The sequence below is a fragment of the Schistocerca americana genome, chromosome 7 (assembly GCF_021461395.2).
Source record: "Schistocerca americana isolate TAMUIC-IGC-003095 chromosome 7, iqSchAmer2.1, whole genome shotgun sequence".
NCBI lineage: Eukaryota > Metazoa > Arthropoda > Insecta > Orthoptera > Acrididae > Schistocerca > Schistocerca americana.
In genome coordinates, this window is record NC_060125.1 from 334,369,463 (window position 1) to 334,441,551 (window position 72,089).

A 72,089-nucleotide genomic window follows, 5' to 3' on the forward strand; every position below is an offset into this window, starting at 1 on the left:
CAGGAGAGAGAGATCAAATGGTTCAAATAGCTCTGAACACTATGGGACTTAACTACTGAGGTCATCACACCCCTAGAACTTAGAAATACTTAAAACTTAACTAACCTAAGGACATCACACACATCCATGCCCGAGGAAGGATTCGAACCTGCGACTGTGGCGTTCGCGCGGTTCCCGACTGTAGCGCCTAGAACCGCTCGGCCACCCCGGCCGGCCAAGCCGAGAGAGAGTGGTAGGAGAATCTAGGTCATCAGAGAGAAGTCACAACTGCCTTGAATTCAAGCATATTTCTATCTGAATTAACACAGCAGTCATTTCTTCAAATGTCAGTACCACATAACCGAGACACGTTTAAGACGTGACATCATACATTTGATTCGTGCCTTCCAGTGTCCACCAAAGGGAGGGGCATGAGGTGGAGTGAACCTCCTACTGATTCCCTCTGAGATCGAAAAATTCACCACACCTTCGACAGTAGCAGCATTAGAGGAAAAACATTTAAGTTCATTATTTGCACCTACAAATGTGTTCCCATTGTCACTGAACATGTGAGAAGGTAATGCTCTTCATGCAACGAATCTCTTGAGGGCAGCCAAAAATGAGCTTGTCACCAAGTCATAACTCTAAGTGTATGGCCTTGGTAGCTGGGACCGATGATCTCAGCAGTTTGGCCCCATAACAACTTACCACTGACACCTTGGTTGCCAATCAAATGAATAAAGCAATATGAGACTTGGTGGTAATCTTACTCCGTCTTCCACCATACTTTACAGCAATAGGGCCTGCATAACCTAATCCATAGTGTTGGAATGGACGAGACTGGTTTACTCTAGCTGCAGGTAGCTGTCTCAAGAGTTCAACTGCTATCTTGGACTTGAGCCTAAATCATTTTAAACATTTCCTGATTGGGGATCGAAAACCACCTACGCAACGTACAACAAAACTTGTGACGCAACGTGCACCGTATTTTTAAGTTCATATATTATGAGAATTTTCGTCATACGATGCTTAGGAGATACGATACTAGGATGTATTTCATCATATGGTATAACAGCATTCATTAATCTCCCTCCCACTCGTAAAGTACCTTCGGCATCTACAAACGGGTGCAAATCCTTTAATTTCCTATTATGTGGAATAGGAAAACTGGCCTTCGACAAAGCAGTCTCATTACCATATTCATTATGTTGAGCTGTGACGAAAGCCCTTCTGATAACGTTTTGGCATTCCTGTGGAGTGAGTGGCCAAGTTATCCTGTCTGACTGCTGAATCGTAGTATTATTAGCAACCCTAAGCGGATAGGTCAAAACTCTGTAAGTTTTCTGGAATGATGAATATTTACACAGCAGGTTATCGTCAAGTTTAATGAGCGACGCCAAGGATACTTGTATACATCTTCTGTCGGGTGCATCTCCTACACTAATTGAAGTACAAGTGTTGCAGTTGAGGTAGCAAGTGGATAGCCATGATGGGCCAGACCACCACTGAACAAGTGAACTCAAGGCAGTTGGATAAATACCACGTGATAACTGATCAGCAGGATTATCCTCTGACTGGATATGTTTCCAGTTGGCAACTGAACTCAGTTACTTAATTTCACAGACCCTGTTGGCAACAAAATTTTTCCAATGGCCAGGACTATGCTGCAGCCAACAGAGAACTATTGTGGAGTTCATCCCCAAATGAATGTCGTCGCTATCTTTGATGTCTAAGGCAATGGCTACCTTCTGAATGAGTCGAGCAAGAATAAGAGCACCACAGAATTCTAGTCGTGGAAGAGACTGCTGTTTTACAGGGGCAACCCGATATTTGGCAGCACCCAATGAGGCTAACACATTGTTATTGGGAAGAACATATCTGACGTATACACACGCACCTTTTGCCAACTGTGAAGCATCACAAAAACCATGAATTTCGAATTTAACATACTGAGGGCAAGGAATGATCTTCCTGCCAATCAAAATACCATTTAGGGAAGACAGTTGCACACAAATGATATTCCATTCATCAGTCAGGTTTTAAGTTCCTTAGCTTCAGCTTCCGTAGCTGATCCACCTAAGAAGTCATCCACATAAAAGCTAGACACCAATGCTTGTGATGCCATTGGAAACCTGCTTTGATTTTAAAAAGCCAACTGTTGAAGACTTCGAGTAGCAAGAAAGGCAGCAGGAGCTGTTCCATAAGCACTCACTTATGGAGCTGCTCCTTCTGCCTTTCATGCTTGCATAGTCTATGCTCTTGCATCGGTTCAGACGGTGACTCCTGGCACAGTATTCTCTGGAAGTTCCTATCATCAGGATAGAGAGACACATGGTGATACGTTTTTGCTATGTTAGCTGACAGAGCCACATTAAATGAGTGAAATTTTATAGCCGGCCTGTATGGCCGAGCGGTTCTAGGCACTTCAGTCTGGAACCTCGCGACCGCTACGGTTGCAGGTACGAATCCTGCCTCGAGCATGGTTGTGTGTGATGTCCTTAGTTAAGTTGAAGTAGTTCTAAGTTCTAGGGATCTGATGACAGATGTTAAGTCCCATAGTGCTCAGAGCCATTTGAACATTTTTTTCAAATTTTATAGTAATGGAAAATAGATCTAGCTGGACAGTGGGACCAACAATCAAGATATCGATGAGAGACAGTCCATTAGGAGTTGGAGCAGAGACGTCAAATACTACCCTCAGCAGTGGAACTGCATTTATTGAGGGCAGCATGTGTGGAAGGTAATACCTTGGACCAACAATATAGAATTAGAGACCTCCATCTGTCCTGGTTGAACATATTCCTGCATGAATGCAGAATATTCCTTTTGTAGATTCGGTTGCCTTTTAAATCTCCTCTCAAGATGCGCCAGTCTCAGACGGCTTGTTGTCGTGATTTACCTAAGGGTTTACAGTGAGGTTTCACTGGCAGTCGAAACACGAACCTCCCTTCTTCATCTCGTGCCGTGTGGCGCTGAAAGAGCAACTCATATATTTTGTCGAGCTCACTCACCGCTCCCAAAACCTTTGCCGTTTGGCATCGGAATTTTCACCTCAACGAAACACGAGATCACTGTAGAACAAGGAATGTTGTATGCATCTGAAGGCATCCTACCAAATAAAATCTAGCAAAAAAATTTTCAAATGCGTGTGAAATCTTATGGGACTTAACTGCTAAGATCATCAGTCTCTGAGCTTACACACTAATTAACCTAAATTATCCTAAGGACAGACACCCTCACCCATGCCCGAGGGGGACTGGAACCTCCGCCGGGATCAGCCGCACAGTCCATGACTGCAGCGCCTTAGACCGCTCGGCTAATTCTGCGCGCCTAAAATCCACCCAAATTTTGTTCCGATCAGTGAAGGTAGACTTCGTTTCACCAGCCTTTCCGTACATACAACAACAAAGAAAACCTCAGCACCAAGAATTAAATCTACTGTCGAAGGCTTGTTGTATTCTGGATCAGTGAGCGGAAGATTCCATCTACATCTACATCTACATTTATACTCCGCAAGCCACCCAACGGTGTGTGGCGGGGGGCACTTTACGTGCCACTGTCATTACCTCCCTTTCCTGTTCCAGTCGCGTATGGTTCGCGGGAAGAACGACTGCCGGAAAGCCTCCATGCGAGCTCGAATTTCTCTAATTTTATATTCGTGATCTTCTCGGGAAGTATAAGTAGGGGGAAGCAATATATTCGATACCTCATCCAGAAACGCACCCTCTCGGAACCTGGACAGCAAGGTACACCGACCTTGTACGGATGCCACACTGATGGGCAATATTCAAGTATAGGTAGAACGAGTGTTCTGTAAGCCACCTCCTTTGTTGATGGACTACATTTTCTAAGGACTCTCCCAATGAATCTCAACCTGGTACCCACCTTACCAACAATTAATTTTATATGATCATTCCACTTCAGATCGTTCCGCACGCACAGTCCCAGATATTTTATAGAAATAACTGCTACCAGTGTTTGTTCCGCTATCATATAATCATACAATAAAGGATCCTCCTTTCTATGTATTCGCAATACATTACATTAGTCTATGTTAAGGGCCAGTTGCCACTCCCTGCACCACGTGCCTATCCGCTGTAGATCTTCCTGCATTTCGCTGCAACTTTCTAATGCTGGAACTTCACTGTATACTAAAGCATCATCCGTGAAAAGCCGCATGGACCTTACAACACTATCTACTAGGTCATTTACAAACAGGGTGAGTCACCTAACATTACTGCTGGATATATTTCGTAAACCACATCAAATACTAGCGAGTCGATTCCATAGACCGAAAGTGAGGAGAGGGGCTAGTGTAATTGGTTAATAGAAACCATAAAAAAATGCACGGAAGTATGTTTTTTAACACAAACCTACGTTTTTTTAAATGAAAACCCGTTAGTTTGGTTAGCACATCTGAACATATAAACAAATACGTAATCAGTGCCGTTTGCTGCATTGTAAAATGTTAACTTCATCCGGAGATATTGTAACCAAAAGTTGACGCTTGAGTACCACTCCTCCGCTGTTCGATCGTGTGTATCGGAGAGCACCGAATTACGCAAGGATCCAAAGGGAACGGTGATGGACCTTAGGTACAGAAGAGACTGGAACAGCACATTACGTCCACATGCTAACACCTTTTTATTGGTCTGTTTCACTGACGCACATGTACGTTACCATGAGGGGTGAGGTACACGTACACACGTGGTTTCCATTTTCAATTACGGAGTGGAATAGAGTGTGTCCCGACATATCAGGCCAATAGATGTTCAATGTGGTGTCCAGCATTTGCTGCACACAATTGCAACCTCTGGCGTAATGAATGTCGTAGACGCAGCAGCACATCTGGTGTAATGTCGCCGCAGGCTGCCCGAATACGTTGTTTCATATCCTCTGGGGTTGTAGGCACATCACGGTACACATTCTCCTTTAACGTACCCCACAGCAAGAAGTCCAGAGGTGTAAGATCAGGAGAACGGGCTGGCCAATTTATGCGTCCTCCACGTCCTATGAAACGCCCGTCGAACATCCTGTCAAGGGTCAGCCTAGTGTTAATTGCGGAATGTGCAGGTGCACCATCATGCTGATACCACATACGTCGATGCGTTTCCAGTGGGACATTTTCGAGCAACGTTGGCAGATCATTCCGTAGAAACGCGATGTATGTTGCAGCTGTTTGGGCCCCTGCAATGAAGTGAGGACCAATGAGGTGGTCGCCAATGATTCGGCACCATACATTTACAGTTCACTGTCGTTGTCACTCTACCTCTCTGAGCCAGCGAGGATTGTTCACGGACCAGTAATGCGTGCTCCGTAGATTCACTGCCCCGTGGTTTGTGAAACCCGCTTCATCGGTAAACAGGTAGAACTGCAACGCATTCTCTGTGAATGCCAATTGACAGAATTGCACTCGATGTTTAAAGTCATCACCATGTAATTGCTGATGTAGCGACACATGAAACGGGTGAAAGCGGTGACGATGCAGTATGCGCATGACACTACTTTGACTCAGTCCACCGGCTCTCTTAATGTCCCGTGTATTCATGTGTGGGTTCATGGCAACAGCAGCTAACACACAAACTGCACCCGCTTCTCCTGTGACGGGCCTGTTACGGACCCGTTTGCGTGCTACGACCATACCTGTTGCATACAGTTGGCGGTAGATGTTTTGCAATGTGCGGCACGTTGGATGCTCTCTGTCCGGGTACCGTTCTGCATACACCCTGCAGGCTTCAGCTGCATTTCGTCGACACTCGCCATAGATGAGTATCATCTCCGCCTTTTCAGAGTTCGAATACACCATGGTCACAGTTCCTACAACACAACCCTATCACAGACGTCTGGTAACACGGTGTACTACAGTTGGTCTGCGTGCGGAGACGAATGCAGAATAACAATAGCAGCAAGCGCTACATGCGGACACTGTGACAGATAGACCAAACCACAACAGTGCACTACAGTCACACTCGTAAACACGGTCGTCATCGTAAACATGTCCCTGCAGATGCTGCTCGCCGACCGTAGCCCGTGTTTGTTACAACACGCAACTGAACGTCGGAGGTTTCAAGCGTCAACTTTAGGTTACAATATCTCCGGACGTAATTAACATTTTAAAATGCAACAAACGGCACCGATCTGTTTATATGTTCGGATGTGCTAACAAAACTAACGTGGCTCCATTTAAAAAAACGTAGGTTTGCCTTAAAAAACATACTTCCGTGCATTTTTGTATGGTTTGTATCAAACAATTACACTAGCCCCTCTCCTCGCGTTCGGTCTGTGGAATCGGTTCGTCAGTATTTGATGTGGTTTACGAAATATATCCAGCGGTAACGTTAGGTGACTCATCCTGTATATTGTAAAAAGAAATGGTCCCATAACACTCCCCTGTGACACGCCAGAGGTTACTTTAACGTCTGTAGACGTCTCTCCACTGAGAACAACATGCTCCATTCTGTTTGCTAAAAACTCTTCAATCCAGCCACACAGCTGGTCTGATATTCCGTATGCTCTTAGTTTGTTTATCAGGCGACAGTACGGAAATGTATAGAACGTCTTCCGGAAGTCAAGGAAAATGGCATCTACCTGGGAGCCTGTATCTAATATTTTCTGGATCTCATGAACAAATAAAGCGAGTTGGGTCTCACACCATTGCTGTTTCCGGAATCCATGTTGATTCCTACAGTGTAGATTCTGGTTTTCCAGAAACGACATGATACGCGATCAATTACATGGGCCAGTCCATGGCCTTGTGTCTATACAGCTTGCTGGTAAGTCATTGGTGACATTTTCTACGATAGCTGACGTGGTTGTAACATGAAAGTCGTTGAGCCTAGACGACAGTTCAGCATTACAGGTGTAAGACCCTGAGGCTGCAAAGGCATTGTTTACACTTCTCACAGGAAACGAATGTTTACGTCGCTTCAGTTTTAATTTCCTACCATGCCCTTAGATATAAAGGATCGCACTATCTAGCAGAACTCTGAAAATCTGCTGCCTGCCCATGCTGTCCTTAAAGTTGAAAACAGCTGTCACCAACAAAACATTACAATAAATGTTACCTTTCCTCTTCATAGTTTGATGGGCCAAGGAATGGCCTCCAGATGCACTATTCTTCCCATTCCTTGGATCAGCAGGCTTGTGGAACAGTATATTGTGCTTTCCCATACAGGTCTTAGTAGGAGAAATCTTGTATTTAGTCGAGAAACGACCAGAGCCGATGCAAAAAAAACAAAGGTTATTTTTTCTCACATATTCCCGCCGTTCAGCGATATTTAGTGATTGAGACCCCTTGCATTTGGTGATAGCATGAGGTTCACTACAAAAATCACGTTTTCCTCTGTATCAGCATTAGCCACATTGGCTCTCCTAATATGTCTCATTTGATTTCAACTATTAGCATTTCCTTGCGGATCCCTTGAAGTGTTATCACTGACCCAGATCAACTAAAAGGCCTGACATTTTGTTTCCAAAACAATCTATCAGTTGGTTTAATGTGGTGAATGTCGACCCAGACATCTTTACCTCCCACTCATGATGATCTGTGGGTCGCATACTAGACAGAATATCTTCCGAAAGAGTAACTTCATGAGGTGGAATATAAAGTTTGGGAGTTTCTAAGGCCTTCAAAGGGGTACATACGTGATTAATTAGTTGCCTATAACCGCTCGTTGCGCCATGGCCGGTTGTGGGTAAGGTCAGCAAAGCCTTAGCATGTCTGGCTGCAATTATTTTTGGGTTATTATACCTCTGCGCAATAAGTCGATGGATTTCCTGCTGTGGCATGCATATGTTTCAATACGTCTTTAGCTTCGGCCTTACAAGGCTAATTGAGGTAATGAAGTTATTGGACGTCTTCAATTGAACTGTTATTCATAATGAGATTGAAAAATGTATCCCTGTATGGTGACTACTTACATCTACATCTACATCTACATTTATACTCCGCAAGCCACCCAACGGTGTGTGGCGGAGGGCACTTTACGTGCCATTGTCATTACCTCCCTTTCCTGTTCCAGTCGCGTATGGTTCGCGGGAAGAACGACTGTCTGAAAGCCTCCGTGCGCACTCTAATCTCTCTAATTTTACATTCGTGATCTCCTCGGGAGGTATAAGTAGGGGGAAGCAATATATTCGATACCTCATCCAGAAACGCACCCTCTCGAAACCTGGCGAGCAAGCTACACCGCGATGCAGAGCGCCTCTCTTGCAGAGTCTGCCACTTGAGTTTGTTAAACATCTCCGTAACTCTATCACGGTTACCAAATAACCCTTTGACGAAACGCGCCGCTCTTCTTTGGATCTTCTCTATCTCCTCCGTCAACCCGATCTGGTACGGATCCCACACTGATGAGCAATACTCAAGTATAGGTCGAACGAGTGTTTTGTAAGCCACCTTCTTTGTTGATGGACTACATTTTCTTAAGGTGGTCGCCTTCAAAATTTGGCAAGTTAATAGCGGGTAGTTTCAAAGAACTGACACTACCTGACAGATTCGAGCCCAAAGGCTAGGAAAGCTGGGCGTACCTATCCATTGAACCCTTGATAGTGGATTCAATGAAGGCCCACAAATCCTCGAGTTCTGCCCTGTCCTTACTATGATCTGCTGATTCGTCTTCAGTGTCCAACCGTGTTTGAGACGACTCAAAATCAGTATGAATCCGAGTGAATGGACTTAATTTCGATTCCAGCATTTCGATGCTGGCACTGCACAAAGCTCGCTAGTGCGTGAGAGCGGCCTTTGCTACTCCTCTCTGCTTAACTAATTTCGTTTTCTCTGAGGGTTCCATTTTAGGACTGGGAAGATGATAGCAGGAAGCCAACAGTTGCACTTACCAGATTGCAGCGGCAATACCAGGCAATACCGACTAGAACGGCAGCGGCGTCAAGGGCCATGACAGCTGGCGTGGCAGGCGTTGCAGTCTCCGACGGCGCGAAGTTTCGGCGGGAGCAGGAGATGACGTCACAGATTATGCTGGCACCGACACATTTCTGTGCTTCTCACGTTTGAATTCGAGACACATCAAACCGTCACAAATATGTCGCCCATCACCGATAACGCCCGCAGCTCACACGTGGTTTTTTAAAAGTTCACAAATACCGGAAAATAAATACGCGCCAACATAAATTCCACGTAGTCATCACTGTATCCGGCCCGTAGGACCAAACAATGTACGTACGGGCTCTTCCTCCCTTGTTGGTACATTTTGGTCTTTAGTGCGTGGTGGCTCACTGTCTTCCCCTTTATTTCCAATCACAATAATTAGATGGAACACAATATCTGGTATAAATGTTAATTCTAACAACCTTTGCAACGCACACAGACAGCGCGCCAACTGTGATTCCTGGCTTAGCCTGGAGACATACACGCATATGATATGCGGAATATCCGTTTCGGGGCATCGAGCGTTCTTGCTCAGCCGTTACAACAGCACAAAGGACCTGGGAGAGCCACTTCTGCTCGTAGGTTACAAGGTCCCCCGACGGGGAAGCTGCCACTAGATGGCAGCTGCAGTGAGTTGCAGAGTCCAAACAATAATAAATAAAGTTTCTGAAACGAAGTGTTATTTCCCTGCTCTAAAAAAGTTTTCTAGAATGTTTCTACAGTTAATTACTGATTTTATTTGGCATATGACATCACAATATCAGTTATATACACGTCCCGAAATGACGAAGTCTCGGCAGGAACTGTTGTGTATTGCGCTATGTCAACCTTAAGGAGTAGGGTTAAACATCCCACATTCCATACTGATATCCTGGCCAAAATCCCTCGCATCCACTTAGGCCTCAACACCTCCCCCAACCCTGCTCCATCCTCCAGACAACCCCAAACGCGGCACTACCAGCCGACCCTCACTGCTGTGATCACTCGGCTTAGTCCAGTGGTCGTGGAGGAGGAGGAGGTGTTTGCATAGCTTAACGCCCATCCCCACCTTGACATCCGTGCAGCCCACAACATCCATAATTCTGCCAGAACCATCTTCCTCATGCAGGAATTCTCACAGTCTGCACCTTTCATTGACTGTCTCCTAGAGCGGGCGCCCTACAAAGTCCACCCTTCCCATTCCACTCCCCAGTTCATTCACTGCCAGAGGTGCCTCCAGTACAATGCGCACCACATGTCTGACTGTTGCAAGACCCCACTCTGGCCTCATTGCAAGCAGGCGCATTTCCTTTGGCAGTGTCCTAATCTCAAATTCCCCCCCCCCCCTCCCCACACGGAACACCTGTAGCCTTCCTCACCCCACATACTCGCAAAACCGTAAGGCCCGACCCCCTCCCATATCTCTTGAATTCATTGTCCCCGTATGCCCCGTATGCCCCATAATCATCATACTTCAAAATATTCATCCCTTTCAATACCCCCATACCCTCCAACAGATCTCCCTAGCTGCCTGTTCCGTCTTTCCCCTCAACACCTTCACCACCTACTCCCATAATCTAGCTCACTTTATCATCTTGACACCCTCGTTTAAACTCCACCATGGCACGACAGCACCATAACTTGTTGAACAACATCTGTTCCCTACCCACCAAGAAACACCACCTCAAGCACACCCTCACAGCACACCACGTGGATGCCTTCCTCTTCAAGGAAATCTTTCTTCAGCCCACCCAAATCATCAGCATCTCGCTCTGGCTCCTTCGTCGCTCCAATAACCCCCAACCTATAGTGTGTGTTGGAGTTGCCATCGGCCACCTTCACCTGCTCCCTGTTCGGCTCCAAACCCTCCTTCCTGACCCCACTGAACATCTAATCCTCAGCCTCTTTTTTCCCAGCCTTACCATAACCTGTGCCACCATCTATGTCTGTCCCACTGCCCCCATCCTGTTTAAATTCCTTCCCCACATTGACCACATCTTCTCCTTCTACATCATTGCTGCTGGACTCAACATCCACCATCATACAGCCACCCAGCTATGGTGGTGGCATCGGTTCCTCACCTCCCTGCAAGGTGATCTCCTCCATTTTCCACAACACACCCACCCTGAATTGAATACCACTACCAATGCAGTCCTTGCCTCCGCCAACCTCCTTGGACACACGATGGTGGACATCCTTGATCCATTGGTAGTGACCATCTCCCTGTGCTCCTCACTGTGTCAGACTGACGTAACTCTCATCTCGCTCCCCACAACGACACTCTCCTGAAATATGTCCGCAACTACTCCTGCACCAACTGGGTTGCCTACCAGGACACCTTCAATACCCCAGTCAAAAGCCACGCTCTCGCCTACCACCACCTCTATGACATCACCCATGCCACCTCCTTTGTCTGGCAGACCTTTCTGAGCCCATTGAGCTCATGTACCCACTATTGCCATTGGTCCACACTGCCCTACCTTACCCCCACAGGCTGTCCTACACCGTCATGAATCCCAACGTCTCTACCATGCCTTTCTCCACACCTGGGGCTGGGACACACTCCAATGGCAACTCCAATGACAAATCTGAAATTCCCTTGTGTCCAAAAAACGCCAAGACTGGTGCCAGACCTGCACCTGCCTAAATGCTACCCTACCTCCAAACATATCCAAGTACTGGTCAGCCTTCAATCACCTTACTGGATCGAAGCCCTCCCTGCGGTATCCCCTCCTCCATGATGACCAACCTTTTCCTGACAACTTCAGTAAGGCCAATCGTTTCGCTTCCTACCTGTCTGATGTTCTTACTATTCCTGATGATCCCCTATTTGATTACCCCCTCTTCCCAGATGTCTGCAATCGTACTGACACCTCTGCCCCCTGCTTGCTCCTAGCTTCCAGCAGTTGGGCCACATCCCATGCAGAACACTTAACTCTCCCATCAGCACCCAAGACACCATAGCCACACTTTACACTAAGCACAACGCCACTCGCGGTCACAACTGTGTCACCTACCGTCATCTCCACGACGCTCCCTTATCCATCATCCTGCATGAACTCTATAATGTTATCCTAGCGACCAGCTACTACCCTGACCTGTGAAAAATCTCCCACATTCTTGTTTCCCAAGCCAGCCAGTCCACCATCTCCTCCTACCGTCCTATCAGCCTCACCCTGGTCTTCAGCAAGGTCTTGCAGTCCATCCTCACCTGACAAATCCACCAGCACCTCCACCTGCACTTCCTCCTCCCCCTCACCCACTGTGGCTTCCGACCTCCTTCTCTGCTGGTGTTCTCCTTCATCTCACTCACCACCTCTCCCGCCAACTCAATTCCCATAGCTCCTCCATATTCATATCCCTTGACCTTGAATATGCATATCACCATGTCTGGCATTCTGGTCTCCTCTTGAAGCTCCAAACCTTCACCCTTCCTGTCCATTATGTCCATCGCCTCCATCCTTTCCAGTCGCCCTTCCTATGTTACCATCCACAATATTGACTCCTATACCTTCCACCCCTCAGCCGGGGTGCCCCAGGGCTCCATCCTCTCCCCTCTTCTCTACCTCCTCTATACAGTAGACATGCAGTCACCACAAACCCCATCCACCTCTTTCAATTTGCTGATGTTACCACCTTCCTTGCCCTTGCCCCACCCTCCAATGCTCCCAGTGCCTTCTCCAATCCCACCTTGACCTGTTCACAGCTTGGTGCAACCAGTTGCTGCTCAGGGTCAATCCTTCCAAAACCCAGGCAGTCCTTGTAGGCAACACCCAACATTCTCTCTGGCACCTGGAGTTTTACTTTACCATATATGGCTGCCCCATTACCCTCATTGCCTCCCTCAACTACCTTGGTGTTACCCTCGACTGCCGCCTTTCCTGGACTCCCCATCTCCAGACAGTCCAAAGGCACATACCCAGCTTCGTCTCCTTAAACTCCCCTCTGGCTGTACATGGGGCTTGGACCCCTCCATTATCCTCCGCACTTAGATATCCCTCATCTGCCCCATCCACCGCTATGCCCATCCTGTCTGGATTTCCGCCCCTTCAAATCCTTGATGCCATGCACTTTGCCTCTCCTATTGTATCCATACCCCATCCCCCACATGGATCCTATATCACATGATTCCCTTCCCACACCTTCTCCTTTTCCTCAAATGGCTATGGATCCTTTACACCTTCGCCAAGCTCAACCCCCCCCACACTCACTTGTCACTTCCATCCTAGCCCATCCCAGCCTGTTGCCACACTTGTATTCTTGCTTCCCACCTGCTCTCCATCTTCACACTCTCCATACCCTTGCTCAAGGAGGCAACTCCCCCTTCCTGATGATGTCCTTATTCCCTCCATCTACCCCTCATACCAGCTCTGACTCTCCCCTCCCATTAACCCCCCTTTATCTCCAGGGCTCGCTCTAACTCTCCTCTTCTTCCTTTCTCTCCCACTCCCCTCCCCGGGCTTCCAACCCCTCCCCTCTCCCCAACCCCCCACTCTTCCTTCTTTTTCCCACTGGCTTTCTCTCCCCTTCCTTCCCGCCCTCCGACCTCTCCCTTCCACACAGAGGCAGCCCCCCGCCCCGCTATCCCCCCCCCCACCACCGCTTCATTGGTGTGTCGATGAGTGCTTCGCCGATGATCGTCACCAGTGTTTCTGTGCATCAGTGTTTCTCAGTTTTGTGCTTCAGTGTTTTCCTCAGTGCCATTCTACGTTCGTGTCTCCAACTGGATGTCTTCGTCTGTTGTACTGGTGACCACCTTTGCACACCGTGCCTGCGTCGAACGGCTTCTAATCAATTATGTATTACCATGCTTTTTATGTTCTCTATGTCTATCTGCTGTATGAATTGGCCGAAGAGCGGCGTATGTAGGCCGCTGCCGGCCTGGGCATAGAATTACAATAAAGAGAGAAAAAGCTTAAGCACGTATTGCGCAGTTATATTTTATCAACATACTGCACGAAAGTCAGACGCCGAGAACGGAGCAATATTATTTCATAATATTGATGGCCAGGTAGCGTCATTCAACACTCTGCCTTCATGGCGAAAATGTGAACAGTCGGCGAAACAGAACTCGTTTTCTTTTTCATTTTTTCGATTAAGTTGCTTATTCTGCAATTGCCCAGAACGGACGAAATATTTCTTGAGAGCTTTCAGTAAACATTTCAGTTGGTCACGGACTCAATCACTGCAGCTTAGATTCGTAAACGACAGCAAAAGCTAATTACATATTAAAGAAGTGAACTGTGTAATTTATCGCGTATACGCGTTGTTATTCTTGTATTTCTCTACTGCAAAGCAGATGCAAACGAAATAAAAATAGTTATTTTCTGATTACTGATTGAAAGCTTACATGCCTCTGGTGCAGCAAGGAAAAAATTTATGCTCACTGGACCGCTGCCCTGATCTTGGTTGAGACTTCTAAAATGCGATAGAAGTGAAACAAGGATTTCAGCTTACTGTCACAACACCATGATCTTCAGTTTCCTCCCCTGTTGTGGGCATATGTACCTGTCGTGGTGAGGTTCAAATGGCTCTAAGCACTATGGGACTTAATTTCTGAGGTCATCAGTCCCCTAGAACTTACAACTACTTAAATCTAACTAACCGAAGAACATCACACACATCCATTACCGAGGCAGGATTCGAACCTGCCACCGTAGCGGTCGCGCCTAGAACCGCTCGGCCACTCCGGCCGGCTGTCGTGGTGAGGAATTACATTTCTCAAACTACTGCATGGTGCTTTAATATACACTGTCCACTCACATTTTGCAGCGCAGACCCCTGCGAGACGTGCAGGAAGAGAGACAATGAGGTTCTGGACGGTAACGTCAGAGATGTGGAGCCTTGCCGACTTTCATGCCATGGCCAGCTGCGCTAGATTTCTCGGTTGAGGATGCATGGCGTTAATAGCCTGTTCGAGGTGATCCCACAGATTCTCGACTGAGTTTACATCCCGGCAGTAAGATAAACTCATCCTGGTGCTCTTCGAACCACGCATGTGCATTGTGAGCTGTGTGACACGTTACATTCTCCCGCTGGTAGATGCAATCATGCTGAGGAAAAACACTACATGTAAGGCTGGGATATGACCCAAGAATAGATGCACACTTGTGTTGACCCGTTGCGCTTCTAGAGTGGCAGGATCATCCACGGAAACTTCCGCAGGCCATATCACTCTCTCGTCCGACTTGGACCCTTCTAACGATTATTGCTATCAGAGACTTCACTCAGTAAACACCATAGGAGAAAAATGTGATTCATCTGAAATTACCACCTGTCACCACTCAGTTGCGGTACTGGCGTGCAAATTCCAGCCTTCCTCGCGAATGAACACAGTCATCATGTGCGTATGAACAAGACGACTGCTGCGGAGTACAGTACGCAGAAAATTTCGCTGAACTGTAGTTGAGGAGACGCTGTTGGTAGCCCCTTAGTTGATCTGAGTGGTCAGTTGTCCGCTATTTGCACATCTATTCGCCCTTAAACATCTCCTCACCTATCGGTTACCGAGCGAGGTGGCGCAGTGGTTAGCACACTGGACTCGCATTCGGGAGGACGACGGTTCAATCCCGTCTCCAGCCATCCTGATTTAGGTTTTCCGTGATTTCCCTAAAGCGTTTCAGGCAAATGCCGGGATGGTTCCTTTGAAAGGGCACGGTCGATTTCCTTCCCAATCCTTCCCTAACCCGGGCTTGCGCTCCGTCTCTAATGACCTCGTTGTCGACGGGACGTTAAACACTAACCACCACCACCACCACCACCTATCGGTTATTCCTGTCGTCTATGGCCAGTGGTGCACCAGAATTGCCTCGGCACCAATTTTTGACAGCGCCGCTTCGGAAATGCTTGGACCCTTGACCCGACAGCCAATGATCATTCCTTATTGGACGTCAGATAAATCGCTCCCTTTCCACATGACGGCAATAACTGTACTGTTTTCTACTTCCCCCACGATATGCTTTATACACCCATCCGCTAGTGCTCCTCCGTGCCAGTGGTAATTGCACGTTGACGTCGAACATAGGCGATGGTCACTGGACCGTGCACACTACCTGCTCTTCCGTCATTTACGTTTGTCAGTTCTTTGAGGAAATATGTTCGGAGCAAATCGAATTTCTCTCGGTCTCAGCAGGAACTGTCGATTACTGCATAATACTACCGTTGTAAAGCACAATACACTGCGAAAAATAGTGATCGTTCGTCAAATTTTTAAAAGTCTGTAGTCTCATTCAGTATATTGTGCAAAGCGTCAATACTGCTATCATATGGTCAATATTACTCCACAATACTCAATGTTGGGCGGGAAATATTGAGTGTGTCATTTCCCCTTCGTAATAGGTGGTGGAATATGTTACTACAAATATGGACTCTCCATTACACCGGTCAAATGGGCCGCTTCATTACAACTGTGTCTATTCCGCAACATAACGTTGTGCGGCGGTATCTCTGATACCACTTTCATTTCTGCTAGCCCTGTAACAGTTCGCAAATGGTGCAGGGAAGTACCTCAGTATGAGCTATAATTTCTCTAATTTTCTCGTTGTGCGTATTTCGCCATACATATATTTGCAACGATGTAACGTGTTGCAGGACACTTACTGGAATGTATACTAGGTCTCTGGCTGGTATAAAACGCCTCACAGTTAAGAGGTAGACGTAGCACAGAAGAATATAAGGTAAGATAATATAAAATTAATAATTGCTATGAAGGCCAGAATGAGATTTTCACTCTGCAGCGGAGTGTGCGCTGATATGAAACTTCCTGGCTCATTCTGGAAACATCTCCTAGGCTGTGGTTAAGCCATGTCTCCGCAATATCCTTTCTTTCAGGAGTGCTAGTTCTGCAAGGTTCGCAGGAGAGCTTCGGTAAAGTATGGAAGGTAGGAGACGAGGTACTGGCAGAAGTAAAGCTGTGAGGACGGGCCGTAAGTCGTGCTTGGGTAGCTCAGTTGGTAGAGCACTTGCCCGCGAAAGGCAGAGGTCCCGAGTTCGAGTCTGTTTCCGGCACACAGGTTTAATCTGCCAGGAAGTTTCAATTGTTATGAACTTAAAATCACAATCATAGTTTCTTAGAAATTCTGAACAAGGATTAGGAGGAAGTAGCTCATACACGAGGGTTGGAAGCTAAATAGTGGCAACAATTGATTCACAATCGATGCAAAAGAGTTACATGTTTGCACCTGTTACTGTCCTTCAAAGTAGCCGCCAGCGTTGTGTAGAACCCGTTGCCAGGGATGTTGGAGGCGTAGTATACCGTTAGCAGAGCCCGTTCTGTTGATGGTGCGAATGGAGCGGTCTACTGCCTGTCGAATATGTGGAAGAGTTCTGAAGCGAATGCCACGAAGTGGTTCCTTCATCTTCGGAATCAAATCAAAGTCAAAACGACTTAAGTCTGGGGAGTATGGTGGATGATACAGTATTTACCAGTCCCATCCACCGAACAGAACAGCCACAGCTTCCGCTGTATGCACTCACGCATAGTCATGCAAAATTATGGGTAGGTTGTGCCGAAGGTGTCGCTGATTCTTTCGCAAAGCTGGTGGCAGGGGATTCTCCAAAACCGAACAGTAATATTGTGCGTTGACGGTCTGCCGTGTAGGAACGTAATGCGTTAGGATAACATCACCACAGTCGTACACGAGAATCACCATAACTTTAGGCCGCTCCATCCGCACCATCAACAGAACAGGCTCTGCTAACGGTATACTACGCTTTCCACATTGCTAGCAACTGGTTCTACACAACGCTGGTAACAGCTGCAAAACTGTAACCCTTTTGTATCGGTTGTGAATAAATAGTTGCCACTATTTAAGTTCCAACCCTGGTATATGTATGCCACTGGAGGCTGTTTTGAATGTCTGTAACACTCACGCTCTTACTAAACAATTCCGCGACAAACCTAGCTTCTCTTCATTAGATCGCAACTCGTTCACTAACCCACACACGTAAGGTTATCAGAGTCACAACCCCTACTCAAGGATGAATATTCAGAGTTTGCAAACGAATTGTTCCATGGACGAATTACAGTTTCTTGAGGTTAATCCAAGAAAGCTCTGCCTCGCATTTGGTTTTGATTCAGTTAATTTTGCATGTTCGCTACTATTTAAGCCTAATCCACACTCGGACTCAAAGTTGCACGACTTACTGCGTGGCTGAATGGAGTGCGAATCGGCTGCTCTATGATTCAGACCCGCAATATGTTCCAATGCCCCCGGAGTGTACTGCGGCTCTAAATCGATACATGATTTGAATCTCGTCGAGAGGGAATTCCCAGAAAAATTTTGCGCTACACGGCGAGTGCTAACATGTCCAGGGGATGTTTGGCTCAGTCTGGTATGTAGTCGTCAGTGTTATTCTTGTTGCCTAGCGTAGTTGTATTAATTTTTTTCCAGTATGTGGACAACAGAAACTACTTTGATACCCAGGATGTGTATTCACAATTGCTAATATGAACCACCAACAGCCGTATGTTGGAATGATGACCATGAAAATTTGTGGCGGACCGGGTCTCGAACTCCGATTTCCCACTTCACACGAGCTGTCGCCTCATGCGCATCGGCACGAATAACGTTGAGTATATTCCCGTCCAGTGCTGACATATTTATTGATCGTCGAGGGCCCGTTATTGGCAAATAAATTCGAAACGGCAGTGTCTGTGACTAATTATGACTCACTGAAGGTCTTCAAATGATTATCTCTGTGGAACATCACACGTATCGAACACAGAAACCGCGACAAGCGATGACAGCCATTAAAATGCTAGTCGGAATGGTTCGGGCGTTTTAATAGCGGAAATGGAAACAGGTTCACGCTTTGAAAAGCCAGTTTCGGAAATTACACAAGAAGTTAGAGGTATGTAGGAAGAGTGGGACTTCTCTTAAAAATGTTAATGGTTCGGATATGAACCTCTTATGTTTTTCCTACCTGCCAATCAATGAAGAGGTAAACGTAGCACAGAAGAATATAGGGTAAGATAATATAAAATTAATAATTATTACGAACTTAAGATCACATCGCCGGCCGTGGTGGCCGAGCGGTTTAGGCGCTTCATTCAGGAACCGCGTGACCGCTACGGTCGCAGGTTCGAATCCTGCCTCGGGCATGGATGTGTGTGGTGCCCTTAGGTTGGTTAGGTTTAAGTAGTTCTAAGTTCTAGGGGACGGATGACCTCAGATGTTAAGTCCCATAGTGCTCAGAGCCATTTGAACCATTTAAGATCACATCAATTTTTTTAGAAATTTAGAACAAGGACTAGACGGAGGTAGCTCATACATGTATTTTTTAAAATAATTTCACTCTGCCAAGGCAGTGAGCCTTCAAATGATACAGAAACACTTTAAATTCATTTCTTATTTCCTGCACTTCATTTGGAGGTCTCTTCGGTACGATTTGTAGGCCTAGAAGTTGCCTTGTAGTTCTAAACACAGCGCTCCATGTACGTATAAAGTTCCCTTCGGAGTCTTCCTTCTCAAGAGCGCCAGGGGGAGTTTAATTTGTTTTTGAATTGTGTCGTAAAAAATTATGTAAACAGGTACTTGCAAAAACATATGTTTCCGCTTTGTTGGTACGGTGTGCTATGTGTTTTAGTAAAACCCGAAATTTCGATGCCAGTATCCCAAAAACGTTTTCAGTAATGCAGCGTGCACGACTTCGGCGGAAATGGAATTTTCTGTCAGCAGTTGATAATGATCGATTGCTGTAGCCATGATATGGCTTCATCAGATTTCATAACAGAGGAAATGCATCACCTGTTACAGTCACGAACTGGATGGAATTTTCTCTCCCTGCCAATGTTCCATTATTTATCCTTTCATGAAACGTTGTACGAAGACTCCATCGTCGGAAATTCTGCCTCCACATCCCACATACAAGCATATGAGATTGTAATTGGTATCAGCCGCAGCAAGCACAAGAGTTCTGAAGAAACCCGTATGGAAAAACATATTTCCGTTGTGTTCTGGAGCCTCAGCCTGTTGTTATTAATTATTATTATTTTCCAAATCAGAAGTGAAATCGGAGCAGATAAAGCTACTTAGGTTGGTTCTCGAGATATTTTGAGCGAAACTGTCCGTTTTAGTGTGGATAAGACTCTTTGTCGCGAGAGTGTCCCTGAACAGATGCGAGGCATTGAATACGGTCAGTCAGCAACAAAGATCCACAACATTTTTCAAGAGTGGACGAGGCTTCAGGCTGTCCAGGATTCTCACATTTAAGTATTTTTCGGTTATACTTTTTCCAGTGATTTAACACCAACAGCGCAATCGAAGAGCAATGTGTGTATTCACCTATTCATGCACAATGTTTTACATTTATTAACTTCCAGCTTCAACCACCAGTCCATGCACCTATCAGTGTTCCTCTGCATCCTTCATTTCTCTTCGGCGTTCTTGTGTTGCAACCTTCCTATAGACAGGGGTATCGTCTGCAAACAGTCTCATGGACTTCCCGACTTCGTCCACTGGATCATTTATGTACATCGTGATCACTAGCGGCCCTTTAACACTTCCTCTAGGTATTTCCGCAATCATGTCTATATCTGCAGAGGGTGGACAAAAGCTTGGAAACATCAAACCCACAACACATTACCAAGACTAATACGGTGCAGGAGAATTGCTGGTATTTAAACCAGGTTTTACTTGTCTTGGAATGGATAAATACAGGTCCTATGTGGTTTTGCAATGGACTTATACCATTCTACCTGTAGAACAGTAGAAAGTTCAGTTGACAGTGATGCAGGGAGATAGTGATCACGCATCCTTCTCTCTAGAGAAGACTATAACGGCTTAATAATATTAAGACGTTAAGATTAACGACCAGAGGTGATGCGACAACCCATACTCGTGCTCCTGGACGATTGAAACTCAATGAACAAGAACCCTATCGTCATGGAATACGAGATCACTATTGCAAAACATCGGATTAGTCGAATGCGTCACGTAATCCTTCGCAGCAACGCGATCTTGCAGAGTCCCCATGGGGCCATGAATTACCCCGATGTGGCTGCCCAACTCATCACCGAACCGCCTCCACGCTCCACGCTTGGGACTTACATTGGCCCAGAAGGCGAAAACACTATGATGCAATACGACCAAATAACGTCCGCCGGCCGGTGTGGCCGAGCGGTTCTAGGCGCTTCAGTTTGGAACCTCGCGAACGCTACGGTCGCAGGTTCGAATCCTGCCTTGGGAATGGATGTGTGTGATGTCCTTAGGTTAGTTAAGTTTGAGTAGTTCTAAGTTCTAGGGGACTGATGACCTCAGATGTTAAGTTCCATAGTGCTCAGAGCCATTTGAACCATTTTGAACCAAATAACGTCCTTTCATTTCTCCACAGTCCAGGTTTTAAAGCTTCGGCATCACATTTCCTATTGTGGACATTTGCTTCACCGATGAATTGTTTTGCAATTTCAGCTCCGCTTCAAATTCCTGCTTATGATCACCATTCATGTTTTTTCGATAATGACGGGATTCGCGAGTGTGACAATCAGCTCTGCAGCGTCTTTATCACATGACGTCCTCTTGTATTTCATTACAATCCTTTTGTCTAAGAATCCGTCAGAATCAGTTAACGCACCCTTTCGTCCGTGTTATGACTATGTGGGGTCCGCAGCTCGTGGTCTTGCTGTAGCGATTTCGCTTCCCGCGCATGGGGTCCCGGGTTTGATTCCAGGCTGGGTCAGGGATTTTTCCTGCCTCGAGATGACTGGGTGTAACAGTGTCGTCATCATCATCATTCATACACAATACGGTCGGAGGAATGCAATGGCAAACGAACTCCGCTAGGACCTTGCCTAGTGCTGCGGTGCGGGTCTCCCACTCTCTTCGGAGTATGGGACCTCATCACCATCATCATCATATGACTTTGTGGACGACATTTTTCTGTTTTCTTAGTATGCGGTGAAAATCTTTGACAAGGTGCCTCTTCAAAACAGCAGATACATAGACTGTTGAGATAAGGAAGCGCACACAGTACTAGAGCCAACAATTTGCTCATGTTCTAATTCACTTATATCCGCAGAATTCACTTACAACTACACAGAGTACAACGTATTGAAGACATATCAAAGGTGTTGTTCGTGATCAAATACGGCAGTGGATCCTGCAGGCTCGGCTAGCATCTAACTTTACGTACAAGCATGCATTTCTCTTGATTTTGCCATGTTTTTGTCCATCCCCTGTATATTTTACCATAGAGATCAACGAGTTCTCTATACTATCAAGCTACGAATGTTGTTGTTGTTGTGGTCTTCAGTCCTGAGAATGGTTTGATGCAGCTCTCCATGCAACTCTATCCTGCGCAAGCTTCTTCATCTCCCAGTACCTACTGCAAACTACATCCTTCTGAATCTGCTTAGTGTATTCATCTCTTGGTTTCCCTCTACGATTTTTACCCTCCACGCTGCCCTCCAATACTAAATTGGTGGTCCCTTGGTGCCTCAGAACATGTCCTACCAACCGATCCCTTCTTTTGGTCAAGTTGTGCCACAAACTTCTCTTCTCCCCAATCCTATTCAATACTTCCTCGTTAGTTATGTGATCTACCCATCCAATCTTCAGCATTCTTCTGTAGCACCATATTTCGAAAGCTTCTATTCTCTCCTTGTCCAAACTATTTATCGTCCATGTTTCACTTCCATACATGGCTACACTCATACAAATACTTTCAGAAATGACTTCCTGACACTCAAATCTATACTCGATGTTAACAAATTTTTCTTCTTCAGAAACGCTTTCCTTGCCATTGCCAGTCTACATTTTCTATACTCTCTATTTCGACCATCATCAGTTATTTTGCTCCCCAAATAGCAAAACTCCTTTACTACTTTAAGTGTCTCATTTCCTAATCTAATTCCCTCAGCATCATCCGACTTAATTCGACTACAGTCCATTATCCTCGTTTTGCTTTTGTTGATGTTCATCTTATATCCTCCTTTCAAGATACTATCCATTCCGTTCAACTGCTCTTCCAAGTCCTTTGCTGTCTCTGACAGAATTACGATGTCACCGGCGAACCTCAAAGATTTTATTTCTTGTCCATGGATTTTAACACCTACTCCGAATTTTTCTTTTGTTTCCTTCACTGCTTGCTCAATATACAGATTGAATAACATCGGGGAGAGACTACAACCATGTCTCACTCCCTTCCCAACCACTGCTTCCCTTTCATGTCCCTCGACTCTTATAACTGCCATCTGGTTTCTGTACAAATTGTAAATAGCCTTTCTCTCCCTGTATTTTACACCTGCCACCTTTAGAATTTGAAAGAGAGGATTCTTGTCAACATTGTCAAAAGCTTTCTCTAAGTCTACAAATGCTAGAAACGTAGGTTTGCCCTTCGTTAATCTAGCTTCTAAGATAAGTCGTAGCGTCAGTATTGCCTCACGTGTTCCAACATTTCTACGGAATCCAAACTGATCTTCCCCGAGGTCGGCTTCCAGTAGTTTTTCCATTCGTCTGTAAAGAATTCGCGTTAGTATTTTGCAGCTGTGACTTATTAAACTGATAGTTCGGTAATTTTCACATCTGTCAACACCTGATTTCTTTGGGATTGGAATTATTATATTCTTCTTGAAGTCTGAGGGTATTTCGCCTGTTTCATACATCTTGCTCACCAGATGGTAGAGTTTTGTCAGGACTGGCTCTCCCAAGGCCGTCAGTAGTTCAAATGGAATGTTGTCTACCCCGAGGGCCTTGTTTCGACTCAGGTCTTTCAGTGCTCTGTCAAACTCTTCACGCAGTATCGTATCTCCCATTTCATCTTCATCTACATCCTCTTCCATTTCCTTAATATTGTCCTCAAGTACATCGCCCTTGTATAGACCCTCTGTATACTCCTTCCACCTTTCTGCTTTCCCTTCTTTGCTTAGAACTGGGATTCCATCTGAGCTCTTGATGTTCATACAAGTGGTTCTCTTATCTCCAAAGGTCTCTCTAATTTTCCTGTGGGCAGTATCTAACTTACCCTAGTGAGGTACGCCTCTACATCCTTACATTTGTCCTCTAGCCATCCCTGCTTAGCCATTTTGCACTTCCTGTCGATCTCATTTTTGAGACTTTTGTATTCCTTTTTACCTGCTTCATTTACTGCAATTTTATATTTTCTCCTTTCATTAATTAAATTCAATATTTCTTCTGTTACCCAAGGATTTCTACTAGCCCTCGTCTTTTTATGTACTTGATCCACTGCTTCCTTCACTACTTAATCCCTCAAAGCGACCCATTCTTCTTCTACCGTATTTCTTTCCCCCATTCCTGTCAATTGTTCCCTTATGCTCTGCCTGAAACTCTGTACAACCTCTGGTTCTTTCAGTTTATCCAGGTCCCATCTCCTTAAATTCCCAACTTTTAGCAGTTTCTTCAGTTTTAATCTACAGTTCATAACTAATAGATTGTGGTCAGAGTCCACACTTGCCCCTGGAAATGTCTTACAATTTAAAACCTGGTTCCTAAATCTCTTTCTTACCATTATATAATCTATCTGAAACTTGTCAGTATCTCCAGGCTTCTTCCATGTACACAGCTTTCTTTTATGATTCTTGAATAGAATCACGAATCTGACCCGATTCTCTAACATACAAATGGCCGAAAATTTTCATCGGGGGTGTGTATTGTCCCCACACAAATTCGTCAGTCAGACACATGTGCCATTGCACTGTTTTATAAAATTTTAAGCGAACTTCTGGACCTTTGTAACTGGCTGGCACGATATTTCGTCGGAGTTGACTCCTGACCACTGTGAGGTGAATACCTGCGAATATATACTGAGCTCCTTTGGTTAATACTCCTCTATCACATGCGTTGTGTACCTAGTTGTCACTGCATGGCCACGATCTTTAGGCATATGACTGTTGCTGCCTAAGCAGTGCACTGTGAAAACTCGTCTCATTGATGTTACATTGATCGTCCTCACACAGTAACGTCACAGAAAACAGCCAGCTACTGGAATAAAGTAGTTTTTATATGATAGGATTCAATGATGTATCTAGCAGGAAACTGCTGTCACTACTCAGAGGGGACTGAGTTGTATTTAGTCTTATGCACGGATGACGGATTTCGTCAACTCTGACGCTAGACAATAATTTTTGTTTCTCTGTGTTTCATCGAATTATCAGTACGATTTGTGGAACAGCAGCAGCATGCATTAAGACATCAGGGAACAGCTTCCGTGGTATTAGAGGGGTCTGTATAGCGTAAAAACTGTAGGAGAAGGCAGAAACTGTAATGAATCTGACATCGCAATTACTACTCTGAGATGAAGAGGCTGGAACCAGATACTTATCGTGGCGAGCCCCATCAGACTAGTCAGAACAAAAAGTCTGCACAGTGTAGGCCACTGTTTCGATTTGAAAGTATTTCGAAAGATCATATTTTAGAGGTCTTTTTTGCAGTTACAGTGTAACTTACTGGGTCACTCCTCTACCTCTGGGACTAGATTTTAGTTTACATGACGCACTGAAAACTAAAGTATTTCGCTTATACAGCTGGAAGAGCATGGCCAAAGATATCCTTGGTTGGTCGTTTTCCTTGAACGTACACATCTTACCTGGCAAGTCGCTTCATTTCCATCCCGTAGAAGCCATATTCTGATGAGAAGTGTAATTCATCCGTGAGTTCGTAAACACTGTGGTCACCCAGCATTTGTCACTGGGACAAAATTTGCTCTGAATGAACTGAACATCGCGCGAGGAAATTAAAAATCATAGCAGCATTCATAATACCCTAGAAGATCGAACAATATTTTGCGGTGCGCTCGCAGCGCGGCAGTGCTTGCTGTTGCTCCTAGAACGCTCCTGCGCCTGATGCGTGAGTTTTCTTAACATTGCATGAATACTGGTTTCGTTTTTGGGACAATCCGCACCTTTTCTGATGGCATTTATGGTGAAGGGAGTGATTATATGGATACCGCGGTTGGCCAACATCGACCCAGCCGGCTGCTCAGCCGCTACATTAGATTTCAGTTCAGTTTAAAGCCTCTCCACGAACTACGTTGGACAACACGTTGGATGCTATCAGTCATTGCTTCGCAATTGTTTGGCGTGAATCTGAAATACACCGTGAAGAGAACAAAATTGAGAAATCAGAACAGGAGCCCTCCAGTTTTCTCCACACCAGAAACGAGCGACCAAGTGACGTCAGTACGAAACTGAGGAGTTCAGAAACCTGCATTGCATTAGCTAATGTTTCAGATGTAGCTGATTCCTTGTAAATGTATCTTCTGCTTACACACCCCTACCAACAAAACAATATAAAATGAAACTCTCACTCTGCAGCGGAGTGTACACTAATATGAAACTTCCTGGGAGATTAGAACTGTTTGCTGGAACGAGACTGGAGCTCTGGACCTTTGCTTTTCGCAGGCAAGTGCTCTACAAAGCTCACGACTCGAGCTTCGTCCTAACAGCTGTGCTTCCGCCAGTACCTCGTCTCCCACTTTCCAGCGTACTCCGCTGCGGAGTGAAAGTTTCAGCCGGCTGGTGTGGCCAGGCGGTTAAAGGCGCTTCAGTCTGGAACCGCGTGACCGCAACGGTCGCAGGTTCGAATCCTGCCTCGGGCATGGATGTGTGTGATGTCCTTAGGTTAGTTAGGTTTAAGTAGTTCTAAGTTCTAGGGGACTGATGACCACAGCAGTTAAGTCCCTTAGTGCTCAGAGCCATTTGAACCATTTGAAAGTTTCATTCTGGAAACATCCCCCAGGCTGGGGCAAGACATGTCTCCGCAATATCCTTTGCTCCAGGAGTGGTAGTTCAGCCAGCAGCATCGCAGGAGAGCTTCTGTGAAGTTTGGAAGGTAGGAGCCGAGGTACTGCCGAAAGTATAGCTGTGAGGACAGGGTGTGAGTCGTGCATGGGTAGCTCAGATAGTAGAGCGCTTGCCCGCCAGAAGCAATGGTCCCAAGTTCGACTGTCGGTGCGGCACACAGTTTTAATCTGCCAGGAAGTTTCAAAATATTATAAATTCCTCCCGTGGCAACCGCGACTATAGTGGTCTACTAACTTCTACAAACATACAGATAGCAGTCTGCTTTATTGCGATCCGAGCCGGGGTTGCGCTGCTGTCAAAAGGTCGAATGGAGAGCGGAGGTTTGTATTCCTGCAGTGCTCTGTGGCACTAATTAAAAAGTCATTCAGTCAACAGTCTGTGTCTCTTGCTTGTGTTTTCTGCAATTTCGAAAGGCTTCTTCCTAGTGCCTTCAGAACTCCCATTTTTCTAATTATCGTACCTGCTTGACTTACCTTATAATTAAATTTACTCCGTTTCAATGACTACAGTGTAAGTCTACTGAAAGGGTCTTTCAATCCAAAGAACCACATAAGGATAACATGATCAGTCACTTTCTTAAACATTTGCCCGTAAAAATAGGAGCAAAAGTTGGTAATACCTTACATAACAGCTGATATCTCTCTTTCTATTATTGATTAAGCTGCGATACTTTTTTCCACTCTCTCGATCAATAAGCCGCTGGTTGTTCCTTAGTATCTGCGATTTGGCTCAAAACATAATCCTTAATTATATTGCTTGGATTCGGGTCTAGATGAACTGATATTCGAAGTTAGGAAATACCAACACAGGACGGGATACTAAATCAAGTTTTATTCTAGTGTCTCGATGCATAAGCAAAAAGGTGTTCCCTATTATCCACCATATGGCTCAAAACACAACCAATTGCTGTATGGCTTGCATTACATTACAGGGTGAACTCTTTCTCAGACACAGGATTGGGTGCTAAAACATGCTTCAGTTTCTCAAACACGGCTTCACACTTTACTGATAACTCTAATTTTACTCGTTCTCTTTGTAGACAATTCAAGGAGTCGGCAATTTGCACAATATCCCTTTCAAATTTCCTATAATAATTACAGAAGACTAAAAGCGATTGTAATTCTTTTGCAGTTTATGGTGGAACAAACTCACAAACTGATGATAATAAACATGGTTCAGTCTTTGCTCCTTCCTGGCTAATTATATGTTCCAGATAGTATACTGACTGATGAAAATGGCACTTATCGACAATGAGTGCTAGGCGTGCTGTTCGTTGTCGTTTAAAGGTGTCTTCCAATTGTTTCACACAATCTTCAATATTGTTTGTAAATACGATTATATCATCATGATACACCATGCATATCTTCGATTTCGAGCTGCAAAGCACTCCATCTAAGAGTCTCTGAAATGCAGTCGGTGCAGTTTTTAGAAGAAATGGTATTCTACTTTGCTGGCAATATCCCAATGGTATGGAGAAAGCTGTCTTTAATCGGCCTTCCGGAGTTAATTCAGGCTAGTGGTAACCACCCTTCAAACGCATAGTCGAAAAGTATTTACAATGACTCGGAGAGTCGAATATCTGCTTGATGTTCGGTATGGGATGCACATAGGTAACAGTTTTTGCGGTATGGAGAAAGCTGTCTTTAATCGGCCTTCCGGAGTTAATTCAGGCTAGTGGTAACCACCCTTCAAACGCATAGTCGAAAAGTATTTACAATGACTCGGAGAGTCGAATATCTGCTTGATGTTCGGTATGGGATGCACATAGGTAACAGTTTTTGCGTTTAAGAAGTGATAATCACAACACAATATATCTTGTTTGGTACTATCTTATGACTTTCTAGGCACAATGACAATGTCAGCGCTGCAGGGATTCACTATCCGCAATGATTCCATCAGCCAACTGCTGTCAACGAATTCCTCCATTAGTGTTATAACTGCTTTGGGATCCTGTATGGTTTCTTATACCGAGAACTGTTAACGGCATGCATGTGCCTGCAGTCTCTTAAAGTGACTTAACTGTGAATATCGTCTTCTTCAAAGACATTCAAACTGGCAACCATTAGGCACTTTGTCAGACTTGCTTTGTCCATGCTGAAATAGTTCAATCTCATAGGAACCATAAATTCTCCGCCTATATCCGAAAGGCGTACTACAGCCCTGCGCACCATACAGTGGGACTTATCCACATCTTCGTTGCATGCGAGCGGTTCCACCATGACAGTTCCCTCGTTCAATCTGTACCTACAGTAGCCCAGATCAGTTTTCGTGTACCTGTTGTTAAGTTGTCCCCCGAATTAGTGAATATGCACGCAGTTTAGTTGATATGATCTTCATGACAGGCGCAGCATGTGATATTCTCTTACTAGCAGGTTTCACCCCTAACGAAATCAAAGTTGCACCAAATTTGATCGTACACAGCGAAAGATCAATTATTGCATGATGGTTATTCAGAAAACTGATTTCGAGAATGGCACAGTACCCCTCACCAACATGTGGCTACACCTCTACGTGCTCTTTAAGCTTTTCAGCCTCGATGTTGAAAGTGAGCAGTTTCGTCCCAAATGATGCTGCCCCATTGTTACCCACTCCACGTAACCAATATCGTTGAGACTGAAGTCTCTTCCTGCCGAAGAGGGGACGAGCAGCTGACATACTTGCACACGAGTCTACCAAGTATTTATATTTCTTACTCCCTACTACGTAAGTCAAAGAACAGTCCGCCTCTCCACTCGTTCTGGCACTGTACTATTTTATTGGTAATGACCTCTGAAGACCAAGGCACTCCAGTTTTCGTTTAACGAACGCTTTTTCTTATTGCGCTTCTCCTGCGTATTATTTGTACAGTCACAAGTCTTACGTCGTACTTCACCACAATCAACGCACAGTGGCTGGCGTCATTGCCTCTTCACGTGGCCACATCTGTGGCATTTAACACGAGAAGAGAAAATACCTCGGTCACTCCGCTTTCGAGTGGAAAAACCTGTGTGCCAATTCTGATAGCAGAAGAAAGATTACTGGGATTATCCATCCTTATCCTTCGTGAAGTTTCTACTCAAATACCTCACACAAATACGTCTGGTGCCCTATTCTCTGCTTCCTGCAAGAGGACTCTATCCGCTTCTCCATGGTGCGTCAATTCTGTGAATTCAGCTTAATATCCTATCAGAGAATAGCTCTACTTCTTCATTTATGTTTCTGCGTATAGCCCGAGAGCTTTTTATGAATAATATAGCACTGATTTTCTTACGAATATGTTGGATTAGTCCTTCAGCCACCTTCCTAAACACTGGAGGCTCAACAAGGGTTTCATTGCATGTGACATGCGTTTCAGCATCACCTGTCAACCGTAACTTATCCATAGCAAGGCATATTGCATTAGACCAGACTCCTATAGAGGTACTTCCTTAACATCATTCAGAAAAGCTGACACATATTCAGAAAAAAGTGTAACAGACTAACTGAACTGCCGTGGGTTTCATCCGGTGGAATGGTTATGCTTTCCCTTCCCTGCTCTTGGGTCAGCCCAGTTGCTAGACGTAATGCTTCCAGTTCCGTTTACATTTCTTCATTATTCTGGCTCCGTTATGTTTCATCTTGGAGTAACGCGGCTACAAGATTTTTCAAAATTTCAACGGTGGAACTGAAAGTTACTTAACGAGTTTCTCGTCATTGCGTAACCTATATTCTGAAATACACTTCAGAACAAGTGGGATTCTTTCATACCTGCAAAATTTCAATAAGCAAGATATAGTTACTCTAATATTCACGCGTATCGTAGCACACCTAGACAGGTGGCACCACCGCGCTTCATGACCAAATCGTCTACAAGCTTCACACGTAACTGACACTGCCTTAGTACACGGTAGCTCATGCCCTTATAAATTACAAAACTGACACCTAGTTCGGTATAAACATACTTTCCTTCAATTGCTTAGGAAATGCGACAGGTGTTCAGGCTATTGTGATCCATACAATTTTACTTTAAAGTTACTCGGTAGCTACTTCAGACCTAGTTTGGTCTCGAAACGATAGAAAAAGGAAAAAAGGCCAACAAAAATTTGGTCACTCTGCGTACTGCATGATGACAGAGGGCGATGGCTACTGATGTACAGGTCTGGCTCGTTGACGGCTACGACAGCCAACGTCAGCGTCTCGGGCGCTAAGCGTGTAGGACTGCAAGTTTTCCCGACACCACGCAGTGTGCCCAATCACTTTCCATGCGAATGTAATGTGCCAGAACCACTGCTGACACCAATGTTTCGTGGCAGCTCTACTTCTTGATATCGGTATTACGACTCGAGCAGGGATCGCATTGTTATCAGGAGACGGAGCTGAGAGCGGGTGTGAGTGATTCTGAAGGGCGCCGGGTGCTGATGATACATCATTCAGTTAACAATCATTTATTTGTGGGAGTTTTACAGTCTTTCAATAATTATTCTAAAAAAACACTAGATCGTCTGAGCGTAGTAACACTCAACAGACTATAGGGATTTAACACTTAAGAAACGTCGCCAGTGGCCCATCTGCGTGACTAACCTTTGAAGACATAACATCAGAAATCCGTTAGTACAAATAATCATCTTGGCCCTTCGTCTTATCAGTGATTTCCACGTACTTCTCTCCTCGCTGATTGTGCGGAGAACCAACACATTTCTTACCTTCTCAGTCCGGCTAATTTTCAACATTCTTCTGTAGCGCCACATCTCCAATGCTTCGATTTTCTTCTTCTTTGGTTTTTACGTAGTCCATGTTTCACTACCATACAGTGCTGTGCTCCCAACGTGCATTCTCAGAAACTTCTTCCATTATGTAAGGGCTATGTTTGAAAATAGTAGACTTCTCTTGGCCAGGAATGACCTTTTTGCCAGTGCTAAGCTGCTTTTCATGCTATCATTGATTCTTCAGTCATGGGATATTAAGCTGCCTAGGTAGCAGAATTCCCTAACGTCATCAATTTCGTGATTAACAAACCTGATCTTAAGTTTCTCGCAGTTCTCGTTTCTGCTACTTTTCATTACTTAGTCTTTCTTCGATTTAGTCTCACTCCTGTACTAAGTAGACTTTCCATTTCACTCAGCAGACCCTGTAATTCTTCTTCACTTTCACTGAGGATAGCAATGTCACCAGCGAATCTTATCATTGATATCCTTTCACCTTGAACTTCAATTCTACTCACGAACGTTCCTTTTATTTCCATTGTCGCTTGATCAAGGTACAAATTGAACAATACAGACGAAAGACTACGTCTTTGTCTTACATCATTTTTAATCCGAGAACTTCGTTCTTGGTCTTCTACTCTTATGGTTCCATCTTGGCTCTTGTACATATCGAATATTACCCGTCTTTCCCTATAGCTTACGCCTGTTTTTCTCAGAATTCCGAGCATTTTGCACCATTTAATATCGTTGAACGCATTTTTCAGATCGACATATCCTATGAACGTGTCTTGACTATTCTTTAGCCTTACTTCCATAATCAACGACTTCAGAACTGCCTTTCTGGGGCCGATATCTCTACTAAAGTCGAATTCATCATCATCTAACAGATCCTCAAATTTCTTTCTCATTCTACTGTATGTTATTCTTTTCAGCAACTTAGATGCACGAATTGTTAAGTTTGTTGTGCGATAACTCTCGCACTGAAATCATAATTAAATGTAGACTCTACGCTGCCGACATCCGTTGATATACATCAATGGGGACAGTTGAAAATGTGTGTTCCCACCGGGACTCGAACCAGGGATCTTCTGCTTACACGGTAGACGCTCTATCCATCTGAGCCACCGAGGGCATAGAGGATAGTGCGACTGCAGGGACTTATCCCTTGCACGCTCTCCATGAGACCCACATTCCCAACTTAATGTCCACGCACTACATTCGTAGTGCCCCTGCCCATTACACTCATTACTCGAGGCAGACAGTCTTACCGAGTCCCGTAAGAGTTCGGGCAATTCGTGTGCATCCGCACAGAAGAGGAACGTCAATGGCCGGTTAGCCTTAACTATACGAAGATGGTATCAGTTCTTTCGGACATGGTCGAAAGAACAGATACAATCTTCATATAACTCTCGCACTTGTCGGCTCCTCGTACCTTCGAAGTTGTGTAGATGACGACTTACCCAAAGATGTGTGTAGATGCTGTCTTACCAAAAGTCTGACGGTGTATCGCCAGTCTCATACATTCTACACATCAACGTGTATCGTCGATTTGTTACCAGGTCTCCGAGTGATTTTAGAAATTCCGTTGGAATGTTATCCACCCCTTGTGCTTTATCTGATCTGCAGGCGTTCAAAGTTCCCATAATTCTGATACGAATATTCGACCGCCTATCTCTTCTAAATCGACTCCTGTTTCTTCTTGTATCACATCAAGCGGATCTTCCCCTTATAGAGGCCTTCCGTGTACTCTTTCCACCTATACGCTCTCTCCTCTGCATTTGCCAGTGGAATTTCCGTTGCACTCTTAATTTTATCATGCTTGCTTTGAATTTTATGCTGAGTCAGTCCTTCCTTTTTCGATTTCCTCTCATTTTTATGCAGCCGTTTCACCTTAGCTTCCCTGCGCTTCCTGTTGAACTTCTGTATTCCTCCGTTTCCCTGAAAAATTTTGTACTTCCTTCTTTCATCTTTCTTGTCTTATCCATGGTTTACTCACAGTTGCTGTCTTTGTACCTATGATTTTCCTTACACCTTCTGTAATTGACTCTTTTAGGGATGCCCGTTCATCTTCAACCGAACTGCCTACGGAGATATTCCGTATATATATCTATAGCCACAGATATCTTCAAGCCTGTCTCTTCATTCCTTAGCACTTCCGTATCCCACTTCTTTGCGGATTAATTCTTCCTGACTAGTCTCTTAAACTTCAGGGTACTCTTCGACACAACTAAATTACGATCTGAGTCTCTGCCTGTTCTGTGCACGACTTACAATCGAGTATCTGATTTCGAAATCTCTGTCTGACCAAGACGTATTCTAACTGAAATCTACCCGTATTTTAAGGCCTCTTACATTTGTACCTCTACCTCTTATGATTTTTGAACACAGCATTCGCTGTTACTAGCAGAAATTTATTGCAGAACTCAGTAAAACTTTCTTCTCTCTCATTCCTAGTACCGAGCCTACATTCTCCCATAAACCTTTCTTCTACTCCACCCTCTACATTGCAGTTCCCATGACTATTGGATGTTACTGTCCCTGTACATGCTGAATTACCTGTTCAGTATCCTCATATACTTTCCGCATCTCTTCATTTTCGACTTGTGACGTGGTAACGCATACCTGAAATATCGTTGTCGGTATTGTTGTGCTGTCGATGTTCACAGTAATACACTCTTTGGCTTACCTTCCTATTCATAACGATTACTACTCCCTAAAACTAAACTAAATTCTGCCCGAACAGGTCACGAAGGTCCAATGGTACCGACCGGCCACCGTGCCATCCTCAGAATACAGGCGTCACCGGATGCGTATATGGAGGGGTATGTGGTCAGCACACCGCTCGCCGCGCCGTATGTCAGTTTACGAGACCGGAACCGCTACTTCTCAATCAAGTAACTCCTCAGTTTGCCTCACAAGGACCGAGTATGCCCCACTTGCCAACAGCACTCGGCAGACCAGATGGTCACCTATCCAAGTGCTAGTCCAGTCCGACAGCGCTTAGCTTCGGTTACCACTGCGGCAAGGGCGTTGGCTGATTACTACATTCCACGCCCCGATTCGTACAACGTTATCCTTTCGTTGCTTATTCAGTCTTTTTCTCATGGTCACCTCCATGTTGGCTGTCCGCCACCGGAGATCCGATGTCTTTAATGTATTGATTTGCATTGCCTTCTGATTCATCATGCCGTTAATCATTGCTCTGACTTCCGCCTTTAGGGATAGTTCCCCACCCCAAGAACCAGAAGCTACCCTGAACCTCTGTCATCTCCTCCACCATCTTTCACAAGATCGTTGACTGAATGAGGGTGACTTCTTATGTGGGAAGTCTTGGGCTGCCACCGCTGATGATTTTTACTCAAAATTTTTTCGGTAGTGTTGTTCGAACACAGGAGATATGACATTTTGATTACTAATCAAAGACACTGTCGTTAGACCACTCGGTCCTAGCTCATGTCTTAAGATTGTCACTGTTAACGTGATTGACGGAAGTATCGTTAATAGAGCGTATCTGGTAATGTTGTATTTCGTGTGCTCTCATCTTAATTCGTAGGTGCCCAACACAACGCTGATTATCAGTTCCTTGCTACTTATGAGAGGACAACACGCTTCTCAATTATATTTGCTAGTTCACTGCAGTTCCGAACTCTTTATTTGTGGCTAGACAATCTTACTTCCCAGGCCACCTTAATTTATTAAGATAACTCTTGAATTATTACCTTTTGCACATACAAGAACGAATGAGGACGACTATCCCTGAATGTTAGATCGACGAGACCGTAAAATACCGTGATTTATGGCACTCGCGGCATCTGACAAACGAGAGATAGCATTTGGCACGATGCCCACCCTGGGTAATTAATAGTGTGGCACCTAAGCACTCAATTTACTTGCCACAGACATCCAACCGATACAGCTCTGACCCGTTAACGTTTGGATCTTGTGGACATCATAACATTTTTCCAATTACATTGATAGTCAAGCTGAATTAATAAATATGTTTCCCAATGTACTACAATGCATCCTTAGTTCCTGATGGTTTCATAATAGTAGACTTCTTTCTGCGAGGAATCGTCACTTTTTCTGTGTTTCTTATATCCTCCTTGCTTCGTCTTTGATGCAATACTGAGTTTTCAAAGTAGCAGAATTCCTTCGTCGACAACGTATTACGCAGTTGTGATGTTGAGCTTATCGCTAACACAATTTCAGCTACTCCTTAGTATTTCCGTTATTCTTCGGTTTACTCACAGTGGGGTGCTCATTCTACTCAACATGTCCCTCACAACATCATCATTGAATCTAATTTGCATTCTTTCACCCTGAATTCTCATCTCACTTCTGAAACTTTCTTTGATATTCGTCATGGCTGCTATGACGCGCAGATTTTACAGTAGCGGACGAAGGCTGCCTTCTAACCCTATGACCGGTTTGTCAGCGGTCGTGCCGACGTGGGTACAAATCACCGATGTTGAACACCGTCGGGTGTGGCCTGTACTTGTTTGGGTACGGCGCGTGCTGTTGATAATTCTCCTCTTGCCTTTACGGCAGAGAGGATAGGAGGGATGGTAGTGGAAAGTACCTGACCACCAGTCTTTGCGCCACTGTCCTGGATTAAATTCCAAACTTCGCTGGAGTGTCTCGTGAAGTGACGCAGTGCGACACTGTTGGTGATGATTCGTTCGGCGGATGAGGTCGTTAAGCTCAGTGGCCCCCTTCGTGCTCTTAGAGAGGAGTAGACTATGCTCCGGCATCTACCTTCGTTCATCGTATCCAGCACGAACATGACGTTTGACTCCACATACACACATTACAGTATACTACGCTAAACTGATCCACTTACCCACACAACTCTCGTATTTTGGGAAGGGAATGAGCCTTAAGGGGCGAAATATAGGGAAGGCCTTTCGAATTAAGCGGCAGAACCTGCCCTTCAAGTCTCCCAGCCATTCTTGCCGTACGACTTTATTTTATGCCTGCCTTAAGTTGAGCACTTCTCTCTTTATTCGTGTATAGTGTATCACCCGTCTAGGAGTACAGAGTATAACAAGTGAGGATTTTAACAATCTTACTCTATATTACCATTTCTAATGCTATTCCTAAGTCGACTTATCCTATAGAAGTAGTGATTTTTTTTACGTATTTCCTTCATTATCAAGTACAAATTGGCAATGGCCTCTCTCGTGTATTTACAGTTTCTAAAGCCAAACTGATCGTCCAACAGATCCTTAGCTTAATTTTCCACTCTTTTGTATGCTATTCTTGTCAGCAACCCGAATGAACTAAACCGTTCTTTAGCTGTAACTGATAAACAACAGAAGGTTTGTCTCCCGAACTTTAAGAGTAAAAATGGAATCGCCAGTCTTGTTTGACATACTTTCTAGCTTATTTTTCTCTTCTAAAACTAAACTCCGTCTGAACAGTACCGACCGGCCGCCGTGTCGTTCTGGGCCTCCAGGCGTCACTGGATGCGGATACGGAGGGTCATGTGGCCAGCACACCTCTCTCCCGTCCGTATGTCAATTTCCGAGACCGGAACCGCTACTTCTCAATCAAGTAGCTCCTCAGTTTGCCACACAAGGGCTGAGGGCACCCCGCTTCCCAACAGCGTTCGCCAGACCGGATGGTCACTCATTCAAGTGCTAACCCAGTGCGACAGCGCTTAACTTCGGTGATCTGACGGGAGCCGGTGTTACCACCGCGGCAAGGGCGTTGGCTATTTTTATCTTCGGATATTTTTATCTTTGATACGCCTCACACAGGTACAGTATCAACACATTAAATAGATAAAATTAGATTTCACTCATGTTTATGATTATTTTTCGGGAATGAATCACTTTCTACGAAATTCTTCTCCACCGTATCAAATTTGCTGCACGCGATTTTTCACAGTTTGAATAACAGCGTTATAACAACGTTACACGTCTCTTCTTCGGCACTTGCACTGATTACCATCCGGTGATAACCAGCACCGTGAATAACTCCAATTCCTTAAATCATCAAAGCTGTACCGGACAACTGATTTCTGGGTCCTTTAATATTTCATAATTCGACTCTCGTAACATATATTATAACTTGATTTTGCCGGAAACTTTCGGAATGACCGTAATCTACGGAATTTGCTATAATATTAACTTTCTTTTTTAAACTGAATATCTTTATCGATATAGACTGTTTCTAAACGTTTGTACAATATGTTAAGCAAATACTTTTAGTATAGTTAACTTCCTAGTTAGTGTGACGGAACGTCAGCTGGGTATCGCATTGAAATCATATGTTATAGGTTGGTATGACACGAGTTATGGTGTGCAAATTAGATCGGTATCTCACCGTAGACGCTAGAATTCACGTTCCGCAATCAGTTGTAATGGACAATTAATTCACAAGCGTATGAATTATAAGCTGCTAGTGGCATTGATGGATTTAACGGCCTGGTCGCATGCTGCTTCCCATCGAACTGCTTTGTGTTAATTGCCTCTGTCGGTGAGGAATTTTTCTCTAACGATGACGAATAAATAATTCGAGGAATGCTTTAAAATAATTTCAGTGATATTAGGAGCATAATAGAAAACTTCTGTCAACTTAAGTGCCAGTCACAGAAAATTATAGATACTGCATAAATTTTTGGAACATCTCTAGCTGTAGCACCAGCAACTAGAGGGAATGTGGGATACGACATAAGACATTAGCGGAGATGTACACACAGTCAGCTCTTACTATATTATACAGTATTTACATTAAACATTAATTTAAAACATAACCTTCGTGTAGAAATTGAAAGGCAACATGTTTGACGGGACGTGAGAAACTAAGTTACAAATGTCAACCCACGCCAAACTATAGCGTAACAAGAGTGGTGCATTGTCATAAGAGAGTACACGTTCCGAATTACAGCAGACACTGTTCTGCTAAGGTGTGGATAACTTGTGTATCACAGGGTGGGAGTGAAACGATTCCGGCTGTGCACGCTTAGAGGTGTTATTGTTGCAATGCGAGCCTCGACGGACAACAAACGTCACTCCATTCCAATCTATTATCTCAGTTGACAATGATGTGGAGGTACACCTTAAGGGGGCTGGAAGGTCAAACGGGCCGACTTGGAGCACGAGAGGTGCCACACGACATTTTAGTTTCCACTGTCTATGCTTTTACAAGTAAATTCATAAAACTTAGTCAGCAGGAGCGGGAAGGATTCAGGATTCACACTCATAGCAGTGGAAGTTCAAAAACATAATAAAATAATTTTTTTGCATGTGAAATTTCATCATTTTTTTCACTTACTATTGGCTGCATTTGTTGCTATAGGTACAGTTTTCTTAATAAGTAAGAGAGATTCTTCGATAAATTTTGCAAAGCGTACAAACCGTACTTACAGGTGTATGAAACTCTACAATTTATTTGATTTATGAAAAACCGAATGAGCTGTTACATTTTAAACTTCATGTTTAAAAAAACTCAAATTTTATTGTTAATTATCTCAATTTTTACCATAGTTTTTAACAGGTTTGGAAAATTCTAGTTTCAAACACCTGTAAGTATAGTTTTTATGCTGTGCAAAATTCATCGAAGAATCTCTCTTATTTATTAAGAAAAGTATACCTATAGCAACAAATGCAGCCAACAGTAACTGAAAAATTTGATATTTCACATGTAAAAAAATTATTTTGTTATGTTTTTGAACTCCCACGGCTATGAGTGTGAATCCTGAATCCTTCCTGCTCATGCTGACAACGTTTTATGAATTTATTTGTAAAAGTGTAGACAATGGAAATTAAAATGTACTGTGGTGCTTCTCCTGCAGCACGTTGGCCCGTTTGATGTCCTAAAAGCCCCCTCCCCCTCTCCTTAAGATATGGCTGCAAGATAAGCAGCCATGTTGTTTGATTACTGTTATTGCTTTTGTTTGTGAAACTTCCTGGCAGATTAAAACTGTGTGCCGGACCGAGAATCCAACTCGGGACCTTTACATTTCGCAGGAAAGAGCTCTACCATCAGAGCTACCCAAGCACGACTCACGACCTGTCCACAGAGCTTCAGTTCCGCCAGTACCCCGGCTCCCCCCCCCCCCCCCCCCCCTCCCAAACTTCACAGACTTTTCTTCGCAATATCCTTCTTCCAGGAGTGCTAGTTCTCCTTGGTTTGCAGGAGAGCTTCTGTGAAGTTCATAGGGTAGGAGGCTGGAATGGAAAGCTGTGAGGACGGGTCATGAGTCGTGCTTCAGTAGCTCAGATGGTAGAGCACTTGGCCGTGAAAGGCAAAAGTCCCGAGTTCGAGTATAGATCCGGCACAGATTTTTAATCTGCCAGGCAGTTTCACATCAGCGCACACTTCGTTGCAGAGTGAAAACGTCATTCTGCTCTTGTTTGTGTTATGCATCGGTCCCCCTTGGAGTCCCTTCAGTAGTTCTGAATGTGAAGGAATGACCTTTGAAATCCGTTATTCTAGTGTTTAGATAAATGGTTGAGCTGACATATTTAAATCTGACAGAATTTTGAATAAAAGAATCTGGTTTCATCAGAACATCGATGATTCAGGAACGCTGAATTAGAGGATAAACAACTGGAGTTATGAAGATGGTGAAGGAGGAAAGAGAAAGGTAATCTCTCGGTAGGTCGAGGGGGGCCAAACCAACTTTGAAAGTGCACGTATGTAAATTGGCACTGCGATTCGACATAAATTAATTCGAAACACTCCAAAATAATGAACTAGTAATTCAATGAGTACTAAAAGAAATAAGAATCACAATTAATGTGTTTTTTTACCTTAAAGTGACTTGTAAAAAATTTGAAAAGTAAAATTAATTTTTAAATAAATGCTTGACATATCTGTTAAAAATGCCTGAGATTAGTCTATTAATTGCATTAATGAAATAATTGCAGTTATGAAGTTGTACCATGATCTTTGTGATATTAGTATAAAAGACAGGTAGTACTAAAAAAGGGAATGTGTAGAATCTGTGGCTAAAGTTGAAGTTAAAGGGAGCGTTTGAATCTGGATGCAAGTCTTCAGAATGAAGCTTGAAGTTACTGATATTTTGTAAAAATGATATTACTGTCCCTATGGATCATCTCGCAATCGTGATTTGATCTTACCCTAGCAGACTGTAGGTGGAGGCTGAAGTGGCTGCAGTTATCAGTCGGTGATGGCACATCAAAGACCCTCACCAGCAATAAAGACAAATCAGCCTGCAATCTTTCTAAGTCCCTGAGGTTATCCGCTCTGGATTGAAAGCTCCCTGAGAAATAAAAGATCCCTGAGATCAAGAGATGAAAGCACTCACTGATCGAGATTTGAGGGACCCCGCTGAAGAAGTAAATTTGTACCAAATGCTTACTGAAATGTAAACGCGTGCTTCTGCATTTGCATTTTGCGTTACTATCCTATTTGGACTGACTGGGCTACGGGTCTGCTGAGTGCCGACCTGTAAAAAAATGCCATAGAAAATGCTGGTCCCCTTCCCTGAGTTTCAGGTGATTAACCAGTAATATACTACCATTTACTGCTGAAAAAGGGCATCTATCTCTGCTTCTCTCCCTGACCGCGTCAGTGAGATGAGTCCTTGTTCCCATAGTCGGCTTTGTCTCTTCTGCCTTGCTGGCGTGAAGATGGTTCCTTGTCCGTCTGAAGAAGATGGGTTTAAATCCGTTGAAACCATGGTTAAGGTTAACTGAAAATAATCTTTCATTGCAACTGGATGGCTGTCTTATTCGTTTGTCATATAATGTTCACAAGAATTTAAGGCGAATTCAATATGTAAGGACAGGTGACTGCTGCAAGCTACTACATTAAACTGGTAATCTAAGAGGGGCCTAGTTAGGCATTGAAAAATATTTCCTTAGTGGTCTCTGGATAAAAGCTTTCTGCTTTTTTTTAAATATAAAGTGTCGCATGTATCTTCTGTCGCAAAGAAACAATAATTCTCTCCTATTTAGTTACTTGACAGAATTATACCAAAGTTTATAGGGATCTGTTAAAATTTTCCACGTTATTTAGAGCATCAGTGTAAGGTAGTTTTGAACATGTCAACTTATGATTTCTTGATCTGCTATGGATATTGATTGTAGTCCTGTTTTGTGGCCAGATCCTCAACACTTTTAACTTCATCAATGGATTTTACAGGTACAGTTACATGTATCCTTGCTAGCATTCATGTACAACTGAAAGATACACTCTTCTTGAAAAATTCTTGGTAGCTTTATAGATTTGTGTAGCACCGTAAATCTATGCTCTGTTCACGCAGTCCCGCAAATTACAACCTATTCATTTGTGAGCGCTTAGCTGGCATCCAACAGGGACACAGAAGTGTTTCCTGTGGTTCATATCAGAATAATTTAGTGGCAAAGATATCATGCTTCACAAACCACGGAATACATTTCTGGTAGGGTGAAACAGAAGTGCTTCCTGTGGTTCATATCAGAATAATTTAGTGGCAAAGATATCATGCTTCACAAACCACGGAATACATTTCTGGTAGGGTGAAACAGAAGTGCTTCCTGTGGTTCATATCAGAATAATTTAGTGGCAAAGATATCATGCTTCACAAACCAAGGAATACATTTCTGGTAGGGTGAAACAGAAAGCTATAGCATAATACTGTACCCAACGGACTGTGTGTATGGTCTGGTGCATGTTTCAAGCTGCCATTCATGTGGATAACAACATAATTTGACACTACCACCAACCTGGTGTAACACCTAATGTAATCAGCCCAGCCGACATGTTTCTGTTGATCCAAGGTCCAATATCAATCATCAAGAGCCCACTGCAAATGTATTTGAAGATGTACTTGTCAACAAGGGAACTGATAGGGAAGTTCGTTGCGGAGACCAGTGTTCAACAATAAGCGCTGAACCCATTGTACATTGTTGTCACATCAGTTACATACAGTCCTTTATCTTGGTTTACTGAACAGGCAATTTACTGACGACCGTGTTTCGTTATGAGGCGTGGCCAACCAACATATTATAGCTTGCTCATGGTTTGGAAAATGGAAATTTGTCGTAACTTCTGTGGGTCCAAAATGCTGAAGTCATCGGTCCCTAGGCTTACGCACTACTTATTCTAACTTAAACTAACTTAACACACACACCCATGCCCGTGGGAGGGCTTGAGACTCCGGCGCGGGGAGCCGCGCGAACCGTGGCAAGGCGCCTGAGACCACGCGGCTACCCAGCGCGGCTGCTCATGGTTTCAGTCGTCCTTTAAGCAATGTCCATAAATATACTACACGTACAAAACAGTGAGACACAGGTGCTATAAAGAAACTTCAGAGGTACAAGGAACTCTTTTATCGATTTGGATGAAGTATATACTACTGATACACTGTCCAGGCACATTAATGTGCTCGTCGGTCAAAAGCTTGAATAACTACCTTTTGCAGCGCGCATCACTGCGAGAAGCGTAGGAAGACAGTCAGTGATGTTCTGGAAGGTATTAACAGGGATGTGGAGCCATGCCGACTCCAGTGCCGTGGCCAGTTAACACTAAGTATCTCCGTCGACGAACCGTGGAGCGAACAGCACTAATGAAGAGGTCGCACAGATTCTTGATTACAGTTAGATCTGGGGAGTTTTGTGGCCAAAGGAGAATGGTAAACTCTTTCTGGTACCCTTCAATCCTTGGATGTACACTTTGCATTGTCCTGCTGGTAGACACAACGGTGCCAAGCAAAAGAAAGAAGTATACGTTACATCTATATCCATATACATCTACATGGACGTTCCCCAAATCACACATAAAAGCCTGGCAGAGGATTTATCTTACCATCTTTACAATAGTTCTCTATTATGCCAGTCCCGAACAGCGTGTGCTAAAAACGAATAGCTGTATCTTTCCTTGGGAGCTCTGATTTCCCTTATCTCATTATGATTATCTTTTTTACATATGTAGGTCGGCACCAACAAAATACTTTCGAAATCGCAGGCGAAAGTTTGTGATGGAAATTTAATTTCAAGATCCCGCAGCAACGAGAAACATCTTTGTTTTCATGATGTCCATTCCAAAATCCGTCTCCCTCTCTCCCCTATTTCATGATAATACAAAACGCGTTGCTCTTCTTTCCTTTCCCGATGTACTCTGCTAATCCTACAGGGTAAGGATCCACAATAATAATGAGTGCTCCAAGGAGGATGGACAAGCGTAGTGTAGGCGTCTCATTAACAGATCTGTGGCATCTTCTATGTGTTCTGCCAATAAAAGCAGTCTTTGGTTCGCCTTCCACACAACATTTTCTATGTGCTCTTTCACATTTAATTTGTTTAACGGATTTCTTTTAACACTCATGAGGATGACCTCACATTTTTCGTTATTTAGGGTCAATTGTCTATTTTTGCACCATATAGATAGATTTTCTAAAGAATTTTGTAATTTGTTTTGGTCTTCTAATGACTTTGCTAAACGATAAACGACAACATCACCTGCCGAAAACCTAAGATGTCTGTATAGATTGTCTCCTAAATCGTTAATACAGGTCAGGAACAGCAGAGGGCCTATAACACTACCATGGGAACGCCAGACATCATTTCGGTTTAACACGATGAATTTCCGTCAGTTAATATGAATTGCGATCTCTCTGAGAGGAAATAACGAATCCAGTCACGTAACTCAGACGATATTCCATAAGCAAGCAGTTTGATAACAATTCACTTGTGAGCTATAGTGTCAAAAGACTTCTGGAAATCTAGAAATACGGAATCCATTTGAAATACTTTGTCGACAGCATTCATCACTTCGCGTGAGTAAATAGCTAACTGTGTTTAACAAGAACGGTGTTTTCTAAATCAGTGTTGATTGTGTGCCAGTAATCCTTTCTCTTAGACGTAATTGATAACGTTTGAACACAATATATCTACGTTAACGATATGTGCCTGTAATTCAGTGGATTACTCCTATTGTCTTTCTTGAATATTAATGCAACCTGTGTAACTTTCCAGTCTTTGTGTACGGGTGACGGCAGCTGTGGCCGGGTGGTTCTAGGCCTTCAATCCGTAACCGCGCTGCTACTACGGTCGCAGGTTCGAATCCTCCCACGGGCATGGATGTGTGCGATGTCCTTAGGTTAGTTAGATTTAAGTAGTTCTAAGTTCTAGGGGATGATGACCTCATATGTTAATTGCCATAGTGCTTAGAGACATTTCAACAATATTTTGTGTACTGGTCATTCGTGGAGCGAGCGGCTTGTATATGATTGTTAAATATGTAGCTATTGCATCAGCATACTCTGAAACTAACCAAATTAGTATAGTGTCTGGACCAGAAGACTTGCTTTTATTAATTGATTTAAGTTGCCTAACTTCGCCGATGATACCTACTTCTAACTTATTCATGTTGTCAGCTGTTCTTCATTCGAATTATGAAATATTTACTTCGTCTTCTTCAAAATGCTTCAAATGGTTCTGAACACTATGGGACTCAACATCTGTGGTCATCAGTCCCCTAGAACTTAGAACTACTTAAACCTAACTAACATAAGGACATCACACACACCCATGCCCGATGTTGGATTCGAACCTGCGACCGCAGCAGTCGCGCGGTTCCGGACTGAGCGCCTAGAACCGCTCGCCCACCACGGCCGGCTCGTCTTCTTCGGCGAAGGAATATCACAAGTCTGTGTTTAGTAAGTTAGCTTTAGCAGGACTGTCATTGACAGACTTCCCATTGCTATAGCACAAAGACGGCATTGCCTGTGTCTTGCCACTTGCATACTTTACATACGACCAGAATCTCCTCGGATTTTTTGCCAAGTTTCGAGACAATCAGCTCCGTTGTCTGTTAATTTTTTGGTATAAATCTCTCAATTGCTGTCAATAATATTTCTTTGAATTCCAAGCCACATCTGGTCTACATTTACGCTGTTAATTTGGAAACAGTCGATATTGTCTCTCAGGAAACCATCAGGGGAATTTAAATCTGCTTTTTCGAATATGTATACTTCCCTTTTATTTTTGAGAATTTGGGAGCTACGGTATTCAGTCTCTCTACGACAACCCTCTGTTCACTAATTCCTGTATCCGTTTTGACCCTCGTTATAAGCTCAAGATTACTTGTTGCTAAGAGGTCAAGTGTGTTTTCACAACCGTTTACCGTTCGACTGACCTCTTGAATTAATTGATCGAAGTAAGTTTCAGAGAAGATGTTTAGTACAATTTTGGATGAGGTTTTATGCGTACCTCCGGATTAACATGTATTTTTGCCAAAGTATCGAAGGTTAACTGAAGTCACCAGGAGCTATAATTTTATGAATTAGACCCAAGCTTTCTTTGAACCTTTCAGCAGTTGTATCATCTGAGTTGGAGATCGGTAAAATGGTCCAATTATTCCAATCGCCAATAATGACCTCTATCCTTACTCTCAGAAACTATCTACTTCAATTTCGCTACAAGATAAACCACTTGTAACAGCAAGAAACACGTCAACTGAATTTAGCCTATCCTTTCTGAACATCGTTAGGTCCTTCGCAAAAATTTCGGCTGAACTTACCTGCGGCTTCGGCCAACTTTCAGAACCTATAACGGTTGGAGTATCAGTACATTCTATTAGGGCTTACAGATCTTGTACTTTCCCTACACAGCTATGACGATTTGCTTTACCGACGATTCGTAGCACTACGTTCTTCTAGTTTTCTGCCTGCACCCGTTTAGCCTGAAGCTCTTTTTGTGTTTCTCCGAGAATATCTAACCTAAGAAACCGCTCTGTCCTTGCCACACAGACCCTGCTATCCGTGTAACCCGCCAGCTGCGTGTAATGGACTCCGGACCTGCTTAGCGGAACCTGAAATTCCACCAACCTACGGCACGTATCGAGGAATCTGCAGCCTACACGGTCGCAAAACAGTCTTGAGCCTCTGATTCAGACACCTCCACTCGTCTCAGTGCCGGAAGTCTGCAATCGGTGCTGTCAACTGTACTGGAAATGGTGAGATCTTCTTTCATGCGGAGAGAAGTCTGGCAGTCTTTACCACTTTCGTAAGCCGCTGGAAACTAGGGAAAATCTTACCTGATTCAAAGCGACAAATTTCATTGGGCCCGACAAGTCACCACCTACAGCTGGCTGCACCATGTGCTATTCATGGCATCCGAATGGATGGAATGTCTCCACCCAGTATGCACACGGAGTGCTCATTGACTTTTGTCCCCTCTTTGGCAGCCATGTCCTTAAGCATGTTATATATGCCTAACATTGCAGCTCCAAACTACCACTAAATCCACCCTCTGTGTTTGTCCGGATCTTGCAGTTTCCTCTGAAACAGAACAAGCGCCGGCATCTGGATGAGGGACAGTGTCAGCCACACACAGCACCTGCAACGTGTTTGTCAGACTAACTGGAGAGGCCTTACATGCGGCCCCCTAAGAAATCTTTCACAGCCTGCCACGTCCGCAGGCGACTTTACACTCGACCATGGGTGAGGGGTCAAACTCACTCCGAGCTGTATCTGGGCTGGTCACCGATGGAGATCAATGTGCTAGTGGGTCGTGCTGGACGTCCGTTACCCACGGCCTGCCCACGTGAGTCATGTCCATCCACCCATTTACTGGTAGACAGGGTACCCAAGAATACTTGAGTTGATCGATTGTGTCGCTCAGAAGGACAAGTCACCCAGGAAGGGCCACAGAAACATTCCCCAGACCGCAACGCTCCCTTCTCGAGGCTGGACCCCTTTGCTTTCAGCCGTTTCATGTCGTGCACGTCAACAGCCTTGTATCCTATGGAGCATTAAACGTGAAAAGTCCATGTCATTAAAGAGACACTGTTGGTAGATTCTTGGGTCATCTAGGCAGTCAGTTGCTCAATAGCTGCATTAATTCCCCCATACAATTGCCTGCAGTCGTCGTTCGCCTCGTTATCTATGGGCCATGGTGCACCAAGGTTGCCTTCAGGCCAGTTCTGGATAGCGCAATTTCTCCATGCACGGAGGCACAGAAACAGTTTATAGACCCAGTCATTTGGGAAATACTTCCACTCTTGGCGCGATAATCATTCCGTTTCGAATGTCAAATAAATTGTCCGTATCTGCATAACAACGACGACCACACTGTTTCCCGCCTCCCCTGGAAATGCTTTGTTTGCCGTTCTCTGTTAATGTGACTGGACAATTTTCGCCAAACTATTGTTGAACTGAACTTCCAGATTACGTCACTGCCGGCTTGCAGTGAACTATAGTGCTTGGAATTACGAAATTCACTAAGAAATATGTCATTCTGTAGTAACAAAGTCAAGTTCTGAAAAACAAAGATAACCCAGCACCATTTCACTGCAGACCAAAAGAGCTTCACAGTACATATTCAAGTATATTTAACACACCTTGGCAGCGTATGACAGTATCCGTCGAGTAGAGCTGCACTATTTCGAACAGCAGTTTAATTAAACTGCACAAAAGCAATCATCACAGTGACGAGAATTATTGAAAAATTTCACTTCAACAAAAGTATTAAACTGCAGGACTCTCGGTTTAGCTAAGGCTCAGACCAACACCTTCACACAGTTAATATGGCTCAGGTTCAGAATTAACAAACATCCCCTTAATCAGTACATGACATCAATTATCATTCGTTGGTTGTGACGCTTTACGAAACCAAGAGTAATCACAGTATCATTAAATGCTAGGATGAGCGGCAGGCGGTTTTCTACGGCGTTGACATACATTGATTTCATTTGTCTCTCACTTTTCACACACGGGATCAGTTGGCGATTTCTAAATCGCAACATTACTCCGACTACTGTGCGCTTGTGAAGCCGTTTCACACCAGTTTAATCACAAAAACTTCAGCACGCATGATCTAGCCGGCCGTTATGGCCTAGCGGTTCTAGGCGCTTCAGTCCGGAACCGCGCTGCTGCTACGGTCGCAGGTTCGAATCATGTCTCGGGCGTGGATGTGTGTGATGTCCTTAGGTTAGTTAGGTTTAAGTAGTTCTAAGTCTAGGGCACTAATGACCTCAGATGTTAAGTCCCATAGTGCTTAGAGCCATTTGAACCATTTGAACGCATGTCCATGCCGCACACATCTGCTGAGTTCAGGCGCTGCTGTTTGGCTCTTCCCGTGCATTCTTTCTGCTAGCCGCAACATGCCATCTCCTGACGCTGGGATGTTAATAATAAAATGTGTAGCTCGATCCGTCAAACATGAAGAAGATATCAGTGGTAGTATCACATTCACAACCAGCATCAAATGTCTCCAGATCGTCTTGCTAATCTTCTCATAAATGCGCAGTTCTCTACCTCAAAGATCGGTACCCATCGGAGAACTGAGGTAAAGGCCAAGCTCAGCATATAAATCTTGGACAATAGTGTTGAGTTAGATGTCGGTTTGCATGAGCAGCAAAATGTGTCCGAGTGCTAACATCCAACTTCAACAGTTTCGGAGTGATTATCACACTGGACTCGCATTCGGCCATCCTGATTCAGGTTTTCCGTTATTTCCCTAAATCGCTTCATGCAAATGCCGGGATGGTTCCTTTGAAAGGGCACGGCTGACTTCCTTCCGCATACTTCCCTATACTTCCCTAGCGCTATGGGACCGATAACGTCGCTGTCCGGCCCCCTCCCCCAAATCAGTCAATCAACTTCAATGTTACGTAAACGTTGGCCAAGAGTGAAATGTAAGTCTACTTATATGAGAAGTTAATCAGAATGTTTATGTTGCAAATACATTTTTATTATTTCAGTATTTCGTATGTACTTCGTAAGATTTATACTTCAACTTTTCTATCTGTTTGAATGAGTAACGGAAAGTTTCGAAAGAGAGTTTTTACTTCTACACATCAATAAAACCTGGGATTTTAGTCTGGCTCTGTAACATTATGCTGGCTAATAGATATAAGCAACCATTTATTGTACCGTGTATGAAGCTCATGTATTGAAAGTACCTAAGTGCATTTTAATACGAACACTACATGCAATCCTTACAATCATGTGGCGATTAACGACCACAAGAAAGAGCACGTCTGAGTTTTGACTTGCAAACTCTTTGATCGGTGTTCTTTGACACATTAGTGTTTACGTGGGCTTTCTCATGTTTATAATTCGTGTAAGCGTTATGCAGCTTGTAGCTAGTTAAAGTTGCTTTGCACTGTATCTGGTGCTGGTCTTATCTATATCTTCATCATACAACAATATTTTACACAACCACAATGCTTCTGATCGACCTAATGTGAATAACTCTACTGATGTATTAGTTTTGTACGTTGTCTCAATATTTCCAATTCAGCACGCTTAGACAGTACAGAACTAAACACCATAAGAAAGTATTTCAAACCTGTTTTTGCATCACTGAATGTAATCTGAATAGAGAGTCACTGCTCTGAATGAACGCAAAACAATGTTCAATTCTGTGCCTAATAATCACTTTTGATTACCTGTGAGACAGTGGTCCGCTGAGTTGAGCTTTGCAATCGCATTGCACTGCTGAAATCTGAAATAGAATTACGTCAATAACTCTTTCGATGGGCAGATCACGAAAATTACGCGCTTGCAAATCACAAACCAACAATCTGTTCTCGCGAACTACAGTGGGAGCCCGAATTATTTTGTTTTCAAACATTTTGTATATCAAGTGCAACGTCATGGCTCGTTGTCGAATAAGTTCAAAACGAATTGATTTTCCGTTTTATATTCATTACCAGAAAATGAAAGATACGAACGTACATACAAAATTGGACACTGAGATTAGCAAACTGTTATCATTTGCAAGTAAACAGTAAGTTTAGAAAGTTAATTCCTTAGACGGAACTTCAACAAAAATTAGTTCTTTAAACAATATATAAGCTCAGCATTTAAAAAGGAAAACGGTAACGGGTGATGTATTTCTTTCCTGAGTTCATGCATTTAAGAAGTATTCGAACAGCAGCACCAAACACTCCAACAATGCGAATTACGAAAATTTACAAAGCACAACGGAAAAGGATTTCTGAAAAGCTAGTGCATGCAGGAAATTACCTTCTTTAACATATTCCAAGTTACAGCAACAGAATTCCGAAATTAGGCTTCCGTTCCAATATACACGTCTGGTTACAACCAAGTTCAACATCCAAGTCTCTCTCATACGGACTGAGTACTTGACAACAACATAAACTTCGGACACCAGAAAGTCTTTTTTATACATGTACAATGGAAATGTTTTACTGTGCCCACTATCAGAGATACAAGTGCGACTTACCATTGCCTAACAAACACTCAAAGTCAGTAACGTCCCGTTACCGTATATGTTGAAGTTCTAACATTCTGCGTAGTGTCTGTTCGTTCTAAGTCGTGTCTCCCTACCACTTTCGCGCAACGACACTCTGAGCGTATTTTTTAGGGAATTGACTAGTTTGAACCTGGGACCTGTTGCTGGTAAGGAGACGCCAGACCACACATGACATGTAGAATTCAGAAGAGTTCAGTGAGACTAGCGATGATATAACCAAATACTTAATGATTTCAGCGTCAGCTCCACTGCACTCCCTGTAAAAGAATCTTAATACTAACTAAATTTAGCGGAAGGGGTTCAAGGCTTTCCTATTTTTAGTTAGCTGGTTAAATAACGTCGAAAAAGCAGTTAAGTTTACCATTGGAAATTTTATTCTACTCACAAAACATTGTTTATAAATTGCACTATTGATAAAAGGAAATGTTTTAATACATAATGGTAAAAACCAACTGCATTCAACAAAATTGTGAACGAATATTCCCTGAGTGGGTTTCCAAGTTCTAGAATGGATCCAAGGACGACCTATGCCATATCACATGTATAATCTAGGTTTAAATTAAGTTTCACAAAAGAGAAAACTATCAAAATGGTCTACAGTGACCCTCAATTATCTTTAATTACTTATCTAACGTGTCGTAAATTACAGTGGCTGATGTGGCTTCTCAATAACTATGTAATAGAAGAATCATAGCGTTTCAGATTTTTGCTTCAAGTGGCAAATGTGAACAGCATGAGCTTTAATTGTCGATCGACACTAGTATTACGCAAAAAGGGGGTGTAACAGATGAGACTTCTGCAGTTCTGAGTGAAGCTTTAAGCGCTGTTATGCGGCATCGCATGCGTTCATTACCTTGTCGGTGTTCATCAGGGGGCAGCGGTCAGCACAGCTCCGCTCACCTCGTCGTCTCGGAAGCAACTCTCTCCTAACTTCTCCTTACCACAATTTACCGAAGTTGCTTTAAAAAAAAACTATCTGACTGTGATTTCATCTGACCAATCAGGGTCTCAATGTTAACCTTAAGCTCCGCCTACAAAAATTCTGTCTATCCAATGAGAAACGTTATACTTTTTGTGGTGGGGCAATGTTTTTAAAGTTTGCAACGTAACAGAGACGCGAAAAAGTCTCACGCTAAAACTTGCAGCTGGTGTGGTCCTTTAGTGTTATCGTAAGATCTATACTGTACTTCTGGAGGGCTCTATCTTTTAACATGGGCTGGGGGTGGTCCTAACGTAACAGAGACGCGAAAAAGTCTCACGCTAAAACTTGCGGGTGGTGTAGTCCTTATTGTGTTATCGTAAGATCTATACTGTTCTTCTGGAGGGCTGTAGCTTTTAACATTGGCTGGAGGGTGGTGCTGATGTAACAAAGACGCGAAAAATTCTCACGCTAAAACTTACGGGTGGTGTGGTCCTAGCAGTTAGCTGGTGACGTGGGTGTCCGTCCATCCCTTATCGTAGGGCCTTCCAGCTTAACATGGTTCTGCTCTCGGCCTCTGTTCTCATTTATCCCCTCGGAACTGCGTCTGTGTTACGGTGAGAAGTATGACATGCATTTAGGCATTCTTGTGTTAGTCTGTGGTATTCCATTTGCTCACTCGTTACTCGTATTACTTTGGTTAATTTAATGTCACGATTTATTTGGAGCTATGTGACATACTACTGGATTTGCTTATCATCCCAGGGTTTTCATGGAAGGTGTTGGATTTGCCTGACACCTTACAAAACAGCACCCTTCGAACTTAACTTTTGTACTGAAGTTAGGCAATGATTGAATCATTGTCTAAGCCAGTCAAAATTATTCCGTTATCTAAATTTTGTTGGTTACTGTTCAGTCACGTTATTCTGGTTCTATGCTAGTTTGTATTACTAATTTATATTTTTATATTCTTCCACATTATTCTCAAAAATTACAAGAGAAGAATATTTTTATGCTATTATTAATTTATAATTATTTTCTTTCTCTATTTAAGTGTGAAGTTTGTTTTTTAAGAAGTTTGTTATCGAAAGTGAGGAGTCTTTCACATTGATTTTCTTAGAAATATATTTTTTATAAATGTAGTAATTAAGTAAAATCTATTCCTAACACATTTTCTAAATATCATATACAAGTAAAATGTTTTTGTTTTTAGACACTCATTTCAACATTGTTACACTAACAAATAAGAATTATTTCCAAGAATTGCTTTGACAAAGAAATATACATACATAAGTACTGAGATATTATCCTAACAAATGGTACAAATGTTAAAAAAAAGAGAAAACATCCAACAATATATTTTTTATTCTTTGTTTTTATAAGGCGAAAATAAGTAAAATATAGTTATTCTTTTATTTTTATCAGGAGAAAAAAAGTGGCATATAGTTTTAGTGTTTATTATGCCTTACTTTTGTTCTTTATATGCTGTTCATTTCAGAACTAGTGACTTATATTTCTCGATAATCTATTTTTTTTACTTAAGTCCATACTCAATGAATGTTATTTTGTAGTTTCTTAGCTGTCTGGTGTGCTTAAGTTATTTAGTTTTTCACACGTTTCTTTTGCAAAATTCCTACATCACATAATTTGATTTCACACATTCACACAATCCCATGAATGTTTAAGCATGATGTTGGCGAATGTTTTTGCACGAATGTGACGGACTTGAGCGAGATGGATGTGGGCAAGTATTTGATGTACAGCTTCTTTCGTCGTTCCTTGTTGGCTTTGCAAGTGTGTGTTGCTGTTCTGGAGGTCCCATAATGGAATGGAGCTGTGAGTGCAGAATCTCGTGGTTTATTGGCTTTGTATGCGTGAAAGTCATCGTTATGTGTCGCTGAAAGCAGTCGTTTTTCGTTGTAATACTTCGCAGACGACTAGTTTACAACAGGATAGGGATTTGGGAAGGTATGTTGTCTATTCTTCACCCATCTTCTTTCTTGGTCTCAATCTTGCGAATCTTCAACTTCTGTTCTTCTTGCTTTTTCTCTGCCTCTTACTTGCTTCTTGGTTCTTCTCTGGACAGGATATGGAAATATTTATTGATAACTAGTCGCTTTGAAGTTCTCCTCTTAGTAACAGTTTGATGAATTGTTTGGACATTTCATTTTTACTTTATGGAAGATTTCTTCAGTTTCGTGCATCACCATGCTGTTTAATAGCAGCAGTGTGACTTTTACACATATTTTTTTGGCAGTGGTGGCTTGCCCAAGTGGTCTTCTCGTCGGGGCGTTTTTTTGCTCGCTCCGCCGAGTCGGGGCGCTCGGAGACCCTTCCGGGTTCAGCGTCCTGTCACGTCTCTGCAGGGCTCCGTCACTCTGTGGTTCCACTTGGTAGCAGATTTATTTACTGCCAATTTCACTACGAGAAGGTCCCTCTGTTGGTCTCGCTGTCCTTTCCCTTCTCTTGACGCTTCTGCCTTGTAGGAATCGTGTCTTGCTAATTACATCCTTTTCTTTCTTGATATTTCTCGCGTTGCAACTTGTGGGTCGTTGCATCTCGTCCTTGCTGGAGTTTTTACAATGGTTCTTACAAAAAGTTTTACTTATAATCATCTAACACATGTCTAGTACCTACATTGTTTTACGCTGTCTTAAAAAGCTTTACAAATTTTGGCGCCCTTTCCATGTCACAATTTTAAGATATTTTGAGTCTTAACTTCTAGAAGAATCCTCAAATTCGTCTTTTATTTTTGTGTAGTGTCATGTTGTATAGCATTTTAGTATTTCATACTGTTAGACTATCAACGTTTTATCCCTTCACCTTAATCTATGGTACTATTGGTGTTATTTTTATTTTTGGTTTTATTGAAACTACTTTCTTTTTCCCACCTTCCTCTCTCTTCATTCTCCTTTCTCCTGAAATCTTATCTGCAACATAATCTTGAAATATTGTGCTGATTATTTACCAGGGTCGCCATTTTATAACATTCCGCGTGGTGTCTGTTTGTTCTAAGTCATGTCTCCCTACCACTTTCGCACAACGATGCTCTGAGCATATTTTTTAGGGAATTGAATAGTTTGAACCTGGGACCTGTTGCTGGTAAGGAGACGCCAGACCACACATGACATGTAGAATTCAGAAGAGTTCGGTGAGACTAGCGATGATATAACCAAATACTTAATGATTTCAGCGTCAGCTGCATTGCACTCCCTGTAAAAGAATCTTAATACTAACTAAATTTAGTGGAAGGGGTTCAAGGCTTTCCTAATTTTAGTTAGCTGGTAAAATAACGTCGAAAAAGCAGTTGAGTTTACCATTGGAAATTTTATTCTACTCACAAAACATTGTTTATAAATTGCACTATTGATAAAAGGAAATGTTTTGATACATAATGGTAAAAACCAACTGCATTCAACAAAATTGTGAACGAATATTCCGTGAGTGGATTTCCAAGTTCTACAATGGATCGAAGGATGACCTATGCCCTATCACATCTATAATCTAGGTTTAAATTAAGTTTCACAAAAGAGAAAACTATCAAAATGGTCTACAGTGACCCTCAATTATCTTTAATTACTTATCTAACTTGTTATAAATTACAGTGGCTGATGTGGCTTCTCAATAACTATAAAACAGAAAAATCATCGTGTTTCAGATATTTACTTCAAGTGGCAAATGTAAACACCATGAGCTTTAATTGTCGATCGACACTAGTACTACGCAAAAAGGGGGTGTAACAGATGAGACTTCTGCAGCTCTGAGTGAAGCTTTATGTGCTGCTATGCGGCATCGTGTGCGTTCATTACCTTGTCGGTGTTCGTCAGGGGGCGGCAGACAGCACAGCTCTGCTCACCTCGTTGGCTCGGAAGCAAGTCTCTCCTAACTTCTCCTTACTACAATTTACCGAAGTTGGTTTAAAAAAACTATCTGGCTGTGATTTCATCTGACCAATCAGGGTCTCAATGTTAACCTTAAGCTCCGCCTACAAAAATTCTGTCCGTCTAACGAGAAGCGTTATACTTTTCGTGGCAGGGCAATGTTTTTAAAGTTTGCAACGTAACAGAGACGCGAAAAAGTCTCACGCTAAAACTTGCAGCTGGTGTGGTCCTTTAGTGTTATCGTAAGATCTATACTGTACTTCTGGAGGGCTCTATCTTTTAACATGGGCTGGGGCGTGGTCCTAACGTAACAGAGACGCGAAAAAGTCTCACGCTAGAACTTGCGTGTGGTGTGGTCCAAGCGGTTAGCTGGCGACGTGGGTGTCCGTCCGTCCCTTATCGTAGGGCCTTCCAGCTTAACACGGTTCTGCTCTCGGCCTCTGTTCTCGTTTCTCCCCTCGGAACTGCGTCTGTCTCACGATGCGAAGGTATGACATGCATTTAGGCATTCTTGTGTTACTGTGTGGTATTCCATTTGCTCACTCGTTACTCGTATTACTTTGGTTAATTTAATGTCACGATTTATTCGGAGCTATGTGACATACTGCTGGATTTGCTTATCATGTCAGGGTTTTCATGGAAGGTGTTGGATTTGCCTGACACCTTCCAAGTCATGTCGGAAACGGTGCGCTAGCGGACCCATATTTCATGGCACATTTTCTTCTGTATCACAGACTTTCACTAGCGCTAGTTTTCGTTTCTGTGAGACACCATATATATACTACCGGAAAAAACTTGTGGACCTGATAAAACTAGGTCGATTTTGATTCGCTGATGCCATGTGCCCCCTGGGGGATTGTAGATGTACTGATAAAAGTTGCAGTGTCGTCTGCGACCAGAGTAGTGGCGTAGCTACCAGAGCGGCATTTGTGTCTACCCTGTTATACGGAGTGTGTAAGTATTCTGTTTATGTGTTTGTATGTTGACAGCACTATGTAGCGCTTTGCATTAATAACTCTGAGAGCGCTATGTGTACTCTGTAAGAGACTCTGTGGTTGGTCGGACTAGCAGTTGGAGGTGAACAGCCAGTAGTGATGGAAGTTGGTAGTGAGCAATCAGCAGTGATGGAGGTTAGATGTTAATAATTAGCGGTATTGGAAGTTTGCAGTATTAGCACGAGCGGACGGCCTGAATGTATATCAGTCATGGAGATTTATTACTTATGATTATATAATTTTTTTGAAATGGTTGTCATTTGATTATGTTAAAATCTGCTAAATACATTGTTTACTCTGCAACAAAATCTTTCCTTTGCTAACCCCATGCCTATTAGTAGTTAGGGCCATCAATAATTAGGATCTCTTAATTAGCTGGCAGTACTGGCGCTGAATTACTGTAGTTCGTGTAATGAAGATTTTCTGTGAGGTAAGTGACTTATGATATGTATGGGTTATTGTTAGGATTTCTTCTAATTCAGGGCGATTCTTTTGAGTTAATTTTAAAGCAGTCATATCGCGTTACCGTTTAATATTGTGGGTCGGTGTTGAAATGATAAGAGTAAGCAAAGACAAAGTAGGCTCAGTACGTTCAGTTTCACTCAGCAGTTTGAGAATCAAATAACGTAGAAGTTTCACCGTCTCAGTTATTTCACCTTAAGTAAAAATTTTACTAATAAGTTTCAAATGGTCAGTGTGGTGCAGATGTGTGTACCAGGCAACTATGCGACGGAGAAACACTTTTTCTTAATATAGCCAACTGAGAGAGTTTGAAAAGGACCAAGTCGTGGCCTTCCGTGTGTCAGGATGGTCCTTTCTGAGAATTTCCACACACGCTGGACGTGCTGTGTCACTTTTGCAACGATGCTGGTTATGAGTGGTCACGTGAACATTATCACACCCGCGCTCGCCAGGATCGTCATATTATAAGGGCAGCAGTGGCAGGTTGTACAGCTACCACAGCATAGGTAAGAGAGCTTGTGAGCCCAGACGTGTCAACACGAACTGTTGCGAACCGGTTACCAGCACTGGGGCTACGAGCACGCACACCTTTAGCCCTTCTTCCACTCACGCCACAGCATTGAGCGCCCTGCTCGACTCGTGCCGTCAGAGGATATCTTGGAAAATAAAATTACGTGCTGTAGTCTTACACGTACGATGTAAATCTGATGAGTGCTGATACGTTATTCCTTAGTCGTACCACACGTGCAGAGGATATCTTAAATACCATGAAAGAGGAAGCCGGATGGAATCATGGTTGGTAGTCACACTTTATACTTATGACACTTTATTGGCAATACGCCTTTGAGAAAATAATTTGAGAATTACAAACTGTGGTCTAGCCACTATATAAAATTTTGCAAATACAATTAGAAACCCAACGTACTCAGAACTCTAACAAAGATTCCAAATTAAGGAAAGGGGGTTACTGACAAACTTGAGAACTTCAAACTCCCATATAGGACTTCCCTCAAAATATATATAATGAAATAAAGTTTAGCCAGTTGTCAGTTCACAATATTTAAGAAAACAAGTTCATATACAAACAGGTTACATACAAAATGTACACGAAGGTCCATTCATCGTGACCTGGCCAAATATTTCACGAAATAAGAGTCAAACGAAAAAACTACGAAGAACGAAACTTGTCTAGCTTGAAGGGAGAAACCAGATGGCGCTATGGTTGGCCCGCAAGATGGCACTGTCATAGGTCAAACGGATATCAACTGCGTTCTTTTAAATAGGAACCCACATTTTTATTACATATTCGTGTAGTACATAAAGAAATATGAATGTTTTTGTTGGACCACTTACTTGGCTTTGTGATACACAGCACTGTAATAGTCACAAACATATGGCTCACAATTTGAGACCAACGGTTAGTAACAGGTAGGTTTCTTTAAATTAAATTGCAGAACGTGGGTACGTTTGAATATTTTATTTCGGTTGTTCCAATGTGATACATGTACCTTCGTCAACTTATCATTCCTGAGAACGCATACTGTTACATCGTGATTACCTGTAAATACCACATTATTGCAATAAATGCTCAAAGTGATGTCCGTCAACCTCAATGCATTTGGCAATACGTGTAACGACATTCCTCTCAACAGCGAGTAGTTCGCCTTCCGGTAATGTTCGCACATGCATTGACAATGCGCTGACGCATGTTGTCAGGCGTTGTCGGTGGATCACGATAGGAAATATCCTTCAACTTTCCCCACAGAATAAATCCACGGATGTCAGATCCGGTGAACGTGCGGGCCATGGTATGGCGCTTCGACGACCAATCCACCTGTCATGAAATATGCTATTCAATACCGCTTCAACCGCACGCGAGCTATGTGCCAGACATCCATCATGTTGGAAGCACATCGCCATTCTGTCATGCAGTGAAAGAATCTTGTAATAACACCGGTAGAACCTTACGTAGGAAATCAGCATACATTGCACAACTGAGATTGCCATCGATAAAGTGGGGTACAATTATCCTTCCTCCCATAATGCCGCACCATACATTAACTCGCCAATGTTGTGATGTTCCACTTGTCGCAGCCATCGTGGATTTTCCGTTGCTCGATACTGCATATTATGACGGTTTACTGTACCGTTGTTCGTTAATGACGCTTCGTCGCTAAATATAACGCGTGCAAACAATCTGTCATCATTCCCTAATTTCACTTGCACCCAGTGGTAGAACTGTGCACAACGTTCAAAGTCGTCGCCATGCAATTCCTGGTGCATAGAAATATGTTAAGGGTTCGATCAATGTTGATGTAGCATTCTCAACACCGACGTTTTTGAGATTCTCGGTTCTCGCGCAATTTGTCTGCTACTGATGTGCGGATTAGCTGCAACAGCAGCTAAAACACCTTCTTGGTCATCATCATTTGTTGCAGGTCGTGGTTGACGTTTCACATGTGGCTGAACACTTCCTGTTCCCTTAAATAATGTAACTATCCTGCGAACGGTCCGGGCATTTGAATGATGTCGTCCAGGATACCGAGCAACATACATAGCACACGCCCGTAGGGCATTTTAATCACAATACCCATACATCAAGACGATGTCGACTATTTCCGAAATTGGTAATCGGTCGATTTGAACACGGGTAATGTATCACGAAGCAAATACCGTCCGCACTGGCGGAATGTTAAGTGATCCACGTACTTATACGTTTTTAATAAAAATGGAGGCTCCTATTTAAAAAAAAAAACGCAGTTGATATTCGTTTGACCTATGGCAGCGGCATCTAGCGGGCCAACCACAGCGCCATCTGGTTTACCCCTTCAAGTTAGACGAGTTTCGTTCTTTGTAATTTTTCCGTTTGATGCTTCAATCGCGAGACATTTATGGCAATGGCAATGGACCGCCCTGTATATCTACCAGCTTAACCCGCTTTGACGGAAGGAAGATAAATACTTAACTTTGGAAGGGGGTCTGTGACCAACATCGGTAGTGACAGGTTCTTAAACACTGCCAGGCCTAGACCTCGGATGGCATTTCACTCCACGCCAAGGCGCTGTCACAATTAAAAGTTTCTGCCCGAATCACAAAGACATTCCAACAACTCTGAAACATATAAACACTGGGTAGAACCTTTGAGTCACTTACACATGGACAACTGTATTAATAGCGTGCAGGCTTTAGGAAACAGCAATATAAAATGATTTGATTGCAAGAGACACAAAAAAACATCTGAGAAAGTTTTCAGATAACGGCCAACATCTAACCAGGCCAAGAAAGTCTCCCATACTAATAATAAAGTTTAAAATCTCTGATTGCGTTGGTGAACAAACAATTACGACGACTCTCTCCATAACAGGAGCGGGATCCACAGCTTCACCGCTTCCCTTCAAATTTTATTCACAGGGAAATCACAGAACTTCTATCTCCAAGCTGCCTATGTCGGCAAAACGCCCAACCAGTTTCACACGACGACGTGTAACGCTTATCACACTCGTTCGGCAGCCGTTGACACTCGTCTCCCCCACGAATGACACGAGATCTCGAGGGTTCCCGTCGAAGGCTAACACCCAACTCGCTTCGCCTGCGAAGCCGTAAGATAAAACAAACGAAAAGCAAAGATAGCTTACCTCATCCACAATCGATCTCAACGGTACGTGAACAAAATAAGACTGGCGCCAGCTCGCCACGGCTCAAGTGCTGTCTCGTAGAGTGTATCCGTCTAAGACGCCCTGGCCCCAACGTAGGCTTTATAGCCTGGGGTGCGATTAGCTACAACTCTCGGTTACCTTTAGTGTTTCTGGAGGAGATGCTAACCAGACGCACGGTACGTACAGAATGTTGTTAGACTCGTTCTTTTGCCCTCCCTGAAACACGAAGGTGATGTGTTGTTCCAGCAAGATAATGCTTCCTCACACGCTGCCAGTGGAACTCAACGTGCTCTGCAAGACGTGCAATAACTTCCTCGACCAGCGCAACTTCTGGACTTGCTTCCAGTCGAACATGCTTGGTGTATGATGGGACTCGTGCAACTCGTCAACCAACAACTCTGACAGGAATACACCAACAGGTCGAGCAGGCCTGGCACAATGGACCACAGACACGATTCGCCACCTATAGAAACGATTGAATGGTTGTGTCAGTGACTGCATTGCCGTCCGTCGAGGCTAAATCACGTACCAGTATGAGTGTTTGAGGACGGGTCGATAGCTGGTACCTCAGAACCACTTGTGCTGTTGATCTGTAAATTTTAGTTCAAATTGCACTGTTGCAAGAATGAATCTTGAGTTAATGGAAACCTCTAAAAGAGTGTTCTAATTTTTTTTTTCCTGCAGTGTATACGCCAGTTTCCGACAAGGTAGTGTCATTTTTTCTGAGAGTAGATACCGACACCGCGTAAGACTGGACGTTACTGATGAAGGCCAGGCGTCGAGGAAGGAGGCTGCAAACGCCTTAGGGCCAATGACACCCCTGGCTACAGTTTCCGCCGTAGGACTGCGTAATGGGCGAGGGGACCGCCGGCGTTTAACTGCAGCTATTAGCAAACCGCTCAGTTCGCTGGGGAAATGCTTGGCGACGCGGGCCTGTAATTATGCACGCAGCCTGCGGCTCCGGTTTGCTAGCTAATTGGTGAGTCACACACAAGGAATTCACTCACACTCTCTGGGTCTTCCTCTTCAGGACATCACTGGCTTTTAGGGGATACCAACAGCAAGGCTAACTAGCCGTGAATAGAGCAAAATCATTGTGTTAATTTCTGTTTCTTGCAACGTTTACTCCGATGATTCTTGGTCAAAACAAAACGAATTCCCTCTCATCTGGAAACTTTCCTTATTTTGCTTAGTCTTATATACTGCTATCACATTGGTTCCCAGCCTTTCTAAGATCGTTAGCCCAGAGTGCAATTACATATTGGATGGTACCCGAACCCACGCGTCAACAACGCCAGTGCCTAACTAAACTTCAGAATGAAAATAATCTTCTTCAAACATTCTCATTTTAAACATGTCGAAAGATAAGTGATATTAGTTAAACTATGAACCAATAATGAGTCTATGAGACCACTACTAACAACCATTTAGAAGAATGATAAAGCAATTCTCAGTGGATCGCAACTGACACCTACATTCCTTCTCGGGAAAGAAAGATAAGAATCTACATTAACAGTAAAAACTTGTTACAAAACAATGCATTCTCTGCACCGTTGCTCTTCCTTGCGACACTTGCTACATCCACATTCTGTACTCCCAATGAAAATCAACCAAATTAAAATCTATGCACTATACTAATGGCTACTGTTTGTAAAGCACTTTACGGCATTGCTCTTTATTTCAGAATTGGCCGAAATCGGCTTAGGTTGTCGTTGCTTTATGTCTGATTATTTCCACTAATAATAACAATAATAATAATAGTAATACAATCAGAGAATGTAGCCCCAAAGAAACTAGGGACAAAGTGCACTGTAGATAGAGAATCCATGGAAAAAAATTAGAAAGTCTTGGAAGATCAGAAAGAAAGCTCAAATAAGGAAGGGTCTGGATGCAAATAATAACAATATATTATGTAATGAAAGCCACTTTGCTGCAATAGGAGTTTACTGTTTTTCTTCTTTTTATTGTGGACCCATCGGATCTAAAATAATAATAGGGTTTAAGCCTTGCAGCAGTTATGTAGCCAATGTGTAGTTACTGTTGCACTGAGCTCTCAATTAGTTCGTGTATTGTTGCGAAGTGAAAATGAGACAATTGCTGGTCTTCTGCGGAAAATACCTACAACTAGAACAAGACATTTCCATTAGGTACTTAAGTATATATGCACACAGAAAAAAAGTATTGCATTACCTCGGCTCAGAGAGTTCCGGAACCTGTACAGAAAATTGGAATAGAGATCGACATAAGAATGATTTCCGCCCTTAGTATTAATCATGAAAGCCACACATTGCATGTTGTACCTCCACACAGCGTGACCTTCACAGGTGGTGGTCCAGATTGATGCACACAACGGTACCTGTAATACCCAGCAGCACGTCCTCTTGCATTGATGCATGCCTGTTGGTATGTTTTTACTTAACACCTTTTTGGTTTAGCCCTCCAATTACCAAGCATTTTCACACCTCTATATAACCAAGCGGGGTATTTGGACCACCCCAAAAGAATTTTGTGCTTTATTGTAATATTTGTTCTCAGATTTCATTATTTCCATTGAATGGGTTTATTTAGTATTGAAAAACAACTATTCAGGTTATTAGAAATATTTAATCAGATCACAGATACAAAGTACAAAAAAATGTTTATATCTTTCACTGAATTCAGTATTCAACGAACAGAAAATTAATAATCTATGTACCTCAACAGTCACTGCAGTGAAATAACACAAGACTATTTTCAACTTTTCGGTCAAGTACATTTTTGCACTGCATGCACTTCACAGAACCAGTTTTTTCTCTGTGTATATTACAAACAGGTTTCTTGCACGTTACACAACACAATCTTGTTTTCCGATCTTCGTTTCTCTTGCAATCTTGACATCGTTGTGGCATTGGTAACTTGGAACACTGGGTCTGGATCACTGCTGTGGGAATTGCAATACCACAAGCTTTCAGTGCATCTTGTACATCTTTATGAAGAACGTTGATATTTTTGGCTCTTTCTTCCATGTTGCCTTTGCTGAGTCCAATTGCCAGTTCAGTCGTGAAGAGTTTACATCGGCTTTGGTTATTCTTCTGCCACTCAGGAAATCTTTGAGTGAACGGAATATATGCATTCAGTGCTGTAATATCTCTCATTTTCATGAAGATTCTTAGTGGCCACCGCCTCGTTCCTCTAACACAATTGTATTCTCTTGTCATTTTGTCCCCATTATCTACAGCGCCTTTGGTTTTGCTGTAGTGCAGTATGATTTCGGGTTTGTGTTCACTTTCTTCACCACTCATTTGTCTCTCATTGCGCTGGGTAGAAAGCAGTATTACTGCCTTTCCCTTCTTTGGAACATAGGAAACTAGGGTCGAGTCATTTATGAAACCAAACATTGAAGAGTGAACTTCTCTCTTTCTGTATGGCAAGAATTCCTTCGGAATCTCTTTCTTATTGGAACGCAAGGTACCAACCAATGTCGTGTTTGTTTTAGTAGTTCAGCAGCCAATGGAAAACTGGTGAAAAAATTATCAGTTGTTACACCATGACTGTTATTCAGAAATGGTTCCATCAGATCCAAAACAACTTTCTGTCCTTGATTCACTTCCCGAGTATTGTCCACCATTCTTGAGTAAATTTGGATCCGTAATAAGTAAGACCTCTTCACATCAGCACAAACTCAAATTTTAATACCATGCTTGCCAGGCTTGCTCTTCATATAAACCCTAAAAGGGCAGTTTCCTCGGTACGTTGCTAATCATACATCAATCGTTACGTATTCATAAGGATAGAAGTTCTTGCACGAATTAGATTGAAATTTGTTGAACACTACAATAATGACTTGTAGCTTGTGCTTGGTTCCTTCAATTCTCTGTGCTCTTGTGTCTCTGTTGTCAAATCGCAAGAATTTCAATATAGACAATAATCGGTTTCTTGACATGGCAGGAGAAAAGAATGGTTGCCGAAAGGCAACATTACCTCCCCACAGATCGGAAGCACTCTAGCGATGTTCATGAGTTCGACCAGCTCCTATTAGGACTGCTAATACAGTGTACACTTCAGTTGCATCTATATCTCTCCATGTCGTTTTGTTCGAAGAATGAGCTGCATTCCTCAAAGAAATTATCATTTGGCTTCCCTGTTCGTTTCTTCTACAACGATGCTCACGATTTCCGGTGAGATGAATAATAAAAATGACTCTGTTATTGTTTTGATTGTTTTCCCATCTTTCACTGGGCCAGTTGTTACGTTCAAAATGTTGCGACGTCGACGGGCGCTGCCCACCTTTTGGTGGTTCACTAGAAAGTTGTAGTCCACTTATAGAAACAAACAAATCTCCAGTGTCTTCGTCGTCTTCTTCTTCTTCTTCTTCATCATCATCCTCCTCTTCTTCTTCTTCTACTTGTTCACGTGAATGTGTAGTGTCTTCTGATATTTCATCATCAGCTTCATCTGATGCTATGGTACGGTCTTTAGCAACAGGTTCCATACATTCATTCACTTCATTATCAATGTCCCATTCATTTTCATCGTCACTGACATCAGAATTGTATAAAATTTCCATGATCTCTTCGCTAGAAAGTCCTTTGGACATCCTTACTTGCAGATGAAGTACTGACTCGTGTAATGTCAGCACAATAATGAACGTGAAATTCAACTCAACAATAGTAACCAGCAACAATAACAAACATTGGATATATGGCAAAACTCAACAAAGAAGATGAATGACAGATATACTTCCCGAAATTCTCTTTTTCTACAAATAAGAAAATAATACGTTTCATACCAAGCGGGGTAGTCTCACAATCCCACCAATAAATGACTTCAATAACAATGATAAAACCCAATAAATTAGACAGTCGTGAGTGTGAATCCAAAGTCAATCATTTTAGTACAAAGTCATGAAACCACAGGCATGTGGCCCTTCAGATAACAGTATTATAGGGAATAAATCAACCTTGGATTGTCAGAATTCCCCGCTTGGTATAGCGAGGGTTAACCTTTAAATCTAAAGGGAGTGGAAGGGCTGACCCAATAATGTGAACATTTTAATCCCAATGTGTTTATTAAATACCAAAAACATTCTCACATAAAAACTGACAGACGCCACTTAGGCTAGATTATTTACGAAACACTCATTACATAAAATCATAAACAAGTTAATAAATCATCAGCCAATGATCTCCCACAGACATTGAGAAACAGAACAGAGGCTAAATATTTAAGAAACTCTCTCATTGTATAAAATCATTAATAAAATAATAAACCATTAGCAACGATCTTATATAAAAAGCGGCAGAAGTCACTAAGGCTGAATTTGACCATAACTTTAACAAAACAACTCTTATTTAAGACACGTTTTTATTTTCAATACTTTAACATTACATGTAAAATAAAAGTGGACACACAGCCTCAATTTTAACACGAATACTTAGAACATATTTATGGAAACGTAACTTGGGCAATCTTAGAAATTACTAGATTAGAGAACCTTGCAGAGCGAACCAAGAAATTATTCAAATGCTCATTGGCTTTTAAGACGGGGTTTTAGGGCATAGAAAGTTACAACTTTGCACAATCATAAATATGTAACAAGGCCGAAGTTTAACCACGAACGGTGGAACCGACTGAGGGAAGTAATAATTAACTTCGAACCAAGACATGGGTCCGTTTGCAACCCCACATCGGGTAGGCCACCGAAATGGCCAACACCAAACTCAGGGCCTGATTGTCTGTCTCTAGCAGGATAGTTTTATCTTCCAGGTAGAAGTTAAACTTCTCGAGGGGAAATAAAACGGCCAAAGTGTCGTACTCGTACACCGAATAGTTAAGCTCGGCTCCCGATAAACGACGAGATGCGAACGCCAAAGGGCGTCTCTCTCCCTCGGATTCCTGCCGTAAGACTGCTGCAATTCCACCATGACAGGCGTCAGTTTGAAGGACAAAGGTGGCATTAAAATCCGGGATAGGCAAGACCGGCGGATTAACAATGGCAAATTTTATGTCCTGAAACGCCGCTGTTGGCTATCACCCCAAGCAAACTCGCAACTCTCCTTGCGTAAGTCGTTCAAAGGGGCGGCCATCTGCGCAAAGTTAGAAATAAACTTGCGAAAAAAATTTGCCTTTTCTACAGAACGCGCTATTAAACTCTACTGACGGCTTGGGTGTGGGAAATCCTTTAAAGTCTTAGTGCGCTCCTGATCTATCTTGATCCCCTCCGCGCAGAACTAAATGCCCTAAAAAAGGAGATTCGTTGCCTACATAGGGTTACCTTTGCAGGCTTCATGGTGAGTCCCGCCGAACGCAACCTAAAAAACACTTGGTCAAGGAATTGTAAATGTTCTTCAAAGGACCTACTGTAAACCACGACATCGTCCATATAGTTGTAAACACATACAAATTTCAGGTCTCCTAACACCGCATCCAATAACCTGGACAATACCGCGGCACCCGTAGACAACCCGAAGGGCACACGATTGAACTCGAACAAATTCCAGTTGGTGCAGAAGGCAGTCACCGACTTGGAAGATTCCGCGAGGGGGATTTGATAGTACGCTTCGTTTAAGTCGAGTACCGTAAAGCAAACTGCGCCGGAAAAACATGCAAAGCAATTATGCAGATCTGGTAATGGTACCGAATCCAAAACAACTTTCTTATTCAACATCCGGTAGTCTACTACTGTGTGGTAATCTTGACCAGTGCCTTTCGGATCAAGGAAGATAGGACAAGCGTGTGGAGATGTCTAAGGTCTTATGACCCCGTCCTGATGCATTCTCTCAATATTTTGCCTTAGGCTGCGCATCCTGGGAGGAGACAACCGATACGGCCTTGACTCATCACAAATTACATTAACACCGGCCCACCTCCTGCAATCACAGAGAGGGAGTTGTACCTGTGGCGCAAATTGAAAATAGCCCATGCCAGTAGCGTAATCCAAAATCAATCCAGTTCTTTTGATGAAATCACACAGTGAAATGACAGCAATGTGTAAATCCTGCGCGACCATTAAACAGTGGAGGCAACGAAATTTTTCCAATTTGTACGTTACCTCGCACTTGACCCATTAGAGGTAACTCGTGCCCATCCGCGATCCGACATCTCTGCTTAGGTGGAGGTGGAATGGAAAACTTACATACATGTCTAAATGCGAGCTATCATTGCCGATCTATCAGGGACACTGAACTAACGGAGTCCAGGAGGGCACAAACAGATTCCTGACCAAGACAGGTACAAATATATGGGAGAGGTGCAACTGAAGGTGCTCTGATTGCCTTAGAATTCAAAAGCCAGTTCCTCTTATCAGAGCGCCCTCTCCTCTGGTCTCAGGTATCACCACGCCCTTCTCTCGGAGTAGGGCATTTCCGAACGAAATGATCCTTTTCCCGTAAAGGAAAACTACACAATCCATCTTTCTTTGAATTATACGCACCAATCTCTTTATCATGCATTGCCCCGACTGTCCTTTCCCTCTCAACCATAGCCAGTCGCTGTTCATCCAACAAGGCTACTGACTCTATTGAATTAATAATTTGTTGAAACTGTCTAAACCATTCAGGACGCTGCTTAAAGGCCAAACGCGACTTATCCTGGGGACGCATTCCCTCCAGCATATGAACTTTTGCCTCCCCTTCTGAGACTGTCATATCCGAAGACACTAACGCAACTCTGACACGATAAAAATAATGTCCCAGCGATTCAACCTCCCCCTGTACCTTCCAGTAAAATTCAGATTCCAAACGGAGACGCATACGCACAGATAACTTTCGCGCTACTTATTTGTCTATGTAACTGTTCCAGTGTGCCTTGAGCTTGCAATTTTACAGAAATAATTTCAATGAGGGGACCTTTAGCTAATGGAAGCAACAGTGCCAATAACACAGAATGTTCTACCTTTAAGGCACCTGAGTAATTTTGTAACCGCACTAATAACCACAACACTGACTGAATTTGAAGATTGAATACAGGCGGCCAATTCGACGACACTACCGCCCGTCGGCGCGTCCCTGGCTTCTAATTCATGCTGAAGGTGTTCGCGCCGAAGGTGCGAGATTCCCGGACAAGCTAGTGAGAGCATGATGTACTTGCTTCCTGAAACTTCAAGCCAGTATTAGAATTTAAAAAAAAAAAAAAAAAAAAAAAAACACACTGTCTATCAGGGCACATGAAAATTAACACAATTGAGAAATTAAATGTTCACTCTGCCCCCCCCCCCCACACCCTATAGGTCATAGGTCTGCTACCATTGGTACGTTTTTACTTAACACCTGCTTGGTTTAATCTTTAAATCTAAAGGGAGTGCAGGAGCTGAAACAATAAAGAGAACATTTCAAATCCAATGTGTTTATTAGCCACCAAAAACATTCTCACATAAAAACTGACAGACGCCACCCAGACAAGATTATTTACTCAACTCTCATTACATAAAATCGTAAGCAAGTTAATAAATCATTAGCCAACTTTGTCCTACAAAAATTGAGAAACGCCACTCAGGCAAAATATTTAAGAAACTGTCTCGTTGCATAAAATCATTAATAAACTGATAAACCATTAGCAACGATCTTACATAAAAATTGGCGAAAGAAACGAAATCTAAATTTGACCATAACTTTAACAAAATAGCCCCCCCTCCCCCCCCCCCCCCCCCCCCGCCACAACTCTACTTAAGATACTTTATTTAAGACCCTCTGAATTCCAATACTTTAACATTACATGTAAAATAACAGTGGACATCCAGCCTCAATTTTTACACGAATACTTAGTACATATTTATTAAAACGTAACTTGGGTAATCTTGAAAATTACTAGAGTAGAGAACCTTGCAGAGCGAACCACGAAATTATTAAAATGTCCATTGCCTTGTAAGATGGGCTTTTAGAGCTTAGAAAGTTACAACTTTGTACAATCATAAATGTGTAACAACGGAAGTAAGGCCCAAATTTGTAAGGCCGAAGTTTAACCACGAACAGTTGATCCAACTAAGGGAAGTAATACTTAACTTCGAACTAAGACGTGGGTCCGTTTGCAACGCCGCATCGAGAAGGCCACCGAAATGTGAACCCAGCAAACGCTGCCGAACAGGAACACACGAGCTCAGGCGAAGTACACCGCCCGTAAGCCAAACTTGTAATCTAAAGGGAAGCTCTGTCCTTCGGTTGCCTGCTGTCTCAGCTCACTGAAACACAGATCACAGCCGACAACAGGAGGCCAAAAACTTTTCTTAACTTTGACATTTAATATTGACCAGTAAATTAACACTATAAAAAAAAGGCTAAACAAGAACTAATTGCACTCGCAAGTCCTTTCTTTAAGTGAAACAGTGCCTGGTAAACAAACACTAAGAGTGGAAAAATGAACTGGCTCACGAGAACCGACACTCACTTGAACTTAATGACACACGTATTGGCCGCCTTAAGTGGGCCTGCAAAGCTCAACTGGTAACCTTTAGCAGTAAAAACTCAGATTGCTCGCACAGAACATATTGACATGAATTAACCGATATCGTGAGCAAATTAAACAGTTGCTAATAATAGCTACTGAACTAACATTCTGCAAGTACATCAATATTATGCGGGAGCAGAGCACACGCTTAGTAAGAGGCATCAAATGAAATCGCATAGCGCCTGCCAACTCCCGTCGTCTCCAGTATAACCACGTGATAACCGCCGCCCTGCCTCAGGCACGCTGTCTTCGCTTCTGCCCGCCAGCCAATCGCCCACTCGCGCACCACCGCCTTCCGTTCTCAAAGCGTTGTTCCCCCTTTACTCGTGGTCGGCACTCGCTTATATCCCGAGCCGGCCTAAACCCCAAGACAAACCTCAGTACTAGGAAATCGATCGTACTCTTGTCAGAGATACTGCTGGTGCGGGTCCCGCCACGGATCACCTGTATTCGTCGTGGCATACTATCCACAAGTTCAGTAAGGCACTTTTGGTCCAGATTGTCCCACTCCTCAACGCGAATCCACTTAGATCCCTCAGAATGGTTGGTGGGTCACGTCGTCCGTAACCAACTCTTTTCAATCTAACCGAGGTATGTTTGATAGGTTTCATGTCTGGAGAGCATGCTGCCTACTCTAGTCGAGCGACATCGTTATCCTAAAGGTGGTCATTCACAAGATGTGCACGATGTGGGCGCGAATTTTCGTCCATGTACACAAATTCCTCGCCTATATGCTGCCGATAAGTGTAGCACTATGGGTCGGAGGACGGCATTCACATATCGTACAGCCGTTACGATGCCGTCAATGACCCCGAGCAGTGTAAGTCGGCTCCACATAATGCCACCCCAAAACAACAGGGAATCTGCATCTTGCTGCACCCGCTGGACAGTGTGTCAAAGGCGTTCAGCCTGACCGGGTTGCCTCAAAACACGTGTCCGACGATTCTCTGGTTGAAGACATATATGACACTCATCGGTGAAGAGAACGTGGTGCCAATCCTTAGCGGTCCATTCGGCATGGTGTCGTGGCTGCAAAGATTGACCTCGCCATGGATGTCGGGAGTGAAATTGCGCATCATGCAGCCTACTGCGTACAGTTTGAGTCGTAACACGGCGTCCTGTGGCTGCACTAAAAACATTATTCAATATTGTGGCGTTTCTGTCAGGATGCCTCCTAGTCGTAATCCGTAGGTAGCTGTCATCCACGGCAATACCGCTCTTGGGCGGCCTGAGCGAGGCATGTCATCGACTGTTCCTGTCTCTCTGTATCTCCTCCATGGCCGAAAAACATCGCTTTGGTTGACTCCGGGACCCCTGGATACGTCCCTTGTTGAGAGCCCTTCCTGGCAAAAGGTAATAATGCGGAAGCGATCGAACCGCGGTACTGACGGTCTAGAGGCATGGTTGAACAAGCAGACAAAACGAGCCGTGTACCTCCTTCCTGGTGGAATGACTGGAACTGATTAGCTGTCGGACCCCCATCGTTTAATAGGCGCTGCTCTTGCATGGGCGGGTCTAGCGACATCTCTGAACGGTCAAAGAGACTGTCTCTGTGATACAGTATCCACGGTCAACGTCTGTTCTGGGAACCGGGATGATGCAAAACTTTTTTTGACGGTTGTATATATGTTTCAGTTATACTGTCACAGATGCATGGCGCAAAGTGCATGATATATCTCCAGTAGGTGCACTTTGTGAGGACGGTGATGATCTGCCACTCATTTCACAAGCTGTAACTCCCACCACATTGTGTCACATGTTAATGTTCTGGTGTAGGAATATATTTAATTATTGGTGACTTGTGTAATTATTGTTTCAGTCTTGCGAAGTAGTGATAATAGTAATGACCTTTTAAAAATAATTTACGTTAGTGACCAAAACGTAGTTGATCCCTTTTGATTTTAACCCGTATTAGACCCCTTATTAGACCCTTCAGTGGGCAATTACCCCTAGACCTGAAATCATTGTTTTATAACCCCAGCGTGAAAAGTTCTTGTATCGGTCATCAACCATAATGTTAGCATGATGCGATTCTCCATTTCTGCTGTTTGTCAACTATTCTCTTCAGGTCAGCATAACTACTACGAAATAGTTCAAATAGCTCTGAGCACTATGGGACTCAACTTCTGAGGTCATCAGTCCCCTAGAACTTACTACTTAAACCTAACTTACCTAAGGACATCACACACATCCATGCCCGAGGCAGGATTCGAACCTGCGACCGTAGCGGTCGCGCCGTTCCAGACCGTAACACCTAGAACCACTCGGCCAAACAGGCCGGCATAACTACTATGTCCTGTGTCAATAACGACCT